The following is a 72089-nucleotide window of genomic DNA, read 5'->3' on the forward strand; positions in this document are numbered from 1 at the left end:
CATGATCTTCATATCCTTTGAATTTCCACTTGTAGTTGCTTGTAGTATCGAGAGTCTTGAATAAATGTGATTTTTCAATCTCTTACTCCTTGCCCTTGTCATAGGTCCTTTGAATTGTAAATGTTCATCTTTAAGTTCTTCTTGTATGGAATCTTGGGATAGTGCTCTATCACAATTTCCAGACAAACACAACAATACAACACAAGGGGGGGGGGAGGGGTTGGCAGACAAATTCAGAATTCTAATCAACAGATTAAATTGAATGAAAAGAGTGATTAAAACCATATTGACATCCTTGATTGAAACACAAATTCACTTATCATAGGCCACCAAATTAACACCTCTGCGAAAACCCCATTAATAGGTGTTGTTCCAAGTGTATAAAACCCACAAAACGAACTGCCCAAGCAAGGAAACGAATTCAAAACGTAAAACCCTCAATGGGTGCTGTCAAATATGCATAAAAACAGTAAAAATGAGCCAAAAACGTGAAAAACCGCAAGGGTCACGTCCATGGAAGCTTGGAGAACGAAAATGGAGGTTTTGAAGAGAGGTTGAAGATGATGGAGCGGCTGGTCTTCCCCATGCAGACCTAATTTCGTGGTCATATCACCCCTGCCACTCAGAATTACGAAACTGCCATTATGAGCTGCAGAATTACAAAAATGCCACTCTGGGCGTCAAATGTTGAGCCATTGACTTTGCTGTCGTGGAAATGACATGGAAATGATGTGGAAATGATGTGGCGACTCTCTTCAATTGAATATTGACGTCCAAGCTCCAAAATTGCTTCACCCAAATACCTAAAAATAATTAAAAACAAAAATTAGGCCAAATAATGTGAAATTAGTCCAAATTCGGAACAGTGGTCCAATAAAGCCCAACAGATGAAAAACACTCTAAAGATGAACAATTAAGCACTAATCAATTGTCTAATGGGTACACAAAGGCTAGTGGAATGGAAGATAATAACAACTCATTAAAATCGACCACACTTACCCTTTTGCACTCCTGGGCAAAATTAAAGAGTAAAGCAAAGCAAGGATATCACAAATATAACAAGAGAGATAAAAAGACACAAGACAAACAGACACATGACAAACAGACTCGACACAGACAAATGGAAACACATCTAACATAGAAGGATTCAAAGCTGCAAGGTATCCATGAACATCATCCAAGCAATTCAAAACATGTCAAGTACTCAGTTCAGCTCAAGGAGAGAATTGAAAGCAACATAACCTCACGAAATATGCACTGTATCACTCAAATCTCTAGGCTACTGTTTACTCTCAAAGCACCCCTAAAAAACAAACATCAAACAGACTTGGCAAGCCTTTAGAACTAACAACCAAACTAGAAACACATGCAGATCAAGATCAGAAGAACTTTTCAAGGTTGTAATGGTGCTGAGGACAAGGTGTGGAACATATGGATAAGTAGCTAAGCAACCAAGGAAATAGAGGAGCAATGGGGAATAAGTCTTAATCAATCATGAAAGTAATCCCAAACACCAACACTTCCAACTTCAGTTCTCACACAATGCTCAAATCCAAACTCCTTTTTATTTCTTTTCTTTATTCTCTTTCCTTTTCTTTTTGTTTTCTCTTTTTTTTTTCTTTTTCTATACAAAGAACATGAAGAGAAACAACAATTTTGAAATCCCACTTTGGTGTACAAATGAGCAATTCCAAGAACCAACAATAAGTGCGCGAACAACCACACTTTTTGTGCGTGACCACACTTAATTGAGCACCCATTCTCAAAACAATTCCAAAGCTCCAAAATTTCCTAAGGTAGGAATAATCATGGTTTTTCAGGCTAAGGGCTTGTAATGAGATGTAGAACAATGAAAGGGTATGCAAGCTCAAAAAGGGGTATCAACGAAAATAGTTCAAGGTAGGCTCATCTGGCTATAGGCTCACAGAACAAAATTGCCTAAATCATATCCCAACATGCATGTGAATCAGAAAAGCATTTAGAAAGAGTCAAGCCAAGGCCACTGTGCAAGCATTCAAGAGGCATATATCACACAATCAAAGAACAGAGAGTGGCTCAAATTCTCATACAGGGTAAAATAATTCCAAAAGCAACTTGACATGCAAAGAGATAGCAAGGATATCAGTCCACAGAGTAACCAACAACTCATCCTCCAAAAGTGAAGTGAGTGTTCCAAACAGAAAGCAAAAACATAACACTAACTAACACAAATAAACAAAAATGAAACAAACAAACGGAAACAACAATAGACAAACAGTCTTGGACAAGTGCAATAGAAGTAAAGAAGTAGGGGAAAGAAAAGTCCCTAAATCATGGTGAAACAGCAGTGGGGTCAAGCAGGGAAGTTTCCTCCACAACAGTATCCACCAAGGCAGGATTGCTGAGGAATGGCTTCAAACGATGCCCATTCACTTTGAAACTATTATCAGTGGACTGGCTTTTGATTTCAACTGCACCATAAGGATAAACATTAGTAACAACAAAAGGACCAATCCACTTTGATCGCAACTTACCCCCCATGAGTCCAAGTCTGGAGTTATACAGTAAAACTTGCTGACCAACAACAAACTCCTTTCTAGCTATGGAGCTATCATGGAATTTCTTGGTTTTCTCCTTGTAGAACATAGAGTTCTGAGATGCCACCAGACGGATCTCATCTAACTCGTTCAACTACAGCTTCCTTTCCTCCCCAGCTTGATCAAGAGAGAAGTTGCATGACTTGATAGCCCAGTATGCTCGATGCTCTATCTCCACTGGAAGGTGGCATGGCTTACCAAAGACAACCCGATAAGGAGACATCCCTATAGGTACCTTATAAGCAGTCATGTGAGCCCATAGAGCATCCCCAAGTCTATTGCTTCAATCCTTCCTGTTGGGCTGCACAATCTTCTCCAAGATCCTCTTGATTTCTCTGTTTGAGACCTCGGCTTGCCCATTAGTTTGGGGGTGATATGGTGTAGAAAGTTTATGCACAACCCCGTACTTTTGAAGCAAAACCCCCAAGGATCTGTTGCAAAAATGGGTGCCCTGGTCACTAACAATAGCTCGAGGAACTCCAAACCTGCAAAATATGTGAGACCTAACAAAGTCCACAACAACTCGAGCATCATTAGTTCTAGTGGCTTTGGCTTCCACCTATTTTGAAACATAATAAACAACAAGCAAGATGTAAGTGAAACCAAAAGAGATAGGGAAAGCGCCCATGAAATCTATACCCCAGACATCAAACACCTCACAAAATAGCATAGGTTGTTGAGGCATCTGTTGTCTCCAAGAAATGGCTCCTCCTGCTCGTTGGCATTCCTTACATGTGCTACAAATCCTCCATGCATCTTTGAAGATGGTGGGCCAATAAAATCCGCAATCTAGCACCTTACGAGCTGTCCTTTGTGTGCCAAGGTGACCAGCAGGTCCAATGAATGACAAAATTTGAGGACCGAGTCAATCTCATGGTAACCTGATCACTGCACATTTTCCACAGATAGGGGTCATCCCAAATGTAATACCTAGCATCGCTCTTGAGTTAATCACATTGAGCTCTGGATGCTAGAGGAGGTAAAGCAAAAGCAGCAAGATAATTAACAATGTTAGCAAACCAAGGTGAGGAAGAAGTAGAGAGTGTCAAAAAACTTTCATCGGGAAAGTCATCCCGGATCGGTGAAGCATCATCAGTAGACCTCTCAATCCTGCTTAGGTGGTCTGCAACCAGGTTTTGTGCTTCGCTCCTATCACAGATTTCCAAATCGAATTCTTGGAGCCAGAGCATCCATCTTATCAGCCGAGGTTTTGATTATGCCTTCTTCAACAGGTACTTAAGAGCTGCATGGTCAGTAAACACAACAACAGGAGAACCAAGCAGATAAGATCGAAACTTTTCAAGTGCAAAAACTACTGCAAGGAGCTCCTTTTCTGTTGTGGTATAGTTTGCTTGGGCGGCATCTAATGTCCTGGAGGCGTAGTAGATTACCCTCGGCTGCTTATCAATCCTTTGAGCTAGAACAACCCCTAATGCATAGTTGGATGCATCACAAATAAGCTCAAATGGGGCTGTCCAGTTGGGCGCCTGAATGATTGGAGTTGTGGTCAGGGCCTTCTTGAGGCAATCAAAAGCCTCTTTGCATCCTTCATCAAAGATGAAGTCAACATCCTTTTGCAGTAGGTTGGACAGTGGGAGGGCCCTTTTGCTGAAATTCTGAATGAAGCGCCTGTAAAACCCAGCATGGCCAAGAAAAGAACGAACATCTCGCACAGAAGAGGGGTAAGGCAATTGTGAAATAATTGAGATCTTGGCAGGGTCAACTTCAATGCCCTTTTTTGAAATTATGTGCCCCAATGCTATGCCTTGTTCTACCATGAAATGACATTTCTCAAAATTGAGAACAAGGTTAGATTTGATGCACCTGTTTAAAACTCTGTCCAAACTATCCAAACATGCATCAAACGAGGACCCATATACAGTAAAGTCGTCCATAAACACCTCTATGCATTTTTCAAGAAAATCACTAAAAATGCTAAGCATGCACCGCTGGAATGTGCCAGAGGCATTGCATAGGCCAAACGACATCCTCCTATAGGCAAAAGTGCCAAAGGGGCAGGTGAATGTGGTTTTATCTTGGTCCTCAGGTGCAATGTGAATTTGAAAGTAACCAAAAAACCCATCAAGAAAGCAATAGTGGGACTTACCTGCCAAGCGCTCAAGCATTTGATCAATAAAAGGCAGGGGGAAGTGGTCTTTTCTGGTTTCTTGATTTAGCCTTCTATAGCCAATGCAAACCCTCCAACTGTTTTGCACTCTTGTTGGAATCAGCTTTTCTTTTTCATTCTTGACTACAGTGAGGCCAGTCTTCTTTGGAACAACATGGATCGGGCTAACCCACTGACTGTCAGAAATGGGGTAGATGATCCCAGCTTGTAGAAGCTTGGTCACCTCCTTCTTTACAACATCTGAGATGACAGGGTTGAGTCGCCTCTGTGGCTGTCTCACTGGCTTTGCTCCATCTTCCAACAATATCCTGTGCATGCATGTTGATGGGGTAATACCAGGGATGTCAGTCAATGTCCATCTAATTGCCTTCTTATGCTTTTTAAGAACATGCAACAACCTCTGCTCTTGTTCAGCAGTGAGGGAGGTGGAAATGATGACAGGCAGTTTGTCCTCCTCCTCTAGGTAGACATACTTGACGTTGTCTGGCAGTGGTTTCAACTCTGAAGTACTGGATGCTGGCTGAATATCAGGAACCAGAAGGGAGGGAGAAATGGGTTCCACAGCTTGTACCTGAGCAAAATAATCAGATGCATGTGTACTTCCTGCAACATGGTTAGTGCAACCTGATTGTATAACATCAAAGTCAATAGGTACAACATCCAGAGAGTCAAACTCATTAGATTCAAAATTATCCACATCATATTCAGCATCATCAAAATCAGAAGCAGAATCAGAATCAAGAACATCAATGCATGCAAATTCAGATAACTCAGACACGGATGAATGTTTTAATGCATGCAAAAAGTGGAAATCAGAAATCAATCCATCAACAACATCATCAATAATATCCACGTGAAAAACAGAATGATCCTCAGAAGGATGTTGCATGGCATCCAAAATGTTAAATCGTACAACAATATCATTAAACTCCATGGACAAAAATGGTCTGCCTAAAATGATTGGTGCAGAACCATGTGAAAATCCCTCTTCCATGTCAAGAATGTAAAAATCAGCAGGGAAAATCAATTCACCAACATGAACCAAAACATCATCAACCAAACCTGCGGGTTGGGCATCACTTCTATTTGCCAACTGAATCACCACACCCGTAGGTTGCAAGGGTCCAAGAGAAAGAGATTTAAAAATAGACAGAGGCATTACATTTATTGAAGCATTAAGATCAAGCATTGCATTTTCAAATTTATTGTTACCTATGATGCAAGGTACACAAAATGTACCTGGGTCCTTGCACTTCTCAGGAATCTGAGGAATAGATTTACCTATCAATGCTGACACGTTTCTGCCCATGCTGATCTTTTCGTTTCCCTTTAGCCTCCTCTTGTGCGTGCATAGCTCCTTTAAGAACTTTGCATATCTGGGAATCTGTTTAATGGCATCCAACAGAGGTATGTTCACCTCCACTTTCCTGAAAGTTTCTAAGATCTCCCTGTCAACCTCTTCCATCTTTTTGCTCGGAATGGCTCTTGGAGGGAAAGGAAGAGGTATGGAAGGTGCAGCAGTAGAGGTGGAAGGTGTAGAAGTCACACCAGATGTGGAAGGACCAGCTGCATGAGCATCACGCTTTCTCTGAAGTGTAGCAGGGTTGGCTTCCTTTGGAGGTGTAGGCTCGGAAGTGGGAACTTCAATGTTCTTCCCAGATCTCAAAGTAATGGCACTCACATTCCTAGGATTTTCCACCGTCTGTGATGGAAGCTTGTCAGAATTCTGAGCTTGTGCCTGGTTTAGCTGAGTGGCCATCTGCCCCATTTGATTTGTCAAACTCTGGATTGAGGCCCTAGTCTCCTGCTGGAATTGCATATTTTGAAGGGTCATCATCCTGACTAACTCCTCCAATAAAGTAGAAGAAGAAGGTGCAGGTGCTGCAGCAGGAGCTGGTGTGGGTACAGGTGGAACTGGAGCAGCTTGTGGTGCAGGTGCAACTCTTTGTTGTGGAGGTGGTTGCACATTTTAAAATTGTTGGGGCTGCAAGTGCAACTCTTTGTTGTGGAGGTGATTCCTCCATCCTGGATTATATCTGTTGGTTGACAAATCATGGTGGTTTTGTTGTTGTTGTTGGGGCCTATTCTTGTTGAAAATATTTGCTACATAGGCCTGAGGTGTGTCCACTGGTGTAGAAGAAGAAGGAGAAGCAGCCTGTTGTTAAAATGCTAGGCAAGAGTCTGTAAAATGATCAACAGATGTACAAAGGCCACAAACTCTGGCAGCTGGAGCTCTCTAATTGGAAGCAAGTTGGTTGACCAGTGTGGTAAGAGCATCAATCTTAGTCTCCAACTTCTTTGTGTACTCAGCTGCTCCTACATCATGAATACCTCTAACAACTATGGCATCACTCCTTGTGCCAAATTGTTGAGAATTTGAAGCCATGTTCTCTATTAGTTGTCTGGCTGTAGTTGGGGTTATGTTACCAAGGGCACCACCACTTGCGGCATCAATCATATTTCGATCCATGTGGTGCAAGCCTTCATAAAAATACTGCAGAAGGAGGTGTTCAGAGATCTGATGGTGTGGGCAGCTTGAACAAAGATTCTTGAACCTCTCCCAGTACTCATAAAGGGTCTCCCCACATTGCTGCTTGATGCCATAAATCTCCTTCCTTATGGCTGTTGTCCTTGAAGCAGGAAAGAACTTGGTAAGGAACAATCTCTTCAGGTCATCCCAGCTTGTGATGGACCTGGGTGCTAGGTAGTACAGTCAGTCTTTCGCATTACCCTCCAAAGAATGAGGGAAAGCCTTCAAGTATACATGGTCCTCCTGCACATTTGCAGGCTTCATGGTGGAACAAACGACATGAAATTGCTTCAAGTGTTTGCACGAGTCCTCACCTGCAAGACCATGAAACTTTGGCAACAAGTGTATTAAACCAGTTTTCAGCACATATGGAACCTCCTCCTCAGGGTATTGAATGCATAAACTATCATAAGTGAACTCTGGTGCAGTGAGCTCACTCATGGTTCTCTCATGAGGTGTAAGAGGTTGAGCCATATTATCAGTATGAAAATCAAAATGCCCAGAATAAACAGTATGCTCAGAATGCAAAGAATGAGGAGTGTCAAGAATGTGATGAGAATCCTAAGAGTCAAGAAAAGTCACTGAATATTCAGCATGCAAATATGGATTCCTAAGATGCCTACTTCCTCTGTGGAATGTCCTATCAATCTCAAGGTCAAATGGTTGTAATTCACTTGGGTTTCCCCTAGTCATGCACCCAAAAACATAAATTCTAGTGATATTGGCATAACATAGGGTATAACTACAAGTATACTCAAACGACCTCCAAATGACTTGAAAATTGGTAGGATATTCCTTTGAGTGGTCAAACAGAAGCACTAAAAAAATCAGATCAAAACTCAAAGCACAAGTATTTTTAACAATTTTTCAAAAGTGGAAAAAATGAAGAAAAATCACAAAAAAGATTGCGGAAATGTAGAAAATGGCATTTTCTGGAGAATCTGAGTTTGGAAACCGGAAAAGCCGAGTCCATGAAGGTGGGATATCAAATTCCACCCCAAATGCATATAAAATAATAGTGATTCTGATAACCAGAGCAAAAGTTATGGTTCTCTGAATTTTCACTAAAAATCAGTCCAAAATTTTTTTGAATCTCTTAACTCAAACCTTACCAACTGCTCCAGCTATTTTTCCTATCAAGTTCAATGTCTTAGAAGTGGGGGGGGGAAATTTCAAGTCAAAACAAGCACCGTAGCTACCAGAACAAAAATCCAGAAGTTAAATGCCATATTCGGACACTATTCATACACTATTCACTACTACAAATGACACTATTCATGCGCGCCGCGACACTATTCACTACACTACACAGAAACACACAGGAATGGAAACAGGCACTGAACTTAAGACAACATTAACATCACAATGAACATATACCAACTCAACCACACTTGAACTACACACACTAAAACACAAAACACAAACACACTGAAAATTTTACTTTGAACGAAACGATTGGTCCCTGGCAACGGCGCCAAATTTGATAGAGGTCGTACCCCACCAAATTAAAACATATTAAATGCAATATCTGAAAGTGAACCAAGTCGTCTCCCAACGACCAATATTTTCATTCAAAGCTTCAATTTCCAGACGAACACAACAATACAGCACAAAGGGGGGAGGGGGGGTTGGCAGACAAATTCAGAATTCTAATCAACAGATTAAATTGAATGCAAAGAGTGATTAAAACCGTATTGACATCCTTGATTCAAACACAAATTCACTTATCATAGGCCACGAACTTAACATCTCTGCCTTCTCTCAATCCACTAGATAATAATCTACTAAGCGAAAATTACAATCTAGCTTCATTATGCACAAGTTACATAAATTAAGCATGAACATAACTTAACCAAAACACATGAAATTACTCTGTAAATTAAGCACAAACAGATTCATCACAATTCATTCTCGAATTAGAACAAAGAGATATGGCAGATTTCACAAGTAAGCACAACCTCAAAGCTTCATTGCATTTTTTTATCAAGGAGTCAATACACGAAATTAGCTAGACATGGAAATGAGCAATTAGACACCATAATTCTAGAATCACAAAAATAGAATCAAAAACCCCTAACTTATGAAATTTGAAAAACGCAAATTAAGAGCAAAAAGAGAGATTTCAAAGCTTCAATGGAATGCAAAACGGTGCTATCATATATAAATGCGAAAAGCTCATTAATGGGTGATATTCCAAGTGTATAAAACCCACAAAACGAACTGCCCAAGCAAGAAAACGAATTCAAAACGTAAAACCCTCAATGGGTGCTATCAAATATGCATAAAAACGGTAAAAATGAGCCAAAAACGTGAAAAACCGCAAGGGGCACGTCCATGGAAGCTTGGAGAACGAAAATGGACGTTTTGAAGAGAGGTTGAAGATGATAGAGCGACTGGTCTTCCCCATGCAGACCTAATTTCGTGGTCATATCACCCCTGCCACTCAGAAGTACGAAATTGCCATTATGAGCTGCAAAATTACAAAAATGCCACTCTAGTCCTCAAATGTTGACCCATTGACTTTGCTGACGTGGAAATGACATGGAAATGATGTGGCGACTCTCTTCAACTGAATATTGACGTCCAAGCTCCAAAATTGCTTCACCCAAATACCTAAAAATAATTAAAAATAAAAATTAGGCCAAATAATGTAAAATTAGTCCAAATTCGGAACAATGGCCCATGAAAGCCCAACAGATGAAAAACACTCTAAAGATGAACAATTAAGCACTAATCAACTGTCTAATGGGTACACAAAGGCTAGTGGAATGGAAGATAATAATGACTCATCAAGGCCCTATACTCATGGGGTGGTAATGACCAGTGGTATGGGTTCAACATGTGATACGAATGAGGTGTTATTTTTTAGAGGTTGACATGGAATTGTAAGCATGATTGGTATTCTCTTATTGTTGATTTATGATTGTTGGGTCCGTGTCAGTGTGTAATTCCTTGGAGTCTCTAGGTGAGGCCTCCAGGGTTGCGCTTCAGTGGTCGGGACGTAATTCCATGGCCCCTATTAGTGGGTGTCCATGGTGGTGCCCCATCTGTATAACTAGGTAAGGATTCAAGGTAAGGTTGCATCCTGACACTCTAAGGAGTCAGTTAGTCTCACCTAGAGCGGACTGACTCCTGTGGTGAGAGTAGTAGGAGGCCTGAAATTCACTAAGGGCTAACCTTGTGGTGAGGGAAAATTGATCCATCATAACACTTGTAACACATAGCTCGGGGGTGAGCAGCTTGGGGGTGAGCAGAGGTATCCACCACAAGTGCAAGCATGCATTGAATCCGACCAGGTTATATGTATCCGGATGAGTCGAGTCGAGTCGTAGTGTATCGATTGAAAAGTCATAACATGCTTGATTGTTGTATGGATATTGGATGGTGAAAGTATATTTGACTGTATGATGAAAATGTTGTTAGCTCTAGCTTACCCTGTTTGTTGTATGGTTGTCTTGTATGTGGCTCTTCTTTCTTGCGATGATCATCAATTTAATTGATGGGAGCAGATGCGCGAGGTTCCCGTGGTCAGCAAGGAAATGGCGATTCCGCTGCTTAACCATCTACGCTGGACTTTATGTTTCTTTCCTTCATGGGTTTTCTTTAGGGCTACAGCCCATGTATTGCTCTATGCCTTACTATTCTACTCTCATTTTGTTAGACTTTTATCTGGTTTCCGTTGGCATCGTGGTGTGCCCAGTTTGTAGGGGTTGTGTTAAGGACCCCAGGACTACTCTACATTACTATTTTATGTGACGTGTCTTTTAATTTCGCTTAGTAATTAAATGGGACGTTACATTTATGGTATCAGAGCGGTCATTCCTTAGGTCTATGAACTTGGATGTCCGCTTAGCTTTCTCTGTGCCTTCTGAGTGTTCTTAGTTAAATTCTTGCCTTATTCGAGACTAACCAAGTGATTTTCTGTGTGCCAGTGAACTATGGCACCTCCTCATAGGACTTTGCAATCGTTCGAGGGTGACTAGCCCGATATCGCCAGGGCAATAGAGGCGATGGTGGCTGCCATGACGCAGCAAAGCACAGCGATGATGCAACAACATGAGGCAGCGATGCAGCGACAAGCGGTGTCGCTTTGGGAACAACAGGCAGTGATGTAGCAGATGGAGGCCCTCCGCCAGCTGGAAGAGAATAGGGCGATTGCCCCTGTGTTTGGCCCGAAGCCACGACCACCAGTCAGGGAGTGGAGTCTGAAAGACTTCCTAAAACACCATCCCGTGAAGTTCAATGGGAAGATGAGCCCTGACGCACCAAACCAGTGGCTGAAGGATCTGGAGAGGATCTTAGATGCAAAAACATGCCCAGCGAAGAACAGGTTAGCTTTTAGAGTATACATGCTTACCGGGGAGGCTGAGCACTGGTGGACCAGTACCAAATCCATCATGGAGGAGAGAGGCGAGCTGGTGACGTAGGAGGCTTTTAGGGGGAAATTCCTCTCAGAATATTTCCCAAACAGCATTCGATATGCCAAGGATGTGGAATTCCTCCAATTGACCTAGGGAGGGAAGACGGTGACCGACTATGCTGAGAAGTTCAAGCACCTCAGCCGCTTTTATACCTTGCCGCTCGATGAGAAGTGGAGATGCTGGAAATTTGAGAACGGCCTCAGGGGAGATATTCGCTTGATGGTAGCACCCTTATCCATTAAGGATTTTGCCGCTCTGGTGGAGAAGGCCAAGGTGATGGAGAAGATGAAGAATGAGGTAGAGGGTCAGCGGCCCCAGCAGCCTCAGAGGATTGATGGACCATCTGGGTCCAAGCCCAGACACGATGAGCGGAGGAGACAATATGACAGACCTCCCCATCAGCCTTAATGGTCTAGGGCTCTTCCTCCCCAACAGGGTCGAGTGTAGTGTTACATATGTGGGGACCCACACCTGAGGAGCGCTTGCCCACGCATGGAGGGTTACCGCAGATGCAACAACTATTGCAAGAAGGGCCACTTTGGGAAGGATTGTCCCACTCTTGCTAGGGCAGCGGCACGCCTTCCAATCCAGACTGCTCACCAGCACCAGCGAAGAGATAGAGGCAACAGACCTTAGGCGACGAGCAAAGTCTACGCCATGATCGGAGTAGAGGCGGCAGGTTCAGGTAACCTCGTTATGGGTTATTGTGTGATTTCTGGGATGAGATGTTGCGTGTTATATGATTCTAGAGCGACATACTCCTTTGTGTCAGATGCTTGTGTGAAAAAGTTGGGTCTGCCGGTGTGTGAGCTGCAGTGTGAACTTGTGGTATCTACTCCGACATCAGGTTTGGTCAGGACGTCGTCCTTGTGTGCTAGGTGTCCTGTGGAGGTGGAAGGATGCAGATATAGGGTGAATCTGATATGTCTGCCTCTCTAAGAGTTGGAATTGATCCTAGGGATGGATTGACTCTCTGCCAACTGTATCCTTATAGACTGCCGGGAGAAGAGGTTGTTGTTTCCCGATTCAGAGGAGCTCGAGTTGGTGTCTCCTCAGGGGATAGTGAGGGAGATTCAGAGTGGCGCGCAATGCTTCATAATCTTCACTCGTATGAAATTAGAGGAGAGAGAGGGACCATCAATTATACCTGTGGTGCATGAGTTTGAGGACGTGTTTCCGGATGAAGTACCTTGGTTACCTCCCAATAGGGAGGTGGAGTTCTCTATTGACCTACTACCGGGGACATGTCCGGTATCGATGGCTCCATACCGCATGTCTCCGGCAGAGTTAGTGGAACTTAAGAAACAGATAGAGGAACTGATGGCGAAGCAGTTTATCTGACCCAGCACTTCACCGTGGGGAGCACTAGTGTTGCTGGTAAAGAAGAAGAATGGGAGTTCACGCCTGTGTGTGGACTACAGGCAACTGAACAAGATGACGATCAAGAATAAGTATCCGCTCCCGAGAATTGATGACTTGATGGATCAGCTGCATGGGTCGTCAGTATTCTCGAAGATAGACCTGCGATTGGGATACCATCAGATTTTGGTAAAGGCTGATGATGTGCAGAAGATGACCTTCCGATCCCGGTATAGACACTATGAGTATGTGGTTATGCCTTTTGGTGTGACCAATGCTCCAGCAATGTTCATGGACTACATGAACCGAATTTTCAGACCCTTCTTAGATAAGTTTGTCGTAGTCTTCATAGACGACATCCTTATCTATTCTAAGACTCAAGAGGAGCATGCAGAACACCTGAGGTTGGTGCTTGGTGTTTTGAGAGAGAAATAGTTGTATGCCAAGTTGTCCAAGTGCGAATTCTGGATGGATGAGGTTCAGTTTTGGGGGTATGTGATATCCGCCAAGGGGATTGCAGTGGACCCAGCGAAGGTTGAGGCAGTGGTAAAGTGGTAAAGTCCTAAATCGGCCACAGAGATCAGGAGCTTTGTGGGGTTAACGGGCAACTATAGGAGATTCATAGAGGGATTCTCCAAAATTGTGGCACCCCTGACATTGCTTACTCGGAAGGACCAACCCTTCACTTTGACAGATAAGTGCGAGGAAAGTTTCCAGGAGTTGAAGAGAAGATTGACTAGCGCTCCGAAACTAGTGATCCCGGATGTCGGGAAGCCGTTCGAGGTCTACTGTGACGCCTCCAACCTCGAACTTGGTTGCGTTTTGATACAGGAGAAGAAGGTTGTGGCATATGCCTCGAGACAACACAAGGTGCATGAGAGGAACTACCCCACTCATGACTTGGAGTTGGCGGCGATAGTCTTTGGCTTGAAGATTTGGAGGCATTATCTTTATGGTGCTCAGTTTCATTGTTCAGCGACCACAAAACTTTAAAGTACTTGTTCGACCAGAAGGAGCTGAACATGAGGTAGAAAAGGTGGATGGAGTTCTTGAAAGATTATGACTTCGAGCTCCTATATCATCTGGGGAAGGCAAATGTGGTGGCAGATGCTCTGAGTAGGAAGACTGTACATACGACACATCTCATTATAAAAGAGGTAGAATTGCTGGAGAATTTTAGGGACATGAGGCTATAGGTGGAGTTGGGGTCCGAGTCCATTAGGTGTAGTACCCTTACTATATCTAGTGACTTCTCGAGCTTAGTGAGAGAGAGACAGTTATTAGATGCCATCCTGAACAGAGTCAGAGAACAGCTTGGGTCAGGTGAGACTAGAGATTTCACTTTGGGTAATGATGATATCTTGAGGTTCCAGGATAGGATCTGTGTACCCAAGGTAAAAAAGTTAATTCTTGAGGAAGGACATAAGAGTCGTCTTAGTTTGCATCCTGGCATGACTAAGATGTACCGAGATCTTAAGGAGACTTTCTAGTGGCAAGGGATGAAGAGGGATGTGGCTCAGTTTGTATCAGCATGTTTAACTTGTCAGAAGGCGAAGGTGGAGCACCAGAGGCCCGGTGGGAACCTACAACCCTTAGAAATACCAGTGTGGAAATGGGACAACATCTCAATGGATTTTGTAACACATTTGCCACGGACTTTTAGAGGACATGACACCATCTGGGTGATAGTGGACCGGTTGACCAAGAGTGCCCACTTTTTGGCGATGAACTTAAGGATGTCTATGGCCAAGTTAGCCCAGTTGTACATTAAGGAGATCGTGAGGTTGCATGGAGTACCTTCAAGCATAGTTTCTGACAAAGACCCACGGTTTACATCCCGGTTCTGGCAAACCTTACAACAGGCTTTGGGGACCAAGTTGACTATGAGCTCAGCTTATCACCCTCAAACCGATGGCCAGTCTGAGAGGACGATTCAGTCATTAGAGGATTTGTTGAGGAATTGCATATTGGATCATCTGGGTGCTTGGGATGAGGTATTACCTTTGATAGAGTTCACCTACAACAACAGTTTTCATGCGAGCATCGACATGGCGTCATACGAGGCTCTTTATGGCAGGAGGTGTAGGACTCCTCTCTATGGGGAAGCGGTGTTGCTTGGACAAGAATTGTTAGAGCAGACCACTGAGAAATTGAGAACGGTGAGGAACAGGATGCAGGCTTCTCAGTGTAGGCAGAAGGCCTATGCAGACCGTAGGAGGAGACCTCTGGAGTTCGCAGTTGGTGATCATGTATTCCTGAGGGTGACCCATACCACGGGCGTGGGAAGGGCTCTCTGCTCAAGGAAGGTTTTGCCCAAGTTCCTTGGCCCTTATCAAATCACGAGGAGGATTGGGCCGGTGGCTTACGAGATAGCCTTACCCCCGCAATTGCCGAACCTTCATCCAGTGTTTCATGTCTCACAGTTGAGGAAGTACGTGTTTGACTCAGCGCATGTGTTGGAAGCCGAGGATATACAGATCAAGGAAGACCTCATAGTGGAAGTACCACCCGTCGCTCTAGAGGATAGCAAAGTTGAGGAGCGCCGAGGAAAAGAAGTCCGCCTGGTTACAGTTATCTGGGATCAGAGAACGGGTGACTCGACTTGGGAGTTGGAGGAGGATATGAGGAAATCACACCCACATCTTTTTGCCTGGTGTCGCAACCTAAATCGCGGTGGGACAACGAACTAAAAATAAATTAATTTGGAAAAAGAGATTACACGTTGCCACCATAGTTTATTGTAGAAAACTATGGAAAACTATAAAAATAAAATAAAGTCTGCGAAAACCAAATTTAGGGTCCGGGAGTCGGTTACGCGTAGGGAAGGTATTAGCACCCTACAGCGCCCGCCCAAAGGCGGTACCTTTAATTAAATTTGCAAAAGAGATGTGTTTTATTTTATATATTTATTTTTCCCAAAAATAAAAAATATTGAACAAAATTATATTTGGAGAGAAAAGGACCCGACAAGGGTTAAAACCTTGGTCCTACGTATTGTCATTGAAAATGAGAAATCAGGGCTACGTAGTTCTTTATAAAACTATTTGAAAAGCCTTTAAATTTTTGGAATGGGAACCTGACAAGGATTTGCCCTGCTCCTACGTATCTCCATTCACAATGGAGAATCAAGGATCACGTAGTTCTTGATAAAACTTGATTACAATATTTAATTTTTAAAGTTGTCTTTTGACATTTTTGAAAATAAGTGTCGTGCGACGCGAGCGGTCGATTAGACACCAAAACAATTTTAATAATTTTTATATTTTGAAAAGGAGTGTCGTGCGACGCGAGCAGTCGATTAGACACAAAAACTATTTTATAATTTTTATATTTTGAAAAAGAGTGTCGTGCGACGCGAACGGTCGATTAGACAACAAAACAATTTTATAATTTTTTATTTTGAAAGGAAGTGTCGTGCGACGCGAACGGTCGATTAGACACTAAATTAAATAAATAAATAAAGAAAGAAAATAATTATTAACTTTTATTAATCATTTTTGAAAACTATTTTAATTTTTATTTCAATTGAATATATTTTTATTATTTTTGAAAACGATGTGATTGAAATGTGATATTTAATTAGAAATAGGTAAAATTGGAAATAGAAAATAAAAGTGCATAAGTAAATATGTGGGTGCAATGAGAAAAACTACATACATAGGAATGGGGTGCACATAGAGAAAATGCATGGTGCATAAAGTAAACTCATTCTAGCCTAAAAAAAGAAATTAAAAGAGTGGGGTGTGTGCTTAGTGAACACGCGGGTACATAAGATAAAATAAAACTAAATGTACGGGGTGTGGGGTTATTATATTTGGGAGTGCATGAAGTAAATAAAACCAAAACAAATGGTCCAATTATGAAACAAATTTTCATAAGTGTGAGAATTAAGTCATGGCGGTGCACGAAGAATTAAAAGAATCTGCCAAAACCTTAAACCTAAATCAAATCCAGAACGCACATCACTTAAGCTCTTCTTCCCCAACTTCATCTTCTACCTCCCACACAAGGCCACCACGCAAACACCATTACTACTACTCACTCCCAAGCCGCCGGCGACATTGCTCACGGCGCCACCACCCACGACGACACCGACAGCCATCTATGCCACCACAACATCATGTGCGTCCACCAATCACGTTCAAAACGCAACCATGCTTGCGGCAAAGCCGCCAACGGTGACGACAACCACTCTCGGAGGTTTGTAAACGTCGGCACCGACACTGCTCGCCACTGTACCGCTTATTGCCGTGTGAAACACTGCTGCACCGTTTCCTCTGCTCGCGTCTTCTTCGAGCCACCAAGCTCGTCGCGGCTGCCATTCCGTCAAAGAGATCGCCGCCAATTACATCGTCATCTTCGCTCTCTGTTTCTCGAAGTCTTTTCAACCCTTCCCCCTTTCTTCACAGTGACTTATTGATTCTTTGTTTTGATTTGTTTTTAAAGAATGGTTTGGATGAAAGTGCGTGAAAAATGGGTGTAGAGGATGGTTGATGATGGCTTAAAATGTTAGAGAAGAAGATGACGGTGCTTGCATGGATGTGTTACCGTAATCAATGAATCTGTCCAAAAAACTCTTTTTAAGAAAAAAAATGTCTAGCGGTTTGGTGTAAAGAGCAGTTGGGGAGTTGAGACCACACGAACTCTGAGCAGCAGTTGGAGGAAGTGAACGCAGTGGTTGGAGAAAGTTGAGACCATGAGTAACCGTTGTTTTCAAAAACTATTTTTTGTGTTTTTTAATTTTTAATTTTTTGAATTTAATTAATAAAAATGAATATTAATTAATAATAAATAATTATTAACTTTTTAATTTTTTTAATTTTTAATTCCTGATTTTATTAATTAATTAAAAACGAAAAAATATTTTTTAATTATATAAAAAAAAACAAAAGGGTTATTTTAACGCTTAAAAAAACATAAATTAAAAACTTTTATTAATTAATTTTTATTATTATTTTTTTAACGATTCTTTTATTTTTTTATGTAACACTTATTTTTGAATATATATATATATATATATATATATATATATATATATATATATATATATTATTTTACCTTATTATTTTATTTTATTTTATTTTTTTATTTTATTTTTTTTATTTTAAAATAAAGTTATTTGCCCGGACAAAATTGGGTGTTGACAACTGCCCCTCTTTTCTTAGATCTTACTAGATGATACGAAAAATTAGTCATTTTCATCATCAAAGTAAGATATAAGAAAAGACAGAAACACTAATTTCATCCGGGCTCTAAAAAGAAATCACATCAATGCAAACATTTAAGAAAAATAATGACTATTCCATCGAAGAGGGTCTTGACATGAAAGATCGATGACTAGTGCATTTGCAGAGGGCCTTGATAGGAAAGATCGATGACCAGCTACTTTGTAGAGGGCCTCGATATGAAAACATATGAAAATCAATGACCATTGCTTTTGCAGAGGGTCTTGATATGAAAGATCGACGACCATTGCTTTTGTAGAGGGTCTTGATATGAAAGATCGATGACCATTGCATTTGCAGAGGGCCTCGATATGAAAGATCGATGACCAATACCTTTGTAGAGGGCCTCGATATGAAAACATATGAAAATCAATGACCATTGCTTTAGTAGAGGGTCTTGATATGAAAGATCGATGACCATTGCATTTGCAGAGTGCCTCGATATGAAAGATCGATGACCAATACCTTTGTAGAGGGCCTCGATATGAAAACATATGAAAATCAATGACAATTGCTTTTGCAGAGGGCCTTGATATGAAAGATCGATGACCAGTACCTTTGTAGAGGGCCTCGATATGAAAACATATGAAAATCAATGACCATTGCTTTTGCAGAAGGTCTTGATATGAAAGATCGATGACCATTGCATTTGTAGAGGGCCTTGATATGAAAGATCGATGACTAGTGCCTTTGTAGAGGGCCTCGATATGAAAACATATGAAAATCAATGACCATTCCATCGAAGAGGGTCTTTATATGAAAGATCGATGACCAATACCTTTTTAGAGGGCCTCGATATGAAAACATATGAAAATCAATGACCATTCCATCGAAGAGGGTCTTGATATGAAAGATCGATGACCATTGCATTTGCAAAGGGCCTCGATATGAAAACATATGAAAATCAATGACCATTCCATCGAAGAGGGTCTTGATATGAAAGATCGATGACCATTGCATTTGCAGAGGGCCTCGATATGAAAACATATGAAAATCAATGACCATTCCATCGAAGAGGGTCTTGATATAAACATAATGAATGTATGATATTTTAATTGCATGTATAATATGAAAAACAAATTTGCTTGTTTCTTTTCCTTTTTATGAAATGCATGCCTAAATGAATGCATGTTATGCATGAATCACCTAAGACCTTTGTCTTTTCATTTTTTTTTTCATTTTTTTTTCAGAGCTGAAGGGGGCAAATCTTAATATGCTTGAATGTATGAATTTATGATGCAAAGCTTCCATAGAAATCCTATATATTTTCATTTTTATATTTTTGTCTTTTTATAATTCTTATTAATTTTAAGCTACAGAAACTGAGTTTTTGGACAATATGAAACCAGACTAAGGGGCTAGTATGAAATTGGGCTTGCGCCAAACGAATTAGGCTTGAGGGCCAGACTAAACTAGGCTTGGGCCAGATAAAACTGGGCTTGGGCCAGACAAACTGGGCTTAGGCCAGACTAAACTAGGCTTGGGCCAGACAAACTGGGCTTGGGCCAAACTAAACTGGGCTTGGGCCAGACTAAACTGGGCTTGAGCCAGACTAAACTAGACTTGGGCCAGATAAAACTGGGCTTAGGTCAGACAAACTGGGCTTGGGCTAGACTAAACTGGGCTTAGACCAGATAAACTAAGCTTGGGCCAAACAAATTGGGCTTGGGCCAGACTAAACTAGGCTTGAGGGCCAGACAAAACTGGGCTTGGGCCAGATAAAACTGGGCTTGGGCCAGACTAAACTGGGCTTGGGCCAGACTAAACTGGGCTTGGGCCAGACAAACTGGGCTTGGGCCAGACTAAACTAGGCTTGAGGGCCAAAAAAAACTGGGCTTGGGGGCGTATAGGTCATTCATATGAATGAAGAGGACCATTAATTTGAAAAATGTCAAAAGTAACTTTTATAATATTAATTTCTTATTTCTAAAAAAAAACATTTTATTGAAGAGATATGTTGCATAATTATGCTGACTCAGGTTATGATGATATGTTGACACATGTTATGATGATATGACATACAAATGTTATGCACTGTAGAATGCACATTTATTAAAACACAATCGTAAGGATCAGAACCTTGATATGCATGAATGCATGATGAAAACCTTGTAATGCTTTGTCCTTTTGACCTCTCTCTTCTTTTTTTTTTTTGCACATTCGAGTCAATTGTTCTATTTGCAATCATCAAACTCATTGTTATTTTCAATTTTTCTTGAAAGTGAGGAATGTCACACACCTTGAGGTCTAATGTTTAAAATGAATATACTTAACTTTCTCTTTCACAACATTAGTGCACGCGTGCTTGAAATCATAAGTGAGTGAAAGGCTAGAAATTTTTGGAAAGTGTTTGGAGGAGACTGGGATAGCCATGTGGGCATGTCGTTCCTCACACACTCCTAAAAGGAGATGTAATTTGTGAATGTCAGTGTGAAAAACACAAAAAGACCCAAAAGCTGCCCCAGTTATGGTGTTTGGGAAAAAGGTATAGGGAAATTGATCCATGAATGTCAAGGTGGAAAAAAATATCATGTGAGACCCACAAAGTTGCCCCAGTTTTAGGATATGGGTTTTGTTCAGAAAAGGTAATGGATATGAAAAACATTGGCTAAGAGAATTGCCCCAGTTGGTTTGATTTTCTTTCACTTGCTTTGCCAGTTAGTAGAGAGTTCCTTCCTCCGGAGACACAATTTTTCTTTTTCACTCATTCATTTTTTAGCAACCGCATTGTTAGCCATGTGGCTTTTATCGCAAAATTAAGCTTATAAAATTAGAACAATCAATATTCGATTTGTGTGGACTTTTACTTGGCTTGTAATGTGGCTATGGGCTAAAAGGCTTTGAAAGAAAGGATATAAAGGCCCAAAGATTTTTTTGTGTGTAATTTTTTTTAAACAAAAGCTACCATCTAGGTATTGCATAAGCTATTTCTCAAGAATTTTTGAACACTTTGCTTTTTTCATATTTTATTTCAATTTCTTTTCACTTGCATTCACTTTGTGATTGTTTTTTTTTTGGTTTACTTTCAATGAATTTTCTTCATTTGATCATTGAGTGCTTTTTTTGTGCATTTCAAGTTGACTTCTAGCTGACTTCTAGTATGATGATAACCTTTGTTTGGGAACAATTTAAAAGAAAACTTTTTTTGCTCAACAGGGTAACAAAGGATATTTTACTTTTTCGGATGAAGAAAAATGGCCACACATCATTTCAAATTTTGATTGCTTTATTTTCAAAAGATTAACTTTAAGATAAAAGCTCGATGACCTTAACAAGAGTCACTTTTCTTTTCCTTTCTTTCTTTTGTTTTTTTTTTCTCCTAGATTGCCCTCTTGGGTTTTCAATCTAGCAAACTTTTTTCTTTCTTTTGAAAATTGTTTCGATAGATTTAGGGATCATCCAACTAGTGCTAGCAAAGATAAACATTGGAAAATCTGCCCCAGTGTAAAAAAATCATGTTTATTATACGAGTATAACCAACGGTGTTTAGGGCAAACCCTTTTATTTTGGGAGGGTGAAGGGTTAAAGCTTTTAAGCCATGCATGTACAAGTGTTTTCAAAAGAAAAGGTCAAGTTGTTATTCTTCATTAAGCATTTTGACCTCAAAAGATATGACTACCCTCATTTTTATTATTCTTTTCTCTTCTTTTTTTTTGCTTTTTTTTTTTGTATTTGAAAAACTTGAATTCAATGATTTGCAAGAAAAATAAGTGACTCATAACATACTTCTTTTGCCCTTTTTTTGTGCTTTTCGTTATTTATCATTTTTTTTGCGACAACCTTTTAAGACTTGTTCTGGAGGAAATCTTTAATATCTCATATGCTTTGAAATTCATGAAGGATAACATGATGCAACTGATCAAAATATTCATAACAATATGAAAGGTAATTCAACAGTCTAACACAATATGAAAAGCATAATATTTTCAATGTTTACAAAGCCATGGTGTTCTTCATGCTGAGGTGTTTTCATGTCCTGGTAGAGGATTTTCTTCAACATTAAGTTATCTTTCTTCAAATGTCAACAATCCTGAATCAATCAAGGATTGTACCTTGTGCTTCAAAACCATGCATGCTTCTGTTGAATGACCCAGTGGTCCTCCATGGTAATCACATCTTGTGTTTAAATCATAATTCTTTGGGTATAGAGGTCGTACAGGTCTAGTGGGACAAATATTTATGAGATTATCGCTTCGGAGATTTGGTAATAGCTCTGTGTAGGTCATAGGGATATGAGTGAAATTGATAGCTTTCTTGCCTCGATTGTAATTTTTCCGCCCAATGTTCTGATTGAATTTCTCGGACTGAGACATTTGAGGATAGACAATGGGATGTAGATTAGCTCTTCGCTCTTTGCTTATCTCATACCTAGAATCATACTCATTCAAATTTGCTACAAAATTTGGGTCAAGTGCAATTTTTCCGTTCTTTATGCCGAGCTCAATCCTTTCTCCCATTATAATCAAGTCTGCCAAGTTCAAGGAAACACTACTCATCATATGTTTATAAAAGGGTGACTGCAAAGTATTTATAAATATAGCCACCAACTCTTTGTCATGCAAAGGTGGCTCTACTTGAGCAGCAATCTCTCTCCATCTTAAAGCATACTCTTTGAATGTCTCTGACTCATTTTTCTCCATGTTCTGCAGTTGAAATCTATCAAGCACATTATCATCATTATATTCATATTGCTTCACGAATGCAGCCACCAGATCTTTCCAAGAACGAATTTGGGTTGGTTCCAAATGCATGTACCAATTAAGAGCCATGCCAGTTAAGCTTTCCTGAAAGAAGTGAATCAATAGTTTCTCATCATGAACGTAGGCAGTCATTTTTCTGTAGTACATGGTTATATGATTCTTTGGACAAGTGTTCCCTTGATACTTTTCAAACTCTGGCAATTTGAACTTCGGAGGTACCACCACATCTGGAACTAAACACAACTCTGCAGCATTGCCAAACTCAAACTTTCGTACACCCTCTATAGCTCTCAGCCTTTCCTCTAACATTTCCAATTTGTTTGTGGAATCTTCAACATTTAGAGGTGTAGTGACATGGGGTGAAGGTTTCACCTCGGGTTGCTTTTCCATTGACACATGTACTACATCTAGTTGACCAATTCCTTGGGTGCCTGTGAAGGTGGATGTCCCAGGTTCGTTCTCCTTCGTATCATGAGTTGCAACCATGTAGCTTGCAGCTTTTTTCCTTGAGTCAAATCCAATGGGTGGAGTGTAATTCGGAGGAAGACCGTATGGAGGAGAAACTTGGGTTTCCTGAACCCTTTGTTGATGTTGTTGAGTGGAAGTCTCTCCAGAGTTCTCTAGTGCCTCTATGGCTTCCAAAATCTCATGTATTTGCTCCTTCAATTATTGAATATCTATCTTCGTTGCTTCATGAGTTTCTCCCAAATTCTCCATGATCTTTTATCAACAAGTCCTTTAAGGTATCACAATTTCTTTATTTTATTAGCATGAACTAACAAATGTAAAAACCAAATCCATGTGATGCATGAGACCCATTATGCATATGCAGGCAATATCAAAATATGAATGTATTTATGCAAAATGACATGAGGATGCATGCTAGGTGTTTAAAAAACTATGTGCCCCAAGAGACATTTTATTTACTTTATATGTTGATGTAATTAAGGAACACCATGCACGATATGCGACTAACTGAAAACCTACATGAGATTTATTGGTGCCTCAGGAGGCATGTATTCATATGATATGGGTATGAAAATGTGATGCACTTATTTCAAAACTCCATGCATGATATGCAATCGAATGACACAATGAAATGCATGTTTACCTTATTCTCATGAGATGTGATGTATGATGAAAAAAATGATATGCATGACACACCATTGAATAATGAGATGCATGATTGTGCCTTGATGAGCACTTATTCATACGTAGAAAGATGTATAATATGTACAATAGGAGGTGAAGGGTAAAGGACGTAATTGTCTCCCTTTTGTGCCTTAACATAAGTATGACGCTTAAAGTTCTAAGGTGAAATATATGCGCTCACCAGGATGGTTCCCTAATGCCTAAAGATCAAGGTCACTAGAGCTATGGTCCACTTCATGGTATTTCCCATAATAATTGGTAAACAACACGATATGAGAGTACCAAATGAAGCAAACAGACTCTAGTTGGGGTTCTCACAATGACCACTTGGGAAGTACATCCACTGTGACACTACTACACAATCCCCTCTAATTCTAAGCTGCATAGACCCGGGTATAGGGCCCCACTCATGTTATGTACAAAAATATAAAGTGAGTGTGTGAAGGGAGAAAAATGCATAACTAAACCCACACCTTCAAAACAAAAATAAAAGATATAGGTAGATACAAAACATGTTTTCTACCTAGAGTTCAACATTGACATTAATTACGCCATACACAATTTAAAGGTAAACATGATTACATAAAAAAAGAGAAAGGGAAAAACAAACATTTAAATTAAACACACCACTTTCGCAGATTCAATTAAATAGGCTTGACTCTCTACGGTCCCCAGTGAAGTCACCATCTGTCGCAATCTAAATCGCGATGGGACAACGAACTAAAAATAAATTAATTTGGAAAAAGAGATTAGACGTCGCCACCATAGTTTATTCTGAAAAACTATGGAAAACCATAAAAATAAAATAAAGTCTGCGAAAACCAAATTTAGGGTCCGGGAGTCGGTTACGCGTAGGGAAGGTATTAACACCCTACAGCGCCCGCCCAAAGGCAATACCTTTAATTAAATTTGCAAAATAGATGTGTTTATTTTATATATTTATTTTTCCCAAAAATAAAACATATTGAACAAAATTAATTTTGGAGAGAAAGGGACTCGACAAGGGTTAAAACCTTGGTCCTACGTATTCTCATTAAAAATGCGAAATCAGGGCTACATAGTTCTTTATAAAACTATTTGAAAAACCTTTAAATTATTGGAAAGGGAACCTGACAAGGATTTGCCCTGCTCCTACGTATCTCCATTCACAATGGAGAATCAAAGATCACGTAGTTCTTGATAAAACTTGATTAGAATATTTAATTTTTAAAGTTGTCTTTTGACATTTTTGAAAATAAGTGTCATGCGACGTGTGCGGTCGGGTTAACACCAAAAATAATTTTTATATTTTGTATTTATGAAAGGGAGTGTCGTGAGACGCGAGCGGTCGATTAGACACCAAAGCAATTTTAATAATTTTTATATTTTGAAAAGGAGTGTCGTGCGACGCGAGCGGTAGATTAGACACAAACACTATTTTATGGTTTTTATATTTTGAAAAAGAGTGTTGTGCGACGCAAACGGTCGATTAGACAACTAAACAATTTTATAATTTTTTATTTTAAAAGGAAGTGTCGTGCGACGCGAACGGTCGATTAGACACTAAATTAAATAAATAAATAAATAAAGAAAGAAAATAATTATTAACTTTTATTAATCATTTTTGAAAACTATTTTAATTTTTATTTCAATTGAAAATATTTTTATTATTTTTGAAAATGATGTGATTGAAATGTGATATTTAATTAGAAAAAGGTAAAATTGGAAATAGAAAATAAAAGTGCATAAGTAAATATGTGGGTGCAATGAGAAAAACTACATACAAATGAATGGGGTGCACATAGAGAAAATGCATGGTGCATAAAGTAAACTCATCCTAGCCTAAAAAAAGAAATTAAAGTAGTGGGGTGTGTGCTTAGTGAACACGCGGGTACATAAGATAAAATAAAACTAAATGTACGGAGTGTGGGGTTATTACATTTGGGAGTGCATGAAGTAAATAAAACAAAAACAAATGGTCCAATTATGAAACAAATCTGAATAAGTGTGAGAATTAAGTCATGGGGGTGCACAAAGAATTAAATGAATCTGCCAAAACCTTAAACCTAAATCAAATCCAGAACGCACATCACTTAAACTCTTCTTCCCCAACTTCATTTTCTACCTCCCATACAAGGTCACCACGCAAACACCATTACTACTACTCACTCCCAAGCCGCCAGCGACATTGCTCACGGCGGCACCACCCACGACAGCACCGGCAGCCATCTATGCCAGCACAACATCATGTGCGTCCACCAATCACGTTCAAAACGCAACCATGCTTGCGGCAAAGCCGCCAACGGTGACGACAACCACTCTCGGAGATTTGTAAACGTTGGCACCGACACTGCTCGCCACTGTACCGCTTATAGCCGTGCAAAACACTCCCGCACCATCTTCGCTCTTTGTTTCTCAAAGCCTATTCAACCCTTCCCCCTTTCATCACAGTGACTTATTGATTCTTTGTTTTGATTTGTTTCTAAAGAATGGTTTGGATGAAAGTGCATGAAAAATGGGTGCAGAGGATTGTTGATGATGGCTTAAAATGTTAGAGAAGAAGATGATGGTGCTTGCATGGATGTGTTACCGTAATCAATCAATCTGTCCAAAAAACTCTTTTTAAGAAAAAAAATGTCTAGCGGTTTGGTGTATAGAGCAGTTGGGGAGTTTAGACCACACGAACTCTGAGCAGCAATTGGAGGAAGTGAACGTAGTGGTTGGAGAATGTTGAGACCATGAGTAACCGTTGTTTTCAAAAACTATTTTTTGTGTTTTTTTAATTTTTAATTTTTTGAATTTAATTAATAAAAATGAATAGTAATTAATAATAAATAATTATTAACTTTTTAATTTTTTTAATTTTTAATTTCTGATTTTATTAATTAATTAAAAACGAAAAAATATTTTTTAATTATATAAAAAAAAACAAAAGGGTTATTTTAACGCTTAAAAAAACATAAATTAAAAACTTTTATTAATTAATTTTTATTATTATTTTTTTAACGATTTTTTTTATGTAACACTTGTTTTTGAATATATATATATATATATATATATATATATAAAATTTTATTTTACCTTATTATTTTATTTTTTATTTTTTATTTTTTTATTTTCAAACAAAGTTGTTTGCTCGGACAAAATTGGGTGTTGACACCTGGTAAGCTTTCATTTTCGAGGTCGAAAATTTTTGTTGTTGGAGGGAATGTAAGGCCCAATTTTTTCTGCCCATCTTATTGTAGAGGCTGCCCAATCTTTTAGGCCTAAATGGTGTTGGCCCAATTCAATTTCTGACCTAAGATACCCCAAAACCCTAACTTGTAACTACTCTTCGTAAAACATATCCTACACATCTCTTAGAGCAGTTGCCGTCATCCTTTGCTAGGGTTTGGAGTCGTCATAGCTTAGCAAGCTCAGCCTCATTCTTCTGCTCCACGTAAGTCCCTCCCAACTCAAGCTCTATGTTCATTTTGATTCTTCCGTATGTTCTCAGTTAAAGCTTTCCCGTGATTTGGAACTTGTCCCACTGTTTTTCAGCTCGTTTTTGGAACTTGGCCCACTGTTTTTCAGCTCGCGAAACTGTCCCGTGAGCTATTGTCCCTCATTGTTCGAGTATCAAAGCCTTAGCTAACGTTTCCAGGTACGAGAAGTTAGGGTTCGAGTTTAAGTTGTGTTTTTATCCCTGTTCTTGAGCTTGCGAATTGTTTCTATGGGTTAATCATTGTTCTTAGGCCGTGAAATGCTTTGTGTGATTGGCTGGGGTTGAAAGATACATCTGCTGCATGTGAGACCAGGGCGAGAACTGATAATCTTGCCTAGGCGAGTCAGACTCACCTAAGCGAGTCTGGCGGAGGCTCGCCCAAATCCTTTTTCACGAAAGGTCGCCCAGGCGACCAACTCATTATTTTGAGCGAGCGAACCACTCGCCCAGGCGAGAGGGGTCTCGCCTAAGCGAGATCGCGCGTTGGTTCCTTTTTCCTTTTCGAGCCCTCGCCTAGGCGAAGGGGGCTCGCCTGAGCGAGACTGTCTCGCCTAAGCGAGGGATTGGGCGAGACAGTGCGTGGTTTGGTTGCTTGGTTATCCTAGGATGATTTGTAATTGTTTGGGTATGCTTGATATGTTGATATATATATATATATATATATATATATATATATATATATATATATATATATATATATATATATATATATATATATATATATATATATATAATGGATTGTCATGTATGTGTGACATAATTCATGAATGGAATGGTGGACATCGTGGAAGCTTGGCATGTGAAATTAATGAGTGAGTTGCAATTAATGGGACATGGTATTGATATGAGATGAGGCCCTATACTCATGGGGTGGTAATGACCAGTGGTATGGGTTCAACATGTGATACGAATGAGGTGTTATTTTTCAGAGGTTGACATGGAATTGTAACATTTGTGATAGTTTTAGGGTTCTATGAGTCAAGTGTTGACACAATATTAATATTATTATACTGTAGTTATATGAATGAGTTCTTCAAATTTTTGAAGGAGATAAAACTAATACATGATTTAACCAAAAAATTTCTATTAGTATCAGAATAATATATTTTTTTGTTAATTTAATGTTGCTGATTTATTTTTATTTTTAGAATTAAATAGATTTAATGGGTATTAAATGTTGTGGACTGTTTTTATTTTTTGAAATGTTGATATATATATATATATATATATATATATATATATATATATATATATATATTCTAAGCTGTGAAAATCGGAAAAGTTTCAGATTTATGTATCTTCTATTTTGGCGTATATTAGGAGAAGCATGATCAATTATATGTACATAATAAATATATAAATATATACAAATATGTTTTTGTTATGTTTTATAGCATATATTTAATGCTAGGGATGATAACTATATATACTGAAATGACTGGGAGTGAAATCCGTCAAATGTAACTATCAAATAATATTATAATATTATTTGAAAATTTTAGGAAGTTTCGATTATTTTTATTTTTTCATTCATAATATTATTATTAATAATATGATTACTAATGATGATTAAATTAATAAATAAAATTATGTATAAATTATATATATATATATATATATATATATATATATATATATATATTACAATAACTAATTATTTAATTTAATAACTAATTATACAATTGTATAAATATTTATATATAGATACTAATAATATGATTTTATACGATCAAATTCATGATTTTAGGACAAAAAATTTATTTGTTAAGTGAATATGAGATCAAAAAAATTATAATAATTATAAAAATAAATAAATGAGATTAAATAAATATTTAAAGTAAAAGACAAAATGGTTTAAAATTTATTTAATTAAAAAGATATTAGATATATGTCGTTAAATATTATGAGATATTGTTAAAAGATGTTAAATATTTTTAAGTGACCATTAATTATTTAAAAAGTATTTATTTAGAAAGTTATTATAAGAAACGTAATGGTTTATTATTTTAAAAGATTGATTTTATTTAAATGATGTTTTAGAATATGAAAGATAAGAGATTATTTTGAAGGATATATAAACTAATTATTGCACTATAAATGAGTTATATATGATGATTATTTGATAAATGGATTTATTGAAAAGATATACGATTTCTTACGTGGGTGAATATGGTTATATACATGAGATTTAAAAAGATTTCCTAAGAAATAGAAAAAGAAAGGTAGGAAAATATGTATATGATATTTTAGAGTTATTAGAAAGACAACACAAATGCACACCTCTGGTCTTTGCAGCATTACCAAAATCATTAGTATCTTTATTAGAATCCTCTAGCAACTTAGAGTCATATTCCTCCTCTAGCAAGCCCAATTTTCTTCTACGAGCCTGAAACAGGTAATGAATAGTAAGTTCCTCGCTGCAAGGAAAATGGAAATCACAAAGGATTGTTTTCTTCATAGCAAGAGTCAATCTTCACTAATACAATAATACAAAAACATTTTAATATACCAATAGTCAAGCACCCTCATTATCTTCTATCATATATCTTTCTTCCTATCCATGAAGAACTTTCTACAGGAACAAGGTTTACATAAAACTTCTACCGACATTTTTTATTTATTCATTCATTTAGCTGATCATGTAACATAACAAATCATAATAAACATAATCAACCAACGATAGAAATAATTCATGAAATGGGACTTGAATAATGATAAAACAATTACCCTCTCCTTGCGTTCGGCTTTCTTTTGCTCCAATTCCTCAATGGCCTTCGTCCTTCCAGCTTCAAGGGTTTTGAGTTCCTGTTCCTTTAAAGGCCAATTGTTGGGAATACCAGGATCCTTCTCAGCCTTATTTTTCCCACTCAGCCTAAGCTTCTTCGCTTCGTTCGCTTTTTCCTGTTGTGCTCTTTCACCTTCCGTATCACCTTGTACTTCTTCATCAACGAAACCCTCTTACTCTTACTCTTTGCAACCTAAAAAGTTCACAACAATAATAAAAAAATAAACAATTAAAATCATTGCACACTACTGATATCAAAGAACAGGGATTGGGTTTTCTTACTCTTGCTCTTCATCACCATTTTGTGTTCTCTACCTTCACAAGAGAAAAAGAGATGAGAACGATAATCCACGTCAAAAGTAGTAGAAAACGAAGAGAAGAAGGGAAAAGATTTGAAGAGGCTCTGGAGCGAGCAAATAGAGAAGAGGGTGAACGAGTTTGTTGTATATTGTTATCAAATTTTAGAAGGTAAAATTAGATAATCAACATATTAAATTTGATATTCAATAAAATTTGTTTTAGTATTCTGAAACAATTTTTTTATATCCTCATCTTTTAATTTGATATACTAAAATAATGGATTTTAATATGCCTAGATTTTTTTATAAGAAAATATAATTACTTAAATATATTATAAAAAAACTATATTGTAACAAAAAATTTAGGAGGGGTTTTCTTAGGCTAACTTAAGCTGAATTTGTTAATATTTTGAGATTAAATAACACGTGTTTTTTGATAAATACTAGTTAGTAGTAAGGTTTCAATTTATAAAATTTTTATTGTTATAGTTTAGTACATATTTAGCTTCTACAATTTAATTTTATTAAAATATAAAGTAATATATATCGAATACTAAGATATCTAAACTAGCCTAAAAAGTGTGGGCAATCCAAAAGCGTATTTAAACCTAAAAATTGTATATATCCAACCTCTCCGACTACACTGCTTGAAAAAACACAATTTCAAATTGCTCCCCTAGTTAAGGCGAACTAAACTGCACTGTTTTTTTTTCTAATAAACTGAATTGAACTGAACTGCACTACAATATGAACTGAACTGTTATAAATTGAATTGTTTTATGAACTGCACTACATTTGAGCTGAGATGTACTATTTTTGAACTGAACTACACTATTTTTTAACTGAACTGCACTACTTTTGAACTTAACTACATTGGTTTTGAACCAAATTGCATTGATTTTGAACTGAATTGCACTAATTTTGAACTGAATTGCACTATTTTTGAATCGAATTGCACTGACGTTGAATCAATTTCTCTATTTTTGGTTCCTATGTTGCTGGTATATTTTAGTTTATAACTTGGAATTGCACTTCCTAAATATATATCTTAATTATACATGAAAATATAATTTGGTTGGATATTAATTTATGTTTAAAATGACTTAAGATTCTATTATTATTAATTTGTATTTAGAATGATTATAAATTTAATAAGAGAGGGTCCAACCTAAGTTCAAATAAATTATTTAAAAAAGGTTAGAACTCACGCTATTGACAACACAAACATTTAAATATTAAATTGGAACTGAGGGCCAGACCCACGCTACTGGCAACATAGGTAAATGTGTCAAAAAATGAAAGAGTCACTTTTCAATGGGATAGGCCGTCTCTTTTTTGAGTCCGCTCTTATTCGCACACAAATTTTGGATAGCGTCCGTTTTTGGATTTTGGAAGGGTTTTATTGGGACTCTAATCACTTGATTTCTTGTAGTGATGGTTTAAAAATTATTTAATTAAAAAGATATTAGATATATGTCATTAAATATTATGAGATATTGTTAAAAGATGTTAAATATTTTTAAGTGACCATTAATTATTTATAAAGTATTTATTTAGAAAGTTATTATAAGAAACGTAATGGTTTATTATTTTAAAAGATTGATTTTATTTAAATGATGTTTTAGAATATGAAAGATAAGAGATTATTTTGAAGGATATATAAACTAATTATTGCACTATAAATGAGTTATATATGATGATTATTTGATAAATAGATTTATTGAAAAGATATACGATTTCTTACGTGGGTGAATATGGTTATATACATGAGATTTAAAAAGATTTCCTAAGAAATAGAAAAAGAAAGGTAGGAAAATATGTATATGATATTTTAGAGTTATTAGAAAGACAACACAAATGCACACTTCTGGTCTTTGCAGCATTACCAAAATCATTAGTATCTTTATTAGAATCCTCTAGCAACTTAGAGTCATATTCCTCCTCTAGCAAGCCCAATTTTCTTCTACGAGCCTGAAACAGGTAATGAATAGTAAGTTCCTCACTTCAAGGAAAATAGAAATCACAAAGGACTGTTTTCTTCATAGCAAGAGTCAATCTTCACTAATACAACAATACAAAAACATTTTAATATACCAATAGTCAAGCACCCTCATTATCTTCTATCATATATCTTTCTTCCTATCCATGAATAACTTTCTACAGGAACAAGGTTTACATAAAACTTCTACCGACATTTTTTATTTATTCATTCATTTAGCTGATCATGTAACATAACAAATCATAATAAACATAATCAACCAACGAGAGAAATAATTCATGAAATGGGACTTGAATAATGATAAAACAATTACCCTCTCCTTGCGTTCGGCTTTATTTTGCTCCAATTCCTCAATGGCCTTCGTCCTTCTAGCTTCAAGGGTTTTGAGTTCCTGTTCCTTTAAAGGCCAATTGTTGGGAATACCAGGATCCTTCTCAGCCTTATTTTTCCCACTCAGCCTAAGCTTCTTCGCTTCGTTCGCCTTTTTCTGTTGTGCTCTTTCACCTTCCGTATCACCTTGTACTTCTTCTTCAACGAAACCCTCGTACTCTTACTCTTTGCAACCCAAAAAGTTCACAACAATAATAAAAAAATAAACAATTAAAATCATTGCACACTACTGATATCAAAGAACAGGGATTGGGTTTTCTTACTCTTGCTCTTCATCACCATTTTGTGTTCTCTACCTTCACAAGAGAAAAAGAGATGAGAACGATAATCCACGTCAAAAGTAGTAGAAAACGAAGAGAAGAGGGGAAAAGATTTGAAGAGGCTCTGGAGCGAGCAAATAGAGAAGAGGGTGAAGGAGTTTGTTGTATATTGTTATCAAATTTTAGAAGGTAAAATTAGATAATCAACATATTAAATTTGATATTCAATAAAATTTGTTTTAGTATTCTAAAACAAATTTTTTATATCCTCATCTTTTAATTTGATATACTAAAATAATGAATTTTAATATTCCTAGATTTTTTTTATAAGAAAATATAATTACTTAAATATATTATAAAAAAACTATAATGTAACAAAAAATTTAGGAGGTGTTTTCTTAGGCTAACTTAAGCTGAATTTGTTAATATTTTGTGCTTAAATAACACGTGTTTTTTGATAAATACTAGTTAGTAGTAAGGGTTCAATTTATAAAGTTTTTATTGTTATAATTTAGTATATATTTAGCTTCTACAATTTAATTTTATTAAAATATATAGTAATATATATCGAAAACTAAGATATCTAAACTAGCCTAAAAAGTGTGGGCAATCCAAAAGCGTATTTAAACCTAAAAATTGTATATATCCAACCTCTCTGATTACACTGCTTGAAAAAACACAAATTTCAAATTGCTCCCTCAGTTCAGGCGAACTGAACTACACTATTTTTTTTCTAATAAACTGAATTGAACTGAACTACACTATAATATGAACTGAATTATTATAAACTGAACTGTTTAATGAACTGCACTACATTTGAGCTGAGCTGGACTATTTTTGAACTAAACTACACTATTTTTTAATTGAACTGCACTACTTGTGAACTTAACTACATTGTTTTTAAACCATTTTTGAACCAAATTGCACTGATTTTGAACTGAATTGCACTAATTTTGAACTGAATTGCACCATTTTTGAACCGAATTGCACTGATTTTGAATCAATTGCCTTATTTTTGAACTAAAAAATAGTTTACCTGAACTGAATTTAACTAAATATTATTTTGTTATATCTAACTGCACTGAACTGAATTGTACTTGCAATATGAATTAAACTGACTACTATATACCATATCATAATTTTGAACTGTACTATTTTTGAACCGAACTACACTAATTTTGAATCGAACTACAATATTTTTGAATGGAAATGATTGTGAATGGTTTTTGAGTTACTTAAATAACTTATTCAACTAAACATTGCATCTCAATTAAGAAACTAGGTAGTATTTACCCACTTCATTCATAATATAGGTTCTCGTAAACAAAAAAAAAAAGACATAAAACTAAGTAAATAGTAAATAGGAAAAATTTATCTTTACTTAAAAATATAGATTTTGCTATAAACAACAAAATCAAAATATTAATACATTTCCAAATTTTTTTTTTGTGATTATGTGGTTTGTGGATTATCACGAAACCATTAAACCATAGCTTAGAGACATTAAACTAAAAAGTTGTGCAAAAAAAATATCAATCACTTCCAAAAATGGTTTTCTTTAGTCACAGTTCACGTATCCATCTCTTAAAGAGGAAAAATAAAATCTACCAACCAAAGCGTAAGGTGAGAAGTGTTTTTTTTTTTTTTTAAAGTATAGGCTTGAACTTCTTCACATCTGCAAGACTATTGATTTCTATAAAGTTTTTTTAAAATAATTAAAATTAACTATTTTGTAAATTAATTTATGAAAATTTTATCAAGTTTTGAAAAGAAATAGTAGTGAAATTAAGTATCAATAAGTTATAAGAATGTTATCACATTTTTAACTCAAGATAATTAGTTTCGATTTTTTTTTTGTTCAACAACTTATACTGACACAAACAATTTTTTTCCATGTAATATTATATTTTAATTTTTAATTTACATATACATAAATTTCATTTTTCTTAAAAATCTTATGAAAAAAAAACACGAAATAGGATGTAGGGTTAATAAGTTAAGGATAAATGATGCGTGGTTTTAACTTTTTATTTTCGCCTCTTTGAAAAAAAATTATGCTAACTCTCATATTTGTGTCGTAGTACAGTGATGATCAAAAAGAGATGGGATTGGTACCATAAAAAAGAAGAATAAAACACACAGTTCACACAATTAATTGCACTAAAATACAAGAAGTTCAATTTTTTGAAACTAAACTACAAAATAATACAGTACAGTTTTCATTGACAATAGTTTAATTCTTTTAGTATAATATAGTACAGATAACTTATAGTTCAGTGCAATTAGAATAACTTTGCCCAGCCCTAACATTTGTGATAGTTTTAGGGTTCTATGAGTCAAGTGTTGACACAATATTAATAGTATTATACTGGAGTTATATGAATGAGTTCTTCAAATATTTGAAGGAGATAAAATTAATACATGATTTAGCCAAAAAATTTCGATTGGTATCAGAATAATATTTTTTTTGTTTATTTAATATTGCTGATTTGTTATTATTTTTAGAATTGAATAGATTTAGTGGGTATTAAATGTTGTGGATTTTTTTTATTTTTCGAAATGTTGATATATATATATATATATATATATATATATATATATATATATATATATATATATATATATATATATATATATATATATATATTCTATGCTGTGAATCAGAAAAGTTTCAGATTTATGTATCTTCTATTTCGGCGTATATTAGTAGAAGCATGATCCATTATATGTACATAATAAATATATAAATATATACGAATATGTTTCTGTTATGTTTTATAGCATATATTTAATGTTATGGATGATAACTATATATACTGAATAATATTATAATATTATTTGGAAATTTTAGGAAGTTTCGATTATTTTTATTTTTTCATTCATAATATTATTATTAATAATATGATTACTAATGGTGATTAAATTAATAAATAAAATTATGTATAAATTATATATATATATATATATATATATTACAATAACTAATTATTTAATTTAATAACTAATTATACAATTGTATAAATATTTATATATAGATACTAATAATATGATTTTATATGATCAAATTCATGTTTTAAAATATTAATTTTATTTTGTACAGTTTTAAAATATTTTGTATTTTGTATAAAATGCATTCTAGAAATTTCATTTTTTAGGACGAAAAATTTATTTGTTAAGAGAATATGAGATTCAAAAAATTATAATAATTATACAAACAAATAAATGAGATTAAATAAATATTTAAGGTAAAAGACAAAATGGTTTAAAATTTATTTAATTAAAAATATATTAGATATATGTCGTTAAATATTATGAGATATTGTTAAAAGGTGTTAAATATTTTTAAGTGACCATTAATTATTTAAAAAGCATTATTTAGAAAGTTATTATAAGAAACGTAATGGTTTATTATTTTAAAAGATTTATTTTATTTAAATGATGTTTTAGAATATGAAAGATAAGAGATTATTTTGCAGGATATATAAAGTAATTATTGCACTATAAATGAGTTATAAATGATGATTATTTGTTAAATGGATTTATTGAAAAGATATATTGTTACGTGGGTGAATATGGGAATATGGTTATATACACGAGATTTAAAAAGATTTCCTAAGAAATAGAAAAAGAAAGGTAGGAAAATATATATATGATATTTTAGAGTTATTAGAAAGACAACATAAATGCACATCTCTGGTCTTTGCAGCTGTCAATACCCAAATTCGTCCAGGTTATTAAAAAATTATTTCCAAAATATCCAAAAAAAATAAGTGGTAATAAATTGTCATAAAAAATAATAAAATTGATTAAAAAGTTATTCTTTAAATTTTTATTTTATTTTATTTTTTATTTTATTTTTAAATAATAATAAAAAAAAAGAGATTTTGTTTTCAAATTAAAGATTGAATTAAAATAAATTCATTTGTTTTTACGTTTTCTTTATTTAATTAATTAAAATTTAAAAATTAAAAAAAGGGGGAAAACAGTTTTGATTAATGGAAGGGAACAATTGATGTTTTGATAGCAGTAACTTCCATCAGTTTTTAAAGAACACGTTAATATAGAGGGAGGAAATGCCATTTTGAGGGGAGAAAAGGAGAAGATTCACTATAATAGAATCTTCTCACAATTTTCGTCCATAAAAGTTCATCCTCATATCAACATTAATTTACTCATCTCCATTTCAATTCAATTGAGAGCCATAACCCAGAAAAAAGATTCAAAGGTGTATATCAGACAATTCAGTGGCAACGATAATTAAAGAACAAACACAAGGGAACGAAAAAGTTTTGCGCATAGCAGGTTACACAATTTTTGCTCAGTTTCGTTTATTTTGGTAATATTATTTTCATCTCCAACTTTGAAGTTAATAAAACACAATCAAAACTGATTTATAATATGTTTTAGGTGATGTGCTTTCTGGAAGAATAGTTTGATTTAGGTTTAGGGTATTGGGCATATTCTTTAATTCTTCGTGCACCCCCATAACTTAATTCACACACCTATGCAAATATGTTTTATAATTGGACCATTTGTTTTTATTTTCTTTACTTGATGCACTCCAAAATGTAACAACACCACACCCGGTACATTTAGTTTTATTTCACCTTATGTACACGCGTTTTCACTAAGCACACACCCCACTCTTTAATTTCCTTTTTTAGGCTAGGATGTGTTTACTTTATGCACCATGTATTTCTTCTATGTGCACCTCATTCCTATGTGTGGAGTTTTTCTCATTGCACCCATATATTTACTTATGCACTTTCATTTTCTATTTTCAATTTTACCTTTTTATTTTATTAAATATCACATCTCAATCATATCATTTTCAAAAATAATAAAAAATATTTTAAATTGAAATAAAAATTAAAATAATTTTCAAAATTAATAAAAATAAGAATAAATAAAATTTGAAATTATTTTATTTATTTTTTCTTTTAGTGTCTAATCGACCGTTCGCATCGCACGATACTTCTTTTCAAAAACAAGAATTATAAAAAATAGTTTTAATGTCTAATCGACCGCTCGCGTCGCACGATACTTCTTTTTAAAATACAACAATTATAAAAAAATAATTTTGGTGTTTAATCGACCGTCCGCGTCGCACGACACTTCTTTTTAAAATACAAAATTATTAAAATGATTTTGGTTTCTAATGGACCGCTTGCGCACGACACTCCTTTTTCAAATACAAGATTATTAAAATGATTTTGGTGTCTACTCGACTGCTCGCATCGCACGACACTCCTTTTAAAAATATAAAAATCAAAGAAATATTTTGGTGTCAACCTGGGCGCACGCGTCGCATGACACTTATTTTCAAAAATGTCAAAAGACAACAATAAGAATTAAATATTTTAATCAAGTTTTATCAAGAACTACGTGATCCTTGATTCTCCATTGTGAATGGAGATACGTAGGAGCAGGGCAAGTCCTTGTCAGGTTCACTTTCCAAAAATCAAAAGGTTTTCCAAATCATTCTCAAATAGTTTTATAAAGAATTACGTAGCCCTGATTTCTCATTTTTAATGAGAATATGTAGGACCAAGGTTTTAACCCTTGTCGGGGGTCCCTTTCACTCAAAAAATGATTTTGTTCAATATTTTCTTATTTATGGGAAAAATAAATATTTAAATAAACACATCTCTTTTACAAATTTAATTAAAGGTACTGCCTTTGGGTGGGCGCTGTAGGGTGCTAATACCTTCCCTACGCGTAACCGACTCTCGGACCCTAAATTTGGTTTTCGTAGACTTTATTTTATTCTTATGGTTTTCCAGAATAAACTATGGTGGCGACTTTTAATCTCTTTTTCCAAATCCTTTCTTTTTTAGTTCGTCATTCCGTCACAATTTAGGTTGCGACAACAACATTACCAAAATCATTAGTATTTTTATTAGAATCCTCTAGCAACTTAGAGTCATCTTCCTCCTCTAACAAGCCCAATTTCCTTTTACGAGCCTGATACAATAATACAAAAACAGAAATCATAAGGACTATTTTTCTTCCTAGCAACAGTCAATCTTCACTGATACAATAATACAAAATCATTTTAATATACCAACAGTCAAGCACCCTCATTATCTTCTATCATATATCTTTCTTCCTGTCCATGAAGAACTTTTTAGAGGAACAAAATTTACATAAAACTTCTACCAACATTTTTTATTTATTCATTCATTTAGCTGATCATGTAACATAACAAATCATAATAAACATAATCAACCAACGATAGAAATAATTCATGAAATGGGAGTTGAATAATGATAAAACCATTACCCTCTCCTTGCGTTCGGCTTTCTTTTGCTCCAATTCCTCAATGGCCTTCGTCCTTCGAGCTTCAAGGGCTTTGAGTTCCTGTTCCTTAAAAGGCCAATTGTTGGGAATACCAGGATCCTTCTCAACCTTATTTTTCCCACTCAGCCTAAGCTTCTTCGCTTCTTCGCTTTTTTTCTATTATGCTCTTTCACCTTCCGTATCACCTTGTACTTCTTCTTCAACGAAACCCTCTTACTCTTACTCTCTGCAACCCAAAAAGTTCACAACAATAATAAAAAAATAAACAATTAAAATCATTGCACACTACTGATATTAAAGAACAAGGATTGGGTTTTCTTACTCTTGCTCTTCATCACCATTTTGTGTTCTCTATCTTCACAAGAGAAAAAAAGATGAGAACGATAATCCACGTCAAAAGTAGTAGAAAATAGAGAGAAGAAGGGAAAAGATTTGAAAAGGCTCTAGAGCGAGCAAATAGAGAAGAGGGTGAAGGAGTTTGTTGTATATTGTTATCAAATTTTAGAAGGTAAAATTAGATAATCAACATATTGAATGTGATATTCAATAAAATTTGTTTTAGTATTCTAAAACAAATTTTTTATATCCTCATCTTTTAATTTGATATACTAAAATAATGAATTTTAACATGCCTAGATTTTTTTTATAAGAAAATATAATTACTTAAATATATTGTAACAAAAAATTTAGGAGGGGTTTTTTTAGGCTAACTTAAGCTGAATTTGTTAATATTTTGAGCTTAAATAACACGCATTTCTTGATAAATACTAGTTTGTAGTAAGGTTTCAATTTATAAAGTTTTTATTGTTATAATTTAGTACATATTTAGCTTCTACAATTTAATTTTATTAAAATATAAAGTAATATATATACAAAACTAAGATATCTAAACTAGCCTAAAAAGTGTGGGCAATCCAAAAGCCTAAAGAATTTAGTACATATTTTTAAGTGACCATTAATTATTTAAAAAGTATTTATTTAGAAAGTTATTATAGGAAACGTAATGGTTTATTATTTTAAAAGATTTATTTTATTTAAAATATGTTTTAGAATATGAAAGATAAGAGATTATTTTGAAGGATATATAAAGTAATTATTGCACTATAAATGAGTTACAAATGATGATTATTTTATAAATGGATTTATTGAAAAGATATATTGTTACGTGGGTGAATATGCTTATATACAAGAGATTTAAAAAGATTTCCTAAGAAATAGAAAAAGAAAGGTAGGAAAATATGTATATGATAGTTTAGAGTTATTAGAAAGACAACATAAATTCACACCTCTGGTGTAAGGCCCAATTATTTCTGCCCATCTTATTCTAGAGGCTGCCCAATCTTTTGGGCCTAAATGGGGTTGGCCCAATTCAATTTCTGACCTAAGATACCCCAAAACCCTAACTTGTAACTACTCTTCGTAAAACAGATCCCACACATCTCTTAGAGCAGTTGTCGTCATCCTCTGCTAGGGTTTGGAGTCGTCATAGCTTAGCAAGCTTAGCCTCATCTTTCATTCCATGTAAGTTCGTCCCAACTCAAGCTATATGTTCATTTTGGTTCTTTCGTATGTTCTCAGTTAGAGCTTTCTAATGAACACGTTTTTGGAACTTGTCCCACTATTTTTCAGCTCGCGAAACTGTCCCGTGAGCTATTGTCCCTCACTGTTCGAGTATCAAAGCCTTAGCTAACATTTCCAGGTACGGGAAGTTAGGGTTCGAGTTTAAGTTGTGTTTTTATGCCTGTTCTTGAACTTGCGAATTGTTTGTATGGGTTAATCATTGTTCTTGGGACGTGAAATGCTTTATGTGATTGGCTGGGGTTGAAAGATACATCTGCTGTAGGTGAGACCAGGGCGAGAACTGATAATCTCGCCCAATTGAGTCGGACTCGCCTAAGCGAGTTTGGCGGAGGCTCGCCCAAATCCTTTTTCGCGAAAGGTCGCCCACGCGACCAGCTCATTATTTTGAGTGAACGAACCACTCGCCCAGGAGAGAGGGGTCTCGCCTAAGCGAGATCCTGCGTTGGTTCCTGTTTCCTTTTTTAGCCCCCGCCTAGGCGAAGGGGGCTCGCTTGAGCGAGACTGTCTCGCCTGAGCGAGACCCTTCAGCCTGAGCGAGGGATTGGGCGAGACAGTGCGTGGTTTGGTTGCTTGGTTGTCCTTGGATGATTTGTTATTGTTTGGGTATGCTTGATATGTTGAGATATATATATATATATATATATATATATATATATATATATATAATGGATTGCCATGTATGTGTGACATAATTCATGAATGGAATGATGGATATCGTGGAAGCTTGGCATGTGAAATTAATGAGTGAGATGGAATTAATGGGACATGGTATTGATGTGAGATGAGGGCCTATACTCATGGGGTGGTAATGACCAGTGGTATGGGTTCAACATGTGATACGAATGAGGTGTTATTTTTTAGAGGTTGACATGGAATTGTAAGCAAGATTGGTATTCTCTTATTGTTGATTTATGATTGTTGGGTCCGTGTCAGTGTGTAATTCCTTGGAGTCTCTAGGTGAGGCCTCCAGGGTTGCGCTTCAGTGGTCGGGACGTAATTCCATGGCCCCTATTAGTGGGTGTCCATGGTGGTGCCCCATCTGTATAACTAGGTAAGGATTCAAGGTAAGGTTGCATCCTGACACTCTAAGGAGTCAGTTAGTCTCACCTAGAGCGGACTGACTCTTGTGGTGAGAGTAGCAGGAGGCCTGAAATTCACTAAGGGCTAACCTTGTGGTGAGGGCAAATTGATCCATCGTAACACTTGTAACACACAGCTCGGGGGTGAGCAGCTCGGGGGTGAGCAGAGGTATCCACCACAAGTGCAAGATCCGCTGAATCCGACCAGGTTATACGTATCTGGATGAGTCGAGTCGAGTCGTAGTGTATCGATTGAAAAGTCATAACATGCTTGGTTGTTGTATGGATATTGGATGGTGAAATTATATTTGTCTGTATGATGAAAATGTTGTTGGCTCTAGCTTACCCTGTTTGTTGTATGGTTGTCTTGTTTGTGGCTCTTCTTTCTTGCGATGATCATCAATTTAATTGATGGGAGCAGATGGGCGAGGTTCCCGTGGTCAGCAAGGAAATGACGATTCCGCTGCTTAGTCATCTGGGCTGGACTTTATGTTTCTTTTCTTCATGGGTTTTCTTTAGGGCTACGGCCCATGTATTGCTCTATGCCTTACTATTCTACTCTCATTTTGTTAGACTTTTATTTGGTTTCCGTTGGCATCGTGGTGTGCCCAGTTTGTACGGGTTGTGTTTAGGACCCCAGGACTACTCTACATTACTATTTTGTGTGACGTGTCCTTTAATTTCGCTTAATAATTAAATGGGACATTACATTTATGGTATTAGAGTGATCATTCCTTAGGTCTGTGGACTTGGATGTCCGCTTAGCTTTCTCTGTGCCTTCTGAGTGTTCTTAGTTAAATTCTTACCTTATTCGAGCCTAACCAAGTGATTCTTTGTGTGCCAGTGAACTATGGCATCTCCTCGTAGGACTTCGCAATCGTCCTAGGTTGACTTGCCCGATATCACCAGGGCAATAGAGGCGATGGTGGCTGCCATGACGCAGCAAAGCACATCGATGATGCAGTAGCATGAGGCACCGATGCAGCGACAGGCGGCGTCGCTTGAGCAACAGCAGGCAGTGATGCAGCAGATGGAGGTTGCACGTGTGGCTGCCGAGGATGCACACAGGCAGCCTATGGAGGCCCTCTGCCAGTTGGAAGAGAACAGGGCGACTGCCCCTATGTTTGGCCCGAAGCCACGACCACCAGTCAGGGAGTGGAGTCTGGAAGACTTCCTCAAACACCATCCCGTGAAGTTCAATGGGAAGACGAGCCCTAACGCAGCAGACCAGTGGCTGAAGGATCTGGAGAGGATCTTTGATGCAAAAACATGCCCAGCGGAGAACATGTTAGCTTTCACAGTATACATTCTCACCGGGGAGGCTTAGCACTGGGGGACAAGTACCAAATCCATCATGGAGGAGAGAGGCGAGTTGGTGACGTTGGAGGCCTTTAAGGGAAATTCCTCTCGGAATATTTCCCAAACAGCATTCGATATGCGAAGGAGGTGGAATTCCTCCAACTGACCCAGGGAGGGAAGACAGTGACTGACTATGCTGAGAAGTTGAAGCACCTCAGCCGCTTTTATACCTTGCCGCTCGATGAGGAGTGGAGATGCCGGAAATTCGAGAACAGGATCAGGGGAGATATTCGCTTGATGGTAGCACCCTTATCCATTAAGGATTTTGCCGCTCTGGTGGAGAAGGCCAAGGTGATGGAGAAGATGAAGAATGAGGTAGAGGGTCAGCGGCCCCAGCAGCCTCAAAGGATTGGTGGACCATCTGGGTCCAAGCCCAGACATGACGAGCGGAGGAGACCATATGAAAGACCTCCCCATCAGCCTCAAGAGTTCTAAGGGTCTGCCTCCCCAGCAGGGTCGAGTGTAGTGTTACAAATGTGGGGGCCCACACCTGAGGAGCGCTTGCCCACGCATGGAGGGTTACCGCAGATGCAACAACTGTGGCAAGGAGGGCGACTTTGGGAAGGATTGTTCCACTCTTGCTAGGGCAGCTACACGCCCACCAGTTCAGACTCCTCACCATTACCAGCGGAGAGATAAAGGCAACAGGCCTCAGGCGACGGGCAAAGTCTACGCCATGACCGAAGCAGAGGAGGCAGGTTTAGGTAACCTCGTTATGGGTTATTGTGTGATTTCTGGGTTGAGATGCTGCGTGTTATATGATTCTGGAGCGACAAAATCCTTTGTGTCAGATGCTTGTGTGAAAAAGTTGGGTCTGCCGGTGTGTGAGCTACAGTGTGAACTTGTGGTATCTACTCCGACATCGGGTTTGGTCAGGACGTCGTCCTTATGTGCTAGGTGTCCTGTGGAGGTGGAAGGACGCAAATATAAGGTGAATCTGATATGTCTACCTCTCCAAGAGTTGGAAGTGATCCTAGGGATGAATTGACTCTTTGCCAACTACATCCTTATAGACTGCCGGGAGAAGAGGTTGTTGTTTCCCGATTCAGAGGAGCTCGAGTTGGTGTCTCCTCAGGGGGTGGTGAGGGAGATTCAGAGTGGCGCGCAATGCTTCATAATCTTCGCCCGTGTGGAAGTGGAGGAGAGAGAGAGACCATCAATTATACCTGTGGTGCATGAGTTTGAGGACGTGTTTCTAGATGAAGTACCTGGGTTACTGATGAGTTCAAATTTTTGCCCTCATTTAATATTTAAATTTGGGGATTTAATTGAATTTTCTGTGCTTAAAGATTGATTTAATTAGGATTTGTGATTATTGGATTTATTGAGTAAGTTTGGTAAAAGTGGCGTAAAAATTGATTTTAGTTGCATAAAATATTATTGGATATTCTAACGTTTGTTAATGCAGCTGAAATTTATTTTTGGTCATTAATAGTGTGGATTTAAAATATTCAAAGTTACAAAATAAGTCCAAAATCAGGAAATTCTGAAAAAGAATAAATCAGGAGCTAAATGCACCCCCAGATTTTATTTGCACACTCCTGCAAAGTGGACCACCAAAAACCCTGTTCTGCACCCCCAGTTTTCACTAAATTGCACCCCTCCTACCATTTAAACTCCACTCAACCAGATCATGCCATGTGGCAATCCCCACCTTTTAAAATTAGCCAACCATAAGCTGTCACGTGTCATAATCCTCCACTCACCAAATTGACCACTCAGATCTTGCCACGTCATCATCTCCTCCATCTCACACATGAAACCCTAACCCTAATTTCCCTTCCACCCACCATGGCAGCCGCCGCCGCCATCTCCTCGCCAGCCACCACTGCAACTCGCCGGAAACTTCAACCTCCATCTCCACCGCACCTTCACGTCTTCCGGCCACCACGAACAGCAACGCCATCTTCTTCTTGCGTCCAATAGCTCCGTCACGCATCCAACCTCCACCATCTCTGCACCTTGCGCCACCATCTTCCTCACCATTTCGCGTCGCACACCATCTTCTTGCCTCCGCACCTGCAGCGACGCGCAACCATCATCCACCGCACCATGCACCATCTTCTCCGCGAACGAGTGCGCCACTTCACTCGTGCATCTCCATCACCACCGCAACAGCACCGTGCCGCCTCTGTCTTCTCCGCACCATCTTCGCTGGCCACCACCAACCTCAGTTGCATCCAGCAAACACCAGTTCCGCCACCATCAGCTGCAGCAGCGAACACCACCACGCCGGAAACGAAACGCAACCTCTGCAGCATCGTTATCACCTCCATTACAGCAGCAGCACCACAACCTCCGTGAACCAGAATGCCACCGCGAGCACACAGCAACCACCGTAGTGCGCCTCCGGCCACCACAGTTCGCGCACCTCCAACCACCGCGCCCACCGGAGCAGCCGCCATTGCCGTCAGCCGCGCAGCCAAGGGAGGAAGGAGGAAGGGGCAAAAACCCTAATTCTGGAGAAAGAGTACTCTGCGCCACGTGTCAGCGTCTGATAGGACAGTCAAACTGGTCAACTGGTCAACTCTGGTCAACTGGTCAAAGTCAGCAGTCAATTCTGTTCAATTTTGTAAAAATGCTTAAATAAGAGGGGCAGAATTGGAAATTGGACAGAAATTAAGTTGCTAATTAATTAAATAAAAATAAAAGATTTTAGCAAACTAACAGATAAAGCCCAAAGTCCAGTGGAAGCCTATATAAAGAGACTTAAGGGAGCAGAAGCGAGACACAACTTACAACTTACAATTTAGAGCTTTAATGCTTAGAACTCTCTGGTTTTGGCAGATACCGTCTCCACCACATCTCTCATTCTCTTCTTTTATTTTCTTTCCTTCATCATATTATCATGTATTCCATCAAAGCCATGGAGGGCTAAGCTTTTAGGGTTGATTCCACTGTAATTTCTTAACTGGATTCTGAGGTTAGATGAATTTATATGTTTTGTTATTTTGATTATTGTTGTGGTTTTTGTTTATCTATGTCCTTTGCTTCTTAATCGAATAGAAAATAATGATTTTAAATCTACATGCATGTTAATCATATGAGTTAAAAGGTTTTTAAATTAAATTGAGACTTTACTTTGATTTTGTTGAGAAACTTTCATTTGATTAAATAAGTTTTTGCCAATAATTGAGACTTTAATTTGATTAGAGGTAATTACTTTAACTAAAATTAGTCAAGACTTTACTTTGATTAATTAAGTTTTCTATTTGGTGAAGAAACAAAGGAATAGACATGATTAGGCATAGTAAAATTAATTGAGATTGTACTTTGATTGAATTTACTATGGACAATCTAACAATTCTCACTTTTAATTGAGACTGTACTTTGATTAAAAGTGAGGATGCCAACAAATGAATTGAGTCTTTACATTGATTGATTTGTAAAACAACAACAATAATTAATTTAACAATAATCTCTAGATAACCAATGAAGAATCTTATTTAGAAAAAGTAGTGGAATTGACCTATTTACTATTATTGTGTTTACAATCTTCCGTGTCATTTTCTTTGCATATCAAAACCCCCCTATTTTTATAATTGCTAGTTTTAATTGCATTTTTAAGAATCAAATATTTGAGATCAATTCCGTATTCGTTGTGAGACGACTCAGGGTTATCTTAACCCTAACTATTTTGTTCACTACTAACTGGCAATACTGAAGTTGCTAAAGTAGTGGTAATTTGATCGCCTAACGACAGCGATATCAGTTACCTCCCAGTAGGGAGGTGGAGTTCTCTATTGACCTAGTACCGGGGATAGGTCTGGTATTGATGGCTCCATACCGCATGGCTCTGGCATAGTTGGTGGAACTTAAGAAACAGATAGAGGAACTGATGGCGAAGCAGTTTATTCGACCCAGTACTTCGCCGTAGGGAGCACCAATGTTGTTGGTAAAGAAGAAGGATGAGAGTTCACGCCTGTGTGTGGACTACAGGCAACTGAACAAGATGACGATCAAGAATAAGTATCCGCTCCAGAGAATTGATGACTTGATGGATCAGCTGCATGGGTCGTCAGTATTCTCGAAGATAGACCTGCGGTCGGGATACCATCAAATTTTGGTAAAGGCTGATGATGTGCAGAAGACGGCCTTCCGATCCCGGTACAGACACTATGAGTACATGGTTATGCCTTTTGGTGTGACCAATGCTCTAGTAGTGTTCATGGACTACATGAACCGAATTTTCAAACCCTTCTTAGATAAGTTTGTTGTAGTCTTCATAGACGACATCCTTATCTATTCTAAGACTCAGGATGAGCATGTAGAACACCTGAGGTTGGTGCTTGGTGTTCTGAGAGAGAAATAGTTGTATGCCAAGTTGTCCAAGTGCAAATTCTGGATGGATGAGGTTCAGTTTTTAGGGCATGTGATATCTGCCAAGGGGATTGCAATGGACCCAGCGAAGGTTGAGGCAGTGGTAAAGTGGGAAAGTCCTATGTTGGCCACAGAGATCAGGAGCTTTGTGGGGTTAACGGGCTACTATAGGAGGTTCATAGAGGGATTCTCCAAAATAGTGTCACCCCTAACACTGCTTACTCAGAAGGACCAACCCTTCACTTAGACAAATAAGTGCAAGGAAAGTTTCCAGGAGTTGAAGAGAAGATTGACTAGCGCTCCGATACTAGTGATCCCGGATGTCGGGAAGCCGTTCGAGGTCTACTGTGACGCCTCCCATCTCGGACTTGGTTGCGTTTTGATGCAGGAGAAGAAGGTTGTGGCATATGCCTCGACACAACTCAAGGTGCATGAGAGGAACTACCCCACTCATGACTTGGAGTTGGCGGCGATAGTCTTTGCCTTGATGATTTGGAGGCATTATCTTTATGGTGCTCAGTTTCGTGTGTTTAACGACCACAAAAGTTTAAAGTACATGTTTGACTAGAAGGAGCTGAACATGAGGTAGAGGAGGTGGATGGAGTTCTTGAAAGATTATGACTTCGAGCTCCTATATCATCCGGGGAAGGCAAATGTGGTGGCAGATGCTCTGAGTAGGAAGACTGTACATACGATACATCTCATGATAAAAGAGGTAGAATTGCTGGAGAAGTTCAGCGACATGAGGCTACAGGTGGAGTTGGGGTTCGAGTCCATTAGGTGTAGTACCCTTACTATATCTAGTGACTTCTCGAGCTCAGTGAGAGAGAGGCAGTTATTAGATGCCAGCCTGAACAGAGTTAGAGAACAGCTTGGGTCAGATGAGACTAGAGATTTCACTTTGGGTAATGATGATATCTTGAGGTTCCAGGGCAGGATCTGTGTACCCAATGATGCTAAGGTAAAGAAGTTAATTCTTGAGGAAGGACATAAGAGTCGTCTTAGTTTGCATCTTGGCATGACTAAGATGTACCAAGATCTTAAGGAGACTTTCTGGTGGCAAGGGATGAAGAGGGATGTGGCTTAGTTCGTATCAGCATGTTTAACTTGTCAGAAGGCGAAGGTGGAGCACCAGAGGCCCGATGGGAACCTACAGCCCTTAGAAATACTAGTGTGGAAATGGGACAACATCTCCATGGATTTTGTAACCCATTTCCCACGAACTTTTAGAGGACATGACACCATTTGGGTGATAGTGGATCGGTTGACCAAGAGTGCCCACTTTTTGGCGATGAACTTGAGGATGTCTATTGCCAAGTTAGCCTAGTTGTACATTAAGGAGATCGTGAGGTTGCATGGAGTACCTTCGAGCATAGTTTCTGACAGAGACCAACGGTTTACATCCCAGTTTTGGCAAACCTTACAGGAGGCTTTGGGGACCAAGTTGACTATGAGCTCAGCTTATCACCCTCAAATCGATGGCCAGTCTGAGAGGATGATTCAGTCATTAGAGGATTTGTTGAGGACTTGCATATTGGATCATCTGGGTGCTTGGGATGAGGTATTACCTTTGATAGAGTTCACCTACAACAACAGTTTCCATGCGAGCATCGACATGGCGCCATATGAGGCTCTTTATGGTAGGAGGTGTAGGACTCTTCTCTGTTGGTATCAGGATGGGGAAGCGGTGTTGGTTGGACCAAAATTGTTAGAGCAGACCACTGAGAAAGTGAGAACGGTGAGGAACAGGATGCAGGCTTCTCAGAGTAGGCAGAAGGCCTATGCAGACCGTAGGAGGAGACCTCTGGAGTTCGAAGCTGGTGATCATGTATTCCTGAGGGTGACCCGAACCATGGGCCTGGGAAGGGCTCTCCGCTCAAGGAAGCTTTCGCCCAAGTTCCTTGGCACCTATCAGATCACGAGGAGGATTGGGCCGATGGCTTACGAGATAGCCTTACCCCCGTAGTTGGCGAACCTTCATCCAGTGTTTCATGTCTCACAATTGAGGAAGTACGTGTTTGACCCAGTGCATGTGTTGGAAGCCGAGGATATACAGATCAGGGAAGACGTCACAGTGGAAGTACCACTCATCACTCTAGAGGATAGCAAAGTTGAGGAGCACCGAGGAAAGGAAGTCCACCTGGTTACAGTCATCTGGGATCAAAGAACGGGGGCTCAACTTGGGAGTTGGAGGAGGATATGAGGAAATCACACCCACATCTTTTTCCCTAGTAAGCTTTCAATTTTTAGGTCAAAATTTTTTGTTGTTGGAGGGACTGTAAGGCCCAATTATTTTTGCCCATCTTATTGTAGAGGCTGCCCAATCTTTTGGTCCTAAATGGGGTTGGCCCAATTCAATTTCTGACCTAAGATACCCCAAAACCCTAACTTGTAACTACTCTTCGTAAAACAGACCCCACACATCTCTTAGAGCAGCTGTCGTCATCCTTTGCTAGGGTTTGGAGTCGTCATAGCTTAGCAAGCTCAGCCTCATTCTTCCGTTCCGCGTAAGTCCCTCCCAACTCAAGCTCTATGTTCATTTTGATTCTTCCGTATATTCTCAGTTAGAGCTTTCTAATGAGCTCGTTTTTGGAACTTGTCCCACTATTTTTCAGCTCGCGAAATTGTCACGTGAGCTATTGTCCCTCACTGTTCGAGTATCAAAGACTTAGCTATCGTTTCCAGGTACGGGAAGTTAGGGTTCGAGTTTAAGTTGTGTTTTTATGCCTGTTCTTGAGCTTGCGAATTGTTTGTATGGGTTAATCATTGTTCTTGGGACGTGAAATGCTTTGTGTGATAGGCTAGGGGTGAAAGATACATCTGCTGCAGGTGAGACCAGGGCGAAAACTAATAATCTCGCCCAAGCGAGTCGGACTCGCCTAAGCGAGTCTAGCGGAGGCTCGCCCAAATCCTTTTTTGCGAAAGGTCGCCCAGGCGACCAGCTCATTATTTTGAGCGAGCGAACCACTCGCCCAGGCGAGAGGGGTCTCGCCTAAGCGAGATCCCACGTTGGTTCCCGTTTCCTTTTCGAGCCCCCGCCTAGGCGAAGGGGGCTCGCCTAAGCGAGACTGTATATTGTGGTTTGGTTGCTTGGTTGCTTGGTTGATTTGTAATTGTTTGGGTATGCTTGATATGTTGAGATATATATATATATATAGATATATATATATATATATATATATATATATATATATATATATATATATATATATATATATATATAATGGATTGCCATGTATGTGTGACATAATTCATGAATGGAATGATGGATATCGTGGAAGCTTGGCATGTGAAATTAAGGAGTGAGTTGGAATTAATGGGACATGGTATTGATATGAGATGAGGCCCTATACTCATGGGGTGGTAATGACCAGTGGTATGGGTTCAACATGTGATACGAATGAGGTGTTATTTTTCAAAGGTTGACATGGAATTGTAACATTTGTGATAGTTTTAGGGTTCTATTAGTCAAGTGTTGACACAGTATTAATATTATTATACTGTAGTTCTATGAATGAGTTCTTCAAATATTTGAAGGAGATAAAACTAGTACATGATTTAACCAAAAAATTTCGATTGGTATTAGAATAATATATTTTTTTGTTTATTTAATGTTGTTGATTTGTTATTATTTTTAGAATTGAATAGATTTAATGGGTATTAAATGCTGTGGACTGTTTTTATTTTCGAAATGTTGATATATATATATATATATATATATATATATATATATATATATATATATATATATATATATATATATATATATATATATATATATATATATATATATTCTAAGCTGTGAATCGAAAAAGTTTCAGATTGATGTATCTTCTATTTTGGCGTATATTAGTAGAAGGATGATCCATTATATGTACATAATAAATATATAAATATATACGAATATGTTTCTGTTATGTTTTATAGCATATATTTAATGTTATGGATGATAACTATATATACTGAAATGACTTAGAGTGAAATCCGTCAAACATAACTGTCAAATAATTTATAATATTATTTGGAAATTTTAGGAAGTTTCGGTTATTTTTATTTTTTCACTCATAATATTATTATTAATAATATGATTACTAATAGTGATTAAATTAATAAATAAAATTGTGTACAAATTATATATATATATATATATATATATATATATATATATATTACAATAATTAATTATTTAATTTAATAACTAATTATCCAATTGTATAAATATTTATATATAAATAATAATAATATGATTTTATACGATCAAATTCATGTTTTAAAATATTAATTTAATTTTGTACAGTTTTAAAATATTTTGTATAAAATTCATTCTGAAAATTTATTTTTTAGGACGACAAATTTATTTGTTAAGAGAATATGAAATCCAAAAAATTATAATAATTAGAAAAATAAATAAACGAGATTAAATAAATATTTAAAGTAAAAAACAAAATGCACTACAAGAATCACACAATTTAGCTTCCGTTGAGCTGTGTCGGATTAGAGGTGAACATCATTAGAGTCGGTTAAAAAGCTCTTTAGTTGGCTTAACCAACACATGTTATATGAGTTTTATTTTATTGAATAAAAATGTTATGTGAGTGGGAAACAGCTAATATATGATGCGGCGTTTAACTTTCTACATCTAAAGCGTCAGTTTTTGGGACTCCATTATATATTTTAATATTTAATATTTAAGGAAAATGAAAATATTGATTAAAAAAATAGTAAATATGTAAAACTTGAGGTTTCAAAGAGGTTTCATTGTCTTAGCCATTTCACACCGTCCAAGTGCTAACCCTAACCCATTTCGTTCAGTCCCAGAATTCGACTGAAGCTAAACAGCTTCATGAATCAACCTCTAAAATTTGGTGTTGGCCCCTTATGTGCTACCAATAAAAACCCCTAATGTGCCCGGGATATTGAAGGTTGGGAGCTAGTAACTCTGCTCATTCAAAAGGGCAGGTTTCGCTTTGCTCTGCTTCTTTTTTTTTCCCTTTTTTTCTCCAACCCTTTTTCTGTTTCCCCTTTCCCCTTTCTTTCCAACCCTCATTTCAATTTCCTTTGCCACAACGATGACTCCCAATGTAAAGCCCTAATTTTAGCTCCCTTTGTCACTGGTGACTCCCAAAGCGGAGGTGTGGTAAGAAACATCTCTAAAGTTAAGCAAGTCATGTGCTTTTATTACTTTCCCCTTCCATGTCTCTCGCTCTCTCACCCAAACTTGTCGTTTTTGTTTTTGGTTTCGACGATTTTAACAGAACGAAGAAGGACTCATAGGAGCATTTCGCGTTTTGAAGTCAGCGAGAGCCTGATACCATTGTTCTGAGAGGTATGTCGTCGTCGTTCACTGAACCCATTCTAAACAATTACTATATCCTGCCTTTTTCTGGCTTGGCAGTTTTAGATTTTGTAGATTGGTCTTAGATTTCTCTACCCTTTTAAAAAGAAGTATGCCATTTAAATTTATGGTTTATGTAGTTAGTTTTCCTTCTCTTGTTTGTGTAGTTTACATTTCATTAATATCGAAAGAATTGGATTATTTCCAATTCTGAGGATATATAATTATACCCTGTCATTGTTCAGGTTCCTATTGTTAAGTGATTCTATCATTTTAAGTCTTAGTACTTTAAGAAAGTAACGAAGTTATTTCATTGTAATTTTGTAAATGGCTCCTTACATTTCTGATTAGTTCACATTTAGCACTATAAACATCCATCAACATACTTAAATTTGACAAGTGGGAATTCGAATGTTTAAAGCATTGATGTTAATCTAATTTTTTTTTCTTTTCTACATTTGCAATTAAAGGATATGGTACTGATGTTTTCAGGTTCTTACAAGTAGAGCAGACCTTGCACAGGCTCCAGTACCTACAAGAAAGGACAAATGCCATATCCTGACTTTGACACCATTTCAAAAGGGGTTTTATACCCCTTATATTGGAGGAGCAAGCTCAACTTCAACCTCTGCTTGGAACTTCCCAAGCTCCTATTTCCCTTGGTGGTAAATCCGATCAAAGATTTATTGGGGGCGGGGGGTTATGGTGATAGAACCTCTATAAGGCCTGAGTCAGCACCAGCATGTGATGTAGTTGTTGAGGAAGAGAATGAAACCAAGGAGTGGATGGGTGGAACTAGGGGTTCATATTACCTTTGTGTCTCTTACTAATGGGAGAATTGATCTAAAAAGAATTCGTTTCAGGTATGTTAAGAAATCACCAACCTTGATATGCATTATACAAAGAATATATACCTATTATGAGGACTTATTATTATACAAAGAACACATTGTGCATTGTATTTATTCTAATTATTTCTATTGTTTCTGCAGGTAATATAATTCTATCTTCCTGTGTTGTTCTGTCCAAGAGAATCTACTTTTAAAATATGTTATTTTTTTCTCTTCTTTCATGTAATATTTATTAACACTTTTGGTTAGGTTTCATGCACTTTTCTGTCATTTTGAGATTTGTAATGGCACTTGTTCTTATATGTTGTTCTGCCATTTTGGTTAGGTTTTTATACACTTTTGAAGTGCAATGTTGCTAGTATTTTGGTTCCTATGTTGCTAGCATATTTTAGTTTATAACTTGGAATTGCACTTCCTAAATATATATCTTAATTATAAATGAAAATATAATTAGGTTGGATATTAATTTATGTTTAAAATGACTTGAGATTCTATTATTATTAATTTGTATTTAGAATGATTAATTCTAATTGAGGCAATTGGTAATCAACGTCCACCAGTCGATTTGCTAATAAATTTAATAAGAGAGGGTCCAACCTAAGTTCAAATAAATTATTTGGAAAAAAGGTTAGAACCCACGCTATTGACAACACAAACATTTAAATATTAAATTGGAAGTGAGGGTCAGACCCACACTACTGGCAACATAGGTAAATGTGTCAAAAAATGAAAGAGTCACTTTTCAATGGGATAGGCCGTCTCTTTTTTGAGTCCGCTCTTATTCGCACGCAAATTTTGGATAGCGTCCGTTTTTGGATTTTGAAAAGGTTTTATTGGGACTCTAATCACTTGATTTCTTGTAGTGATGGTTTAAAAATTATTTAATTAAAAAGATATTAGATATATGTCATTAAATATTATGAGATATTGTTAAAAGATGTTAAATATTTTTAAGTGACCATTAATTATTTAAAAAGTATTTATTTAGAAAGTTATTATAAGAAACGTAATGGTTTATTATTTTAAAAGATTGATTTTATTTAAATGATGTTTTAGAATATGAAAGATAAGAGATTATTTTGAAGGATATATAAACTAATTATTGCACTATAAATGAGTTTTATATGATGATTATTTGATAAATGGATTTATTGAAAAGATATACGATTTCTTACGTGGGTGAATATGGTTATATACATAAGATTTAAAAATATTTCCTAAGAAATAGAAAAAGAAAGGTAGGAAAATATGTATATGATATTTTAGAGTTATTAGAAAGACAACACAAATGCACACCTCTGGTCTTTGCAACATTACCAAAATCATTAGTATTTTTATTAGAATCCTCTAGCAACTTAGAGTCATATTCCTCCTCTAGCAAGCCCAATTTTCTTCTACGAGCCTGAAACAAGTAATGAATAGTAAGTTCCTAACTGCAAGGAAAACAGAAATCACAAATGATTGTTTTCTTCATAGCAATAGCCAATCTTCACTAATACAATAATACAAAAATATTTTAATATACCAATAGTAAAGCACCCTCATTATCTTCTATCATATATCTTTCTTCCTGTCCATGAAGAACTTTCTACAGGAACAAGGTTTACATAAAACTTCTACCGACATTTTTTATTTATTCATTCATTTAGCTGATCATGTAACATAACAAATCATAATAAACATAATCCTTGCGTTCGACTTTCTTTTCCTCCAATTCCTTAATGGCCTTCGTCCTTCGAGCTTCAAGGGCTTTGAGTTACTGTTCCTTAAAAGGCCAATTGTTGGGAATACCAGGATCCTTCTCAACCTTATTTTTCCCACTCAGCCTAAGCTTCTTCGCTTCCTTCGTTTTTTTTCTGTTGTGCTCTTTCACCTTCCATATCACCTTGTACTTCTTCTTCAACGAAACCCTCTTATTCTTACTCTCTGCAACCCAAAAAGTTCACAACAATAATAAAAAAATAAACAATTAAAATCATTGCACACTATTGATATCAAAGAACAGGGATTGGGTTTTCTTACTCTTGCTATTCATCACTGTTTTATGTTCTCTACCTACACAGGAGAAAAAGAGATGAGAACGATAATCCACGTCAAAAGTAGTAGAAAACGGAGAGAAGAAGGGAAAAGTTTTAAAGAGGCTTTGGAGCGAGCAAATATTGTTATCAAATTTTAGAAGGTAAAATTAGATAATCAACATATTAAATTTGATATTCTATAAAATTTGTTTTAGTATTCTAAAACAAATTTTTATATCCTCATCTTTTAATTTGATATACTAAAATAATGAATTTTAATATGCCTAGATTTTTTTTATAAGAAAATATAATATATTATAAAAAAACTATGATGTAACAAAAAATTTAGGAGGGGTTTTCTTAGGCTAACTTAAGCTGAATTTATTAATATTTTGAGCTTAAATAACACGTGTTTTTTGATAAATACTAGTTAGTAGTAAGGTTTCAATTTATAAAGTTTTTATTGTTATAATTTAGTACATATTTAGCTTCTACAATTTAATTTTATTAAAATATAAAGTTATATATATCCAAAACTAAGATATCTAAACTAGCCTAAAAAGTGTGGGCAATCCAAAAGCGTATTTAAAGCTAAAAATTGTATATATCCAACCTCTCTGACTATACTACTTGAAAAAACACAAATTTCAAATTGCTCCCTCAGTTCAGGCGAACTGAACTGCACTGTTTTTTTTTCTAATAAACTGAATTGAACTGAACTGCACTTTAATATGAATTGAACTGTTATAAACTAAACTGTTTTATGAACTGCACTACATTTGAGCTGAGCTGCACTATTTTTGAACTGAACTACACTATTTTTTAACTGAACTGCACTACTTTTGAACTTAACTACATTGTTTTTGAACCGTTTTTGAACCAAATTGCACTGATTTTGAACTGAATTGCACTAATTTTGAACTGAATTGCACTATTTTTGAACCGAATTGCATTGATTTTGAATCAATTGCTCTATTTTTGAACTAAAAAATAGTTTACCTAAACTAAATTTAACTAAATATTATTTTGTTATATCTAAGTGCACTGAACTGAATTGTACTTGCAATATGAATTAAACTGACTACTATATACCATATCATATTTTTGAACTGTACTATTTTTGAACCGAACTACACTAATTTTGAATGGAACTACAATATTTTTGAATCAAAATGATTGTGAACGGTTTTTGAGTTACTTCAATAACTTATTCAACTAAACATTGCATCTCAATTAAGGAACTAGGTAGTATTTACCCACTTCATTCATAATATAGGTTCTCATAAACAAAAAAAAAGACATAAAACTAAGTAAATAGTAAATAGGAAAAATTTATCTTTACTTAAAAATATAGATTTTTCTATAAACAACAAAATCAAAAAATTAATACATCTCCAAATATCTGGTTTGTGATTATGTGGTTTGTGGATTATCACGAAACCATTAAACCATAGCATAGAGACATTAAACTAAAAAGTTGTGCAAAAAAAAAAATCAGTCACTTCCAAAAATGGTTTTTTTTAGTCAGAGTTCATGTATCCATCTCTTAAGGAGGAAAAATAAAATCTACCAACCAAAGTGTAAGGTGAGAAGTGTTTTGTTTTTTTTAAGTATAGGCTTGAACTTCTCCACATCTACGAGACTATTGATTTCTATAAAGTTTTTTTAAAAATAATTAAAATTAACTATTTTGTAAATTAATTTATGAAAATTTTATCAAGTTTTGAAAAGAAATAGTAGTGAAATTAAGTATCAATAAGTTATAAGAATGTTATGACATTTTTAACTCAAGATAATTAGTTTCGATTTTGTTTTGTTCAACAACTTATACTGACACAAACAATTTTTTTCCATGTAATATTATATTTTAATTTTTAATTTACATATACATAATTTACTTTATACATAAATTTCATTTTTCTTAAAAATCTTATGAAAAAAAAAACACGAAATGGGATGTAGGGTGATGAGTTCAAATTTTTGTCCTTATTTAATATTAAATTTGGGGATTTAATTGAATTTTCTGTGCTTAAAGATTGATTTAATTAGGATTTGTGATTATTGGATTTATTGAGTACGTTTGGTAAAAATGGCGTAAAAATTGATTTTAGTTGCATAAAATATTATTGGATATTCTAACGTTTGTTAATGCAGCTGGAATTTATTTTTGGTCAATTAATAGTGTGGATTTAAAATATTGAAAGTTACAAAATAAGTCCAAAATCAGGAAATTCTGGAAAAGAATAAATTAGGAGCTAAATGCACCCCCAGATTTTATTTGCACACTCCTTCTAAAGTGGACCACCAAAAACCCTGTTCTGCACCCCCAGTTTTCACTGAGTTGCATCCATCCTACCACTTAAACTCCACTCAACCAGATTATGCCATGTGGCAATCCCCACCTTTCAAATCAGGCCAACCATAAGCTGACACGTGTCATAATTTTCCACTCACCAAATTAACCAATCAGATCTTGCCACGTCATCATCTCCTCCATCTCACTCATGAAATCCTAACCCTAATTTCAGCCACCATGACAACCCTCCACGGCAGCCGCCGCCGCCAATCTTGCCGGCCACCGCAGTTACACCATCTTCAACCTCCATCTTGTTCCGAGCATCACCACCATCCCTGGACTATGCTGTCAACGACTGCAGCCGCAGCTCCATCATCTCCATCATCACCAATAATCTCACCGGAGAAGAAGGAGACGCACCAGTCACGGCAGCCACGATCAACACCACCGCACCTCTTCGTTCACGCCGGAAACAGCATCGCAACACCACCACTATACCTGCAACGCGCATCCAGCGACGCCATCTCCGTCAGCTTGTTTTCCGACCACGTTCGCACCATCTCTGCAGCAGCTTCAACATCCAACCTGCACCAATGATGCCTTCCGTTTCCACGCGAGCAACCACACTGCATCTGTAACGCACCAGATCTTCACGCTGCTGCCACCGTCGTCACCTTCACGCAACCATAGCCACCACTGCAGCAGCAACTCCACCATCTTCATTCACGCCTGCACCTGCGAAACGCGCGCCAGCAGCAACCTTCTGCAACAACATCGTTGGCAGCAACCACGTCGCCAGAGAAGAGAAGATCTAAAACCTGCACTACGCGAGCATCCACCGCAACTGCAATCTTCATCTTCTCGCTGCCAACTTCACCACCGTTTTTGCATTCGAGTCCACCATTACCGCAACGCGCAGCAGCAGCGGAAGAGATTCACCATCTGCCACCACTGCGAAGACGGAACAGCACCATTTCTGCACTTCAACTCGCCAGAAAACGGCAGCAGCCGCCGTCATTGCACCTTCACAGCCAAAGTGTGAGAGAAACCCTAATTCTGGAGAGAGAATCTGCACTGCCACGTGTCAGCATCTAATAGGACAGTCAAACTGGTCAATTGGTCAACACTGGTCAACTGGTCAAAGTCAGCAGTCAACTCTGGTCAAAACTGCAAAAATGGTTAAATGAGAGGGGCAGAATTGGAAATTGGACAAGAATTAAGTTGCTAATTAATTAAATAAAAATAAAAGATTTTAGCAACTGACAGATAAAGCCCAAAGTCCAGTTGAAGCCTATATAAAGAGACTTAAGGGAGCAGAAACGACACAACTTAGACACTTAGAACTCTCTGGTTTTGGCAGATACCGTCTCCACCACATCTCTCATTCTTTCTTTTATTTTCTTTCCTTCATATCATCATGTATTCCATCAAAGCCATGGAGGTGGTGGAGCTCCAAAGGTGCATGAAGAGCTCCATGGGCAGCGGAAATGGATGAAGGAATGGAGGCAAGTTGGAAGGCACTTGCAAGCAATGGAAGGTGAAAGAGGTGATAGGATTTCCTAATCTATGCTAGCCTAGGGAAGGTGGCTAGAGGTAGAGAGAGGAAATCTCTAGAAAGTGGTGACTCTCAAAGGCAATAGAGGGAGGAGTGCTCTCAACTCAAGTTGCATCTATTGCTTAAAATTTCAAGAGTGTCTACAAATGAGTGAAATTTTGGCTTTTATATGAAGCCATTTACACATGAGAAAGGAGAGCCTTTGGATGGAGTGGGCCTTGATCTTGGCCCTTAGATCAAGCTTGGAGAAGGAGGCTTGATCTTGGCCATTGGATGATGCCTTGGAAAAGGAGGAAGCATTCCTAACCCTTGGATGCTTTGGATCCATGAGGTGTAGGAAGAAATGTTGACTTCCACTTAGTCCACCTTGGCTTTTTTTGATAGCTCATGGCCAAATCTCCTATTGGGCTTAGTCAAGCCCAATTTTATCAATTGAACTACTCATTGTTTGACTTATTATTCTAGAAAGCAAAGCCTAAACAATGGGCCAATATTATTGCTATTCTATTGCTCTTTGAGAAACCTCTTCAAATCTTCACATCTTCTTTGCCCCATGTGAAGAGTATGAGAAGCCCATGTGGGTTTGGGCCATCTTGAATGAAGCCCAATTGGATCTTTTTTTAGCATGCTCCTTGTTATTGGGCCTCTTGATGGGCTTGGGCTTGAAGGTGCATGTGGGTCATGTATTGGGCCTTGAGCATGATTTGGGCCTAGGCGTTGACCCAAGCTATAAGCCTTGTTGGGATCACATCAGGAGGGCTAAGCTTTTAGGGTTGATTCCACTGTAATTTCTTAACTCGATTTTGAGGTTAGATGAATTTATGCGTTTGTTATTTTGATTATTGTTGTGGTTTTGGTTTATCTATGTCCTTTGCTTCTTAATCGAATAGAAAATAATGATTTGAAATATACATGCATGCTAATCATATGAGTTAAAAGGTTTTTTAAATTAAATTGAGACTTTACTTTGATTTTATTTAGAAACTTTCATTTGATTAAATAAGTTTTTGCCAATAATTGAGACTTTACTTTGATTAGAGGTAATTACTTTAACTAAAATTAGTCAAGACTTTACTTTGATTAATTAAGTTTTCTATTTGGTGAAGAAACAAAGGAATAGACATGATTAGGCATAGTAAAATTAATTGAGACTGTACTTTGATTGAATTTACTATGGACAATCTAACAATTCTCACTTTTAATTGAGACTGTACTTTGATTAAAAGTGAGAATGTCAACAAATGAATTGAGTCTTTACATTGATTGATTTGTAAATCAACAACAATAATTAATTTAACACTAATCTCTAAATAAGAAGAATCTTATTTAGGAAAATCAGTGGAATTGACCTATTTACTATTACTGTGTTTACAATCTTCCGTGTCATTTTCTTTGCATATCAAAACCCCCCTATTTTTATAGTTGCTAGTTTTAATTGCATTTTTAAGAATCAAATATTTGAGATCAATTCCGTATTCGTTGTGAGACGACTCAAGGTTATCTTAACCCTAACTATTTTGTTCACCACATAATTGGCAATACTGAAGTTGCTAAAGTAGTGGTAATTTGATCGCCTAACGACAGCGATATCAAATTTGGCATGGTTAGTATTTCTTTTATTTTGATTCTGTTTTTATTTATTTTTATTTATTTATTTATTTATTTATTTATTTTACGCATATACGTTTAATAGAGTTTGTTATTTTGTAGTCTTTAGTTTTCTTTTAATATATTCCGAGCAAAGTTCTATTTTTGTTTTGATTAAGAATTTCTTTTAAGAAATTTTTTGAGACTAGTTTGGAAAACTCTGTCTAGGAAAGACTTGGTATTTAAGTTGTCCACTGTGACGCACCTCTCTTTCCTGGGAGTAGACCCAACGACATCTTAACTCATTTCTTTCTTGAAATCTTTCTCCAAAACAAGAATAGGAAGAAAAAAAACACACAGGGAAACACTTTCAGGTGGACTGCATAGTGCATGACTCGGGCCAATCTGGGTCAATTCTATCAACTTGATTCAGAACTTGAAAGGAACTTGCGTAAATCACGCAAGAGACTTGAACTCAGGTGTTCTACTGAAGGAGCACCATCATCATCTGAACCTACCACTTAAAGTGTACCACTATAATCACCTCCAGTGATTAACATATCTTCTTATCCATCACCTGAACCAGAAATTCAAGAAGATAGAATGGAAGAAAGAACAATAAGAGAGTTGGCTTCACCGGATGCAACAATTACACAAAACATGTGCATCCAATATCCAGATGGAGAATGTGAGCTTAAGTTTGGGTTAATCCATCTTTTACCCAAATTCCATGGATTAGCAGGAGAAGACCCGTACCATCATTTGAAGGAATTTCATGTTGTTTGTTCATCCATGAGACGTACAATAGTGACAGAGGAACATATCAAGCTTAAAGCTTTTCCATTATCATTGCAAGATGCCGCTAAGAATTGGTTATACTGCCTTCCACCAGGATCCATCAATACTTGGGAGACTCTGAAAAGATTATTTCTGGAAAATTTTTTTCCAGCATCTAGAGTTGCTGCTATTCGTAAAGATATTTATGGGATAAGGAAACAAGAAAGAGAAAATCTTCACGAGTATTGGGAAAGATTTAAAAAGTTATGTGCTTCCTATCCTCATCACCAAATAAACGAGCATCTCCTCATTCAATACTTTTATGAGGGATTGAATATCATGGATAGACAAATGATAGATGTTGCAAGTGGAGGGTCATTGGTGGACAAAACGCCAACAAATGCAAGACAATTGATTGAAAATATGGCGTTGAACCATCAAAAATTTTCCACCAGGAGTAATTCTATAACTCTATTGAAGGGAACCCATGGAGTAGAAGCTTCATATGTTGCAGATCACAAGAAAATAGAAGGGAAGTTGGATGACTTAGCGGCAATGGTAAGGACCTTGACAGACTTACAGAAAAAGCCTATCCCTTCTACTTTATGTGGAATTTGTGCTTCTACTAATCATCCTACCGAGGCTTGTTCTATGTTAAAAGAGACAGGGACGTTAGACAATGAACAACCTCAAGCATATGCTGCAAACATCTATGGCAATAATAGACCACCTCGGCAGCAATACAACCTTGATTTGTCCTTCAACAAGTACAACCCAGATTGGAAGGAATATCCCAGACATAAATAGGGAAATCAACAGCCTCAACACCAACAAGTCTATGTTCCACCTCAACAGAGGCAATAACCACAACCAGCTCCAACCTCTGGTGATTCAAACATGGAAGCAATGATGAAAATGATGGCTGACATGATGAAGGGACAAATCAATGAGTTGAAACAGATGATGGAAGCAGCCAATCAAAATTTACAGAACCAGATTGGACAAATGGCAAATGAGTTAAATCAAATGAAGTCTTAACAAGGCTCAAGCAATTTGCCTGCACAAACTGTAATTAACCCGTGAAATGTAAGTGCTATTACTTTAAGATCGGGTAAGTAAATACAAGGCCCTGGGGATGCCCAAGAAGATGAAGATAAGGACAATGAAGTTGTACTTGATAATGAAAGTGGAAGATCAGATGATGCAACACAACCAACATCTGAAATGCCTACACCCAGTGATAACTCCAGGTTGGTATCCCCTAATACTTCCTCTAAAAATTCTTCTCCTTATTCTCCTCCTCCTCCCTATCCCAACCGTTTGAAACTAAAAACTAAAAAGATGGAGGAGTTAGACAAAGAAATCTTGAATACTTTCAAGAAAGTGGAGATAAACATCCCTTTGTTGGATGCTGTGAGACAAATTCCTAAATACGCCAAGTTTCTCAAAGAATTATGTACACATAAAAGGCGTATTATGGACAAAGAGGTAGTGAACATGGGAAGAAACGTCTCTAGCTTAATTAAGAAGCCTGCAGTCAGAATGTCGCAAAAGTGTAAGGATCCAGGTATGTTTTCTGTTCCCTGCATTATAGGAAGTACTAAGTTTGACAATGCTATGTTAGATTTAGGAGCTTCCATTAATGTAATGCCTTTATCTGTTTTTACTTCACTTCATCTTGGACCTCTTAAGTCTACTGGTGTGGTCATTCAATTGGCAAACCGTAGCATAGTTAACCCTGCAGGTGTGCTAGAAGATGTGCTTGTCCGTGTGGACAAGTTAATTTTTCCTGCAGATTTCTACATCTTGGACATGAAGGATGATGAAGGAATGAGTTCAACCACAATTATCTTGGGAAGACCATTCATGATGACAGCACGTACCAAGATAGACGTGCATGCAGGATCCTTAACTATGGAGATAGGAGATGAGAAGATGCAGTTCAACGTGCTAGAAGCCATGAAGCACCCAATTGAAGACCATTCTTTGTTTTGTATTGATTTATTGAGTAATGTAGTGAACAATTATGCTTTTGGACTTTTGGACGTTTTATCTAGTTTTTCTTCTTCTTGGGATTTTTCTTTTTCGAATATTTTGGGCTCAATTTTAGACGAAAGAGAAAATTGTAAAAAAGGTGATATTGAGGACGTGGTGTCACTATTTGATACCTCTGTGGCATCCAAGTGTGATGCTGAGGTGGCTGAAATTACCTTAGGCAGTAAAATGTTGCCATCTGTGGAACAGCCACCCACTTTGGAGTTGAAACCTTTACCATCTCATTTGAAATATGTTTATCTTGAGAGAGATGGGAAACTCCCTATTATTATATCTGCCTTGCTTACTGACGATCAGGAACAAAAGCTATTACAGGTTATCAAAGATCATAAACGAGCAATAGGCTGGACTTTGGCAGATATTCCTGGTATTAGTCCTTCTTTCTGCATGCACAGAATACTCTTGGAGGAGGATGCTAAACCAGTAAGGCAACCTTAGAGGAGACTGAATCCTCAACTGATGGAGGTTGTGAAGAATGAAGTCACCAAGTTGCTACAAGCAGGTATTATATATCCTATTTCTGACAGCACTTGGGTGAGTCCTGTACATGTGGTCCCCAAGAAATCTGGGATCACCGTGGTCAAGAATGAGAAGAACGAGTTGATTCCTACTCGTATTCAGAATAGTTGGAGGGTCTGTATTGATTATAGAAGACTAAACTAGGCCACCAGGAAGGACCACTTTCCTTTACCATTCATGGACCAGATGTTAGACTGATTGGCAGGTAAGTCTCATTACTGTTTTCTTGATGGATTCTCTGGGTATTTTCAGATTTGTATTTCCCTAGAGGAGCAACATAAGACTACCTTTACTTGTCCATTCGGTACATATGCTTATAGGAAAATGCCATTTGGCCTTTGCAATGCTCTTGGAACATTTCAGCGATGTATGATGAGTATTTTTACAGATTTGTTGGAGCATTGTATTGAGGTTTTTATGGATGATTTTAGTGTATATGGTTCATCTTTTAATCACTGCTTGTCTAATCTTGCTGGAGTCTTGGAGAGATGTGAAGAAACTAACCTTGTTCTAAATTTTGAAAAATGTCATTTTATGGTGGAACAAGGTATAGTTTTAGGTCACGTTGTTTCCAAGAATGGTATATCTGTAGATCCTGCTAAAATTGATATTATTTCACAATTGCCTTACCCCTCTTCTGTGAGAGAGGTTCGATCTTTTCTTGGACATGCAGGATTTTACAAGAGGTTTATCAAGGACTTCAGCAAGATAGCCAACCCTCTCTCCAACTTGTTGCAAAAGGATGTAGCATTTGACTCTAGAGAGAGGTGCAAAGATGCGTTTGATACATTGAAAAAGGCGCTTACCACCACTCCTATCATCCAGCCACCTGACTGGACATTACCATTCGAGTTGATGTGTGATGCATCAAACTTTGCAGTAGGAGTGGTGCTTGCACAAAAAGATGGGAAGCTATCACATGTGATATATTATGCTTCTAGAACGTTGGACACAGCGCAGGCTAACTACACCATGACTGAGAAGGAATTATTGGCTGTTGTGTTTGCCTTGGACAAATTCAGACCATATATACTTGGTTCCAAGGTAATTGTTTATACTGATCATGCAGCATTAAAATTCCTTCTAAAGAAAGCAGATTCGAAACCAAGGTTGATCAGATGGATGCTACTGCTCCAAGAGTTTGACATTCAGATTCTAGACAGAAGTGGAGCACATAACTTAGTAGCTGACCATCTTAGCAGGATTGAAAATGGAGAAGATAACATTCCTATTAAGGATGACTTTCCTGATGAAGTCCTCCTAGCATTGACTGCTGTGAAAGGTATGTTTCCTGAACCTTGGTTTGCTGACATTGTTAACTATTTGGTTGTTTCTACTATTCCTCCTTCCTTCTCCAAATATGAAAGAATCAAGCTAAAAAGTGAGGCAAAGTACTATATCTGGGAAGACCCAATCTTATGGCGCATTGGTAGTGACCAAGTCATAAGGAGGTGCGTTCTAGATATCGAGATACCTCATGTGCTTGAGTTCTGTCATTCGTCTCCTTTTGGTGGACATTATGGCACACAAAGAACAGGTAGGAAGGTGTTGGATTGTGGATTATATTTGCCTACTATCTTTAAAGATGCACAGAGGGTATATGAAAATTGTGAGCAGTGCCAAAGGGCAGTCAGATCCATTACAAGAAGGGATGAAATGCCTCAACAACCCATGCTATATTGTGAGGTATTTGATATTTGGGGTATTGATTTTATGGGTCCTTTTCCTCCTTCTTTTGGGTTTTCTTATATTTTGCTTGCTGTAGACTATGTCTCCAAATGGGTGGAAGCCATAGCTACAAGGACTAATGATTCTCGAGTTGTTATGAGTTTTGTCAGGTCTAACATTTTCTGCAGATTTGGGATACCATGAGCCATCATCAGTGACCAGGGGACTCATTTCTGTAATAGGCTACTTGAGAACATGTTGAAGAAGTATAGGGTGACACATCGCATTGCTACACCATATCACCCCCAAACTAATGGGCAAGCAGAGATCTCTAACAAGGAGATTAAAAAGATATTAGAGAAAGCAGTGAAGCCTAGTCGAAAGGATTGGGCCACAAGATTGGATGATGCACTTTGGGCACACAGGACAACCTACAAAACACCTGTAGGTATGTCACCTTTCAGGGTGGTTTTTGGAAAGGCTTGTCATCTACCTGTGGAGATTGAACATCGGGCCTATTGGGCCATGAAAGCATGCAACTTGGATTTGGAAGAAGCAGGAAATGAGCGAAAACTTTAGTTGCAAGAACTAGAGGAGAATAGGCTTGCAGCCTATGAAAACTCAAAGTTTTACAAAGAGAAAACCAAGAAGTTTCATGACCAAAAGCTTGTGGCTAGAAAGGATTTCAAGGTAGGCCAGAAAGTGTTACTATACAAATCCAAGCTTGGTCACATGAGTGGTAAGTTACGCTCTACTTGGGAAGGACCATAGATTGTTACAGAATTCTTCTTTTATGGAGCAGTGGAGATCAAGGAAGAATCCTCAGCAAGAACTTTTAAAGTTAATGGGCATCGTCTTCGGATATTCAATGAAAATCAAGATATGCTGAACAAGACGATGGATGGGATGAACTTGACTTCTCCCTCATACCTTCCACCTTGAGGAGGTAAGTACACTTCATACTTTTTCTTTGCATTTTATACATATTGAATACATTGAGGACAATGCATGGATAAAGTGTGGGGGTGTGGGGAGATTTCCCCCTTTTCTGATTTTGTTTTCTATTTGTTTTGTTTTTCCTTTTCTAATTTTGTTTTCTGTTTGTTTTTATTTTAAAAAAAGTTTCTGTTTTCAATAAAACATATTGACATTGGATTTTGGGATTTGATTCACTAATTGGAACGATCATAATTCTTGGAAAATATGAGTCATGTGCTATGAATGGATTGTTTCTGTGATTTACTAATTGAGTTGATTTGAGAGTTTCTAGAATAAATCTTTTGTGAAAGAGTTTTTGACCTTGTGAGTTTTGAGCTTTATTGTAAGGATGAACTACCATGTGTCATTCCTATATTTTTTTTTTCTTGTGTGACTTGCTCATGTCTTGTTGGTACTCAAATGTTTAGTTTGATTCTGTTGTTTTGCATCTTAGGTGAACATGCATGATTTGATATGACTGAGGCATTTCTTGTTTTTAGCTACTTGGCCAAATAATCTAACCATGACATTGATCCATTGGTAGCCCCTTGAGCTTAAACTTTTTTTTCTTATTTTGAGCATATTGCTAAACCTTAAAAAGAAAAAGACCATTTTTTTTCCTTACCTTAGGGAGAAAGAAGGAGCTAGTGGATTATGTTGAGATTGGTTGAGGAATAAAGTGTGGGGATGAGTATTTCCCCCACAAAGTTATAAAAATGGCAAAAAGGAAAATAATTATTGATGACAGAGTGTTGTAATGAAAAATGATTGCTGTCTGAAAAAGAGCAACAAAGGATAAAAGAGAAAAAAAACGAAGAAAAAAAGTAAGGATTGTTTTTGAAACTATGCTCCATAACTTTTTCTTCCTATTTCAAAAACACACAAATCCTAAAGTTTTTCCTACCTTTGCCTTGGCCTCATTATAACCTGTGAAATGTCCTCATGATTTTTGAATGCATGTTTTCTGAAAGCTGTGAATATTAGAGTCTTGCTAAGCATTGAGAGTGTTTACTTGCATGGGTATTTTGAGTGAAAACACAAGCCAAAACACTTGAGCGAATTTTGGTGAGAAAATATACATTTAACTTGAGTGTTTCTCTTTCATATTTGATTATCTTGTAAACTCAAAAGATTAACTCATGTGTGAAAAACAAAATTTTATCCATTTGTTTGTGCATGACAACATGATTTCTAGAAGATTGATCTGTTTCCATTTGTATTCATTTCTTTAATCCACTGAAAATATGGAATAAAAGACCTCAGAATAAAGTTTTGAAATTGTTCAATTTTGCCCAGGAGTGCAAAAGGATAAGTGTGGGTGTGTGATGTAGGGTTAATAAGTTAAGGATAAATGATGCGTGGTTTTAACTTTTTATTTTGGCCTCTTTGAAAAAAAATTATGCTAACTCTCATATTTGTGTTGTAGTACAGTGATGATTGAAAAAGAGATGGGATTGGTACCATAAAAAAAGAAGAATAAAACACACAGTTCACACAATTAATTGCACTGAAATACAAGAAGTTCAGTTTTTTTAAACTAAACTACAAAATAATACAGTACAATTTTCATTGACAATAGTTTAATTCTTTTAGTATAATATAGTACAGATAGCTTATAGTTCAGTGCAATTAGAATAACTTTGCCCAACCCTAACATTTGTGATAGTTTTAGGGTTCTATGAGTCAAGTGTTGACACAATATTAATAGTATTATACTGTAGTTATATGAATGAGTTCTTCAAATATTTGAACGAGATAAAATTAATACATGATTTAACCAAAAAATTTCGATTGGTATCAGACTAATATTTTTTTTGTTTATTTAATATTGTTGATTTGTTATTATTTTTAGAATTGAATAGATTTAATGGGTATTAAATGTTGTGGACTGTTTTTATTTTTTGAAATGTTGATATATATATATATATATATATATATATATATATATATATATATATATATATATATATATATATATATATATATATATATATATATATATATATATATATATATATATATATATATATATATATATATATATATATATATATATATATATATATATATATATATATATATATATATATATATATATATATATATATATATATATATATATATATATTCTAAGCTTTGAATCGGAAAAGTTTCAGATTTATGTATCTTCTATTTCGGCGTATATTAGTAGAAGCATGATCCATTATATGTACATAATAAATATATAAATATATACGAATATGTTTCTGTTATGTTTTATAGCATATATTTAATGTTAGGGATGATAACTATATATACTGAAATAACTATATTATAATATTATTTGGAAATTTTAGGAAGTTTTGGTTATTTTTATTTTTTATTCATAATATTATTATTAATAATATGATTACTAATAGTGATTAAATTAATAAATAAAATTGTGTATATAATATATATATATATATATATATATATATATATATATATATATATATATATATATATATATTACAATAATTAATTATTTAATTTAATAACTAATTATCCAATTGTATAAATATTTATATATAAATACTAATAATATGATTTTATATGATCAAATTCATGTTTTAAAATATTAATTTAATTTTGTACAGTTTTAAAATATTTTGTATAAAATTCATTCTGAAAATTTATTTTTTAGGACGAAAAATTTATTTGTTAAGAGAATATGAAATCCAAAAAATTATAATAATTAGAAAAATAAATAAACGAGATTAAATAAATATTTAAAGTAAAAAACAAAACGCACTACAAGAATCAAAGAATTTAGCTTCCGTTGAGCTGCGTCGGATTAGAGGTGAATATCATTAGAGTCAGTTAAAAAGCTTTTTAGTTGGCTTCACCGGCACATGTTATATGCGTTTTATTTTATTGAATAAAAATGTTATGTGAGTGGGAAACAGCTAATATATGATGCGGCGTTTAACTTTCTACATCTAAAGCGTCGGTTTTAGGGACTCCATTATATATTTTAATATTTAATATTTAAGGAAAATGAAAATATTGATTAAAAAAAATAGTAAATTTGTAAAACTTGAGGTTACAAGGATGTTTCATTGTCTTAGCCATTTCACACCGTCCAACTGCTAACCCTAACCCATTTCGTTCAGTGCCAGAATTTGACTGAAGCTAAATAGCTTCATGAATCAACCTCTAATATTTGGTGTTGGCCCTTGATGTGCTACCAATAAAAATCCCTAATGTGCCTAAGACATTGAAGGTTGGGAGCTAGTAACTCTGCTCATTCAAAAGGGCAGGTTTCGCTCTGCTCTGCTTCTTTTTTTTTCCCTTTTTTTCTCCAACCCTTTTTCTGTTTCCCCTTTCCCCTTTCTTTCCAACCCTCATTTCAATTTCCTTTGCCACAACGATGACTCCCAATGTAAAGCCCTAATTTTAGCTCCCTTTGTCACCGGTGACTCCCAAAGCGGAGGTGTGGTAAGCAACATCTCTAAAGTTAAGCAAGTCATGTGCTTTTATTACTTTCCCCTTCCATGTCTCTCGCTCTCTCACCCAAACTTGTCGTTTTTGTTTCTGGTTTCGACGATTTTAACAGAATGAAGAAGGACTCATAGGAGCATTTCACGTTTTGAAGTCATCGAGAGCCTGATACCATTGTTCTGAGAGGTATGTCGTCGTCGTTCACTGAACCCATTCTAAACAATTACTATATCCTGCCTTTTTCTGGCTTGGCAGTTTTAGATTTTGTGGATTTGTCCTAGATTTCTCTACCCTTTTAAAAGGAAGTATGCCCTTTAAATTTATGGTTTATGTAGTTAGTTTTCCTTCTCTTGTTTGTGTAGTTTACATTTCATTATCATCAAAAGAATTGGATTATTTCCAATTCTGAGGATATATAATTATACCCTATCATTGTTCTGGTTCCTATTGTTAAGTGATTCTATCATTTTGAGTCTTAGTACTTTAAGAAAGTAACGAAGTTATTTCATTGTAATTTTGTAAATGGCTCCTTGCATTTCTGACTAGTTCACATTTAGCACTATAAACATCCATCAACATATTTAAATTTGACAAGTGGGAATTCGAATGTTTAAAGCATTGATGTTAATCTAATTTTTTTTTTCTTTTCTACATTCGCAATTAAAGGATATGGTACTGATGTTTTCAGGTTCTTACAAGTAGAACAGACCTTGCACAGGCTACAGTACCTACAAGAAAGGACAAAGGCCATATCCTGACTTTGACACCATTTCAAAAGGGGTTTTATACCCCTTATATTGGAGTAGCAAGCTCAACTTCAACCTTTGCTTGGAACTTCCCAAGCTCCTATTTCCCTTGGTGGTAAATCCGATCAAAGATTTATTAGGGGCGGGGGGTTATGGTGATAGAACCTCTATAAGGCATGAGTCAGCACCAGCATGTGATGTAGTTGTTGAGGAAGAGAATGAAACCAAGGAGTGGATGGGTGGAACTAGGGGTTCATGTTACCTTTGTATCTCTTACTAATGGGAGAATTGATCTCAAAAGAATTCGTTTCAGGTA

At 36.6% G+C, this 72089-nt stretch overlaps 3 protein-coding genes and 1 non-coding gene across 4 annotated transcripts; all 4 read left to right on the forward strand.

The window, feature by feature from the left end:
- Window positions 1-7220: 7220 nt before the first annotated feature.
- LOC114172719 (small nucleolar RNA R71) lies at window positions 7221-7327 on the forward strand. The gene has a single exon (XR_003602237.1). It is a non-coding gene; the product is annotated as a small nucleolar RNA R71 (small nucleolar RNA).
- Window positions 7328-12312: 4985 nt separating this feature from the next.
- On the forward strand, window positions 12313-12996 carry LOC114172715 (uncharacterized). Its single transcript, XM_028057045.1, has 2 exons — window positions 12313-12502; window positions 12650-12996. Exons 1-2 carry the CDS (start codon window positions 12313-12315, stop codon window positions 12994-12996), a joined length of 537 nt encoding a protein of 178 aa, XP_027912846.1.
- A 2066-nt stretch (window positions 12997-15062) lies between these two features.
- LOC114171135 (uncharacterized) lies at window positions 15063-15704 on the forward strand. Its single transcript, XM_028057047.1, has one exon. It carries the CDS (start codon window positions 15063-15065, stop codon window positions 15702-15704), a length of 642 nt encoding a protein of 213 aa, XP_027912848.1.
- Window positions 15705-44117: 28413 nt separating this feature from the next.
- LOC146886311 (uncharacterized) lies at window positions 44118-44594 on the forward strand. The gene has a single exon (XM_085673385.1). It carries the CDS (start codon window positions 44118-44120, stop codon window positions 44592-44594), a length of 477 nt encoding a protein of 158 aa, XP_085529511.1.
- The last annotated feature ends 27495 nt before the right edge of the window (window positions 44595-72089 follow it).

Source organism: Vigna unguiculata, chromosome 5 (assembly GCF_037176805.1).
Source record: "Vigna unguiculata cultivar grain cowpea cultivar isolate G323 ecotype 2 chromosome 5, ASM3717680v1, whole genome shotgun sequence".
In the NCBI taxonomy this organism is placed as follows: domain Eukaryota; kingdom Viridiplantae; phylum Streptophyta; class Magnoliopsida; order Fabales; family Fabaceae; genus Vigna; species Vigna unguiculata.

Coding starts and splice junctions, on each gene's coding strand:
- LOC114171135 (XM_028057047.1), top strand. CDS start 15,063: ATGGCGTCATACGAGGCTCTTTATGGCAGGAGGTGTAGGACTCCTCTC.
- LOC114172715 (XM_028057045.1), top strand. CDS start 12,313: ATGATCGGAGTAGAGGCGGCAGGTTCAGGTAACCTCGTTATGGGTTAT. Junction 12,503..12,649: donor GGTATCTACTCCGACATCAG/GTTTGGTCAGGA, acceptor GTATCCTTATAG/ACTGCCGGGAGAAGAGGTTG.
- LOC146886311 (XM_085673385.1), top strand. CDS start 44,118: ATGGAGGGTTACCGCAGATGCAACAACTGTGGCAAGGAGGGCGACTTT.